We start from the raw sequence: 71287 nt of genomic DNA, 5'->3' as shown, positions 1-71287 counted from the left end.
ACACTATTGATGATGCAGCAAAAGCATGGTTAGTGTCTCACCCTGCAGGTACCTTTGACACATGGGATAAATTTCCAGCAACATTTTTATCAAAGTATTACCCAGACATGAAGTCTTGTAAAGCTAGAAGTTGGATTTTAAATTTTTGACGGAGACTTGGGGAGAGCCTAGTAAATGCATATCAAAGGTACTGAATTTTATTAAATGATTTTCCGCATCATAAATTCCTTGATTGGCTTGTGTTAAATCTGTTTTATGAAGGACTCCAGGATGATTCCAAAGAAGAGTTAGATTTAGCTTCGACGAGTTCTTTCATTACTAGTTTGGTGTCAGGATCTTGATAATTATTAAACAGTAAACTCACCAGTAATGAAGCTTGAGGAGTGATGAGGAGGAATATGGTAAAGTTGAGATAGACTTTGATTGCATAAAAGCTTATCTTAATTCAGGGAGAGTTAACAAAGTTAGTGATGAACTTTATCTTGACCCTGATGTTGTTTTGCGATTTGTTAAAAGCTACGCTGAACATATGAACCTCCCTAAGAAAAAATGGGAGTGTTACACTAATGAGGACCCCGAGGAATAGGTTGTTGTGGACTTGGAGGTAGAATCATCGGTAACACCCATAGAAGATGACTATGAGCCAGTGCAGAAATTGCCCTTTCCGTGAAGCAAGGCCCAACTAGAACACAAGAGTAAGGTACAGATGCAACAATAGGAGGAAGATAAAAATGGATGCCAAATCTAGGTAGAGTTGCATCAAAAGAAAAAGAAGAATAAACCAACTGAGAGTAAGATAGCTATCATGGTGAAGGTGGTAACATCTTTTGTGAAAGGTTGCGTTGACGCAGCTGATACAGGTAAACATGTGGTACCATGCTCCTTAGGTAGTACCTCTTATGCAGAAGGCCACTGCCAGACGAAACTACATAAAGTAGAGCTACGTAGTACCATGTCAGTTGGCTGAAGATGTGCGCTAGTGCGGCACTAGATAGCATCGCCACCATTGCCAATGGTGTGGGTATCAGATCCTTCTTGAATATTTTGGTGTGCTACTGGTTGTCAAATGTCCCACTTTTGCCCGAACGGTAACCCTTCTTCCATGCACGTGCACGACTACGGTCCAGATGAAGATGAAAAGGACATCCCCAAGCATGAGTGTGCATGACATGGTGATCTACATTGTGGAAATTAGGAGTGAGAAAAATGGATATACCAATTATCTTTTGTTTGAAGAAGCGAGAGTTCACTTGGTAGCCTTCGATGCCGTCAAGGTTATCTTGCTCAACGTCTGCAGGGTACCATTGCCCCTTATTGTGTTCCAGGAGAGGTATGATGAATCCGTATGACAGGATTGCTCCGACGAGAACAAAGTAACTTATAATGTACGGGCAAATCATGCCAATACCGACCTACAGTGAGCGCATCGTGGCTTGATCTCTCCAGACCGAGACATCAAGTTCAACGGCGGAGCTATGTGTGTTGCTAGGGAGGGGGGCATTGCCCCCCCCCCCCCCCGTTAACAAACCAGCCTGTGAAGGATTTTTTAGGGAGGGCTTAGATGAAAACTTTGTTAGCTTTTGGCCCCTCCAAACACTCTTATTTTATCTTTCACCCTAATAGATTCCATCTCGCTCCGCCACTTGAAGTTCTTGGAAGGTTGTCTCAACCGACATGATTTGCTGCCCGGGATTCTCCATCTCCTTGTTCATGGTAGGATGAGTCGAGTGCCCCAGTAGAAGAAGGCTTGGTCGCAAACTCGCAGTGGTGGTATATACTATCTAAAAAGCTACTCGTAACAGCCGGCGTGCGGTCAGAGCATCTAAAACCAAAAGCCCCATGTCTATCTCAAACGCCCGGGTGGCCTGCCCAGCCACTGCCCGGATGTAAAATTGTCACCCAACCGGCCGTCCCAAATAGAGCCCAAACGCTTGGACTGGCCGGTAATCCTCATACCCAGCTGGCTAAATACATGATTACCATTTTAAATACGTGAACATTTTTAAATACATGGTTAACCATTTTAATCACACAACAAACCTTTAAAAAAATATGATACACATAATTTTTAAAACTACCTTTAGATTATGTTGGACATTCTTCTAAAAGTTTCCTAATCTATTTGTTAGAAAATTTCAAGAAAATAAAAAGTTGAAGAGAAAATGGAAGAGAAAAAGAAAACAAAAGAAAGATAGGTCAATCCGGAACTCGAGCTCGGATGCACCCAGTGAATGGTAAAATCAAAATAATAGAAAACAAATTCAAAAAAAATCCTAATTATTTTGTGGTTCAAGATGCTCCCATGTATGAACGCCTTGCAAATTTTTGTGAAGTTTGGACGTTCAAGGAGCTTGTGGCAAAAAAACAAAAAGCAAAATCGGGCATGAATAGTGCAATTTTCAAAAGTTTACCCGACAGCCAAAATATGCATTTTTTTGCCATGAGCTCCTCAAATGTCTAAACTTCATCAAAATTTTCAAGGAAATCACGCATTTGAGCATCTTGCTTGCAATTTTTTTTAGCGATTTTACTGTTCATGCCCGGGCAGCATGGGAGCCAAATGCCGCATCCACAAGAGAATACATTTTTTAGATAATAAGAAAATAAAAGAGTACCTAGTTTACGTGCTTATACGCGTGTAGCAGTGTGTGATGGACGTACGTTATTTTGTTTACGAGGGGCGTCTGATAGACGTACTCCCTCCGGTCCTTTTTACTATGTGTATTAGATTTTGGTCAGGTCAAACATTTTAAAGTTTGGCCAAATTTATATTAGAAAATATCAACATCTATAATACCAAATATATATACTATGAAACTACATTTCATAACGAATCTAACAATATTATTTTGGCATTGTGAATTGATACTTTTTTCTATGTGTTTGATTAAAGTATTTTTTGATGAACTTAGTCAAAGTAGACATACTTTACTTTGAACAGAATATATATATACAGACTAAAAAGGACATGAGGGAGTATGTTTTTCTAAAAAAAAATACCGGAGGGAGTACGTATAGAGTGAGTGCATACGTGCTTATGGGCCTGGTCCATTTAGGGAGGCGCTTCAGGCGCACCCCTCGACCATTATAGGCCCATTCGTGTTGTGCCTGGTTGGTCTCTGTTCTCCCTCTTGAAGCGCCGGCGAAACACGGCCGCCGCCGGGGCCGGGGGGAATCAGGTGAGCGGCGCAGCGTCCGTCGACAGGTGGTCCTGGGAGCGCGCGGACGGCGAAGGACGCGCACCTCCCCTAAGACTGCTCCACTTCCCTGGCCCCGTCGTCCCGTCTAAGTCGCCGGCGGCGTGGACGCAGCGATGTTGCGGACGGTGCTGCGCCGGGGAGGGGCGGCCATGAGGCAGGCCGTGCTGGCCGAGGGATCTACGGGGAACCTTCTACGGCTGAGCGTGGCGGAGCGGGAGCGCTCTCGGCGGCGTCGGCGCGACCCGGGGCGCGACGAGTTCTTCGTGCCAACGCCGGAGTCGCTTAAATGGCTCGACTCCGTCACCCTGCCCATGATCCTCACCGCCGCCGCCGTAGCCCTCTTCACCAAGCTCCTCATGATGGTACCCTCCGCCCCCACTCCTCTGTTCGCTAGGGTTAATTGCAGATGCAGCTGCCGTGCATTTGATTGAACATGTTTATTTAGGATTGAACACGTACCTAATCATGTGATCTGCGTACTGTATACATGTGAAGTGCTAAGGCCGATCATTGTGCGTTAGTGAATACTTTGGATTTGTAAGATGTGAGCTTCTAGAAATGTAACCTATTGTCAACAATGCATCAAATACATTTAGAGAAGAGACTTTCCAAGAAACTCTTTATTGGATGAAATGATCATCTATCCATGGTAGAGTAGTGAATAGAGCATCTCTAAATGTTGTGTTATCCAGGTATAGCTTTTTTATTCGATATTGCAGTTTGACTTTTTGTGTCCCCTTTTAATGGCTTCATTCAAGAAATGTTTGAACGAATTTATCTTAGTTATTTCATGAACTAGTCACCTAGATTTCATATAAGATATACTACTAGGTAACTGCCCGTGCGTTGCTTTTTTTTCGAAAAGGAGGATGACCCCCGGCCTCTGCATCTGGGAGATGCATACGGCCATTTTATTGATTATTCTTGAGGACCTTACAAAGTATAACAGCAATATGCCTGAATCCGCCATCTTGGCAATATCTGCCGCTACTCCTATCCAAATGATGAAGGGGTGCAAGTTGGGCCACATACCCATACCTCTCACCTAAGCCTAACATCTAAAGCCGGAGGCCCCGACCAAGCCATCTGCCGGGTCCGGGGCTCAAACCGGTCTAACGCACTCACATGTGTCGTCGCCGCCATCTTCCACTGGTCCATCTTTAGAGCAGATTGAGGTGACAACCTTGGCAGGTCCTCCGCCATCGACGCCACCACGACGCCAAACGACGACCTCCACCTACGCGACTCCATCTGCAAGCAACGGACATAAATCCATGCTAGGAAAGGGCCGCACCACCGCTATCGCCCACCACCAACAAGCGCCACCCAACCCCAAGGTTCCCAAAGCGACGCCTTCAAGAAGGGAACGGCGCCGTGAGCGCCGCTGCCGCCCAACAGAGTTAGGGCTTTCGCCTGGGAAACCTAGGGGGAGGTGAAGTGAGGAGATTAGTCCATACCGACGCCTCCAAGGAGGGAAACGGCGCCCTGAGGCGTCGCCGTCGGCGTGGCCGGTCATGGCCGGCCAGGGATTTCGCCCGAACTAGATCTCCGCCACCAGCAGCACCTCCTGTACAGAACCGGCGACCAAGAGGAAGCGCGGCCCGACCAGGCTGGCCCGCACGGGTGTAAAAAATATTTTGGTGGTTTCACATCAATAATGTAAGCTTGTACCTTTATAATCTACATGCACACATCGAGCTTCATTTTTAGAAAAGCAAGTCAATAGCACATCAGGCCAAAGATTATAATAGTTATACAAGATAGTTTGATTACTTGTGTATCTCTGACATCAAGCGTTTCTAGGTGCCTCAGCAGCCTCAAAAGCTGACCACATCTTAGCGAAAGATACTTTACGTGAAAAAGCTTTATAATTTGATGGGGGTGGTGATCCTCTAGACCCTTTGTATCTTGCAAATCTAACACCCAAAGGAATCTCATATCATCAGAAATGAAGAATGATTTCCATTCTCCAAATACTGGCAATGATCGGATGCCATACCAGTTCCGGGCTGCACTTTTGAATGCATTCTTCTCTCTTAACCAGCTATTGCTTACAGCAAGGTGATGAACTTTGCCTGCCTGTGACGAACAAGATTTTCCTCTGTCGACTTTGAGATCGTGATTTCGCAAATGAGATCAAGAATTTGCAAAAATAACAATCCTCCCGGTGGCGCTAAGGCCTGTCCTTTTTTGATGGCTCGACCATGGTCCTGCTGATTAGCTCAGTGACGTGACTGTTCCCTAGTTCTTCTGTTGTCTTATCCCTCTGCAATCCATCTTCTCACCAAGCGTGCCCACTCAATGTCACGCCTTCAGGAAAAATGGAGAAATACAAAAAGCGAAGCTTGAGATGTAAACCCTTGTAGCTTGAGACAAGTACTGTTTTTATCATTGCAAGCTCTGGATTGACCTGAAGCGCATCACTCATATGTTTGTTCAGATTTCTCCACCCCATAGTTCTTGTTCGGTTTGGTTGCCAGGAAGCTACCTATTGTGGAGACCGCGAGAGGGAGGCCACCACGCTTCTTCAGTATAAGATTTGCTAAGTTAACCATGTCCTGGGAGTGCGGCGAATCTGCACCCGGGCTCATCTGCACCCGCGCTCACGGAAAAAACAAAAAAAATACTAGAAAAATTCAAAAAATTCCAAAAAAAATTCGGGTGGTAGATAATTAGGTGCGTGAGGTTCGCTCCAAAATGCAACTCGTTTGAACATTTGAGCAAGTCTGTGCAAAAAAGACAAAATCGGGGTCTGTGAAAAAGTTTACTGTTCACAAACTGTTTTGACCCGATTTGTCTTTTTTGCCGAGGCCTGCTCAGATATCCAAATGAGTTGAATTTTGGAGCGGGCCTCACGCATCAACTTATCTACCACCCGAATTTTTTTTTGGATTTTTTTGAATTTTTCTAGTATTTTTTTTGAATTTTTTGCTGATCAGGTGCAGATGAGCCCGGGCTCCAGGATGAATTATCCATGTCCTGGTTATTATAATAATTTCTTCTCTCCTTCAGATTCTTGAATACCTGTTTGTTCACATAATATAGAAACAGAGGTCAGGTACAGCATTTTCCCTTCCTAAAAGAGAAGGATCGTTCTGTATGTACTAGCTCAATTACTGTATTAAATGGTACAGTGACCAAAAAATTGTATGGATTAATCTTTTTTGCATATAAAAATGATATTTCCAGTTTTACTTTGAAGCTTTCAACTACAACATTTGCTGAACTCAGTTTCCTAATTCAAGAACTTCTCCCTGCTCAGAGTTGTACTGGTGTTAAGCCATACTTTGCGCTGTATGCTTAATAGATGCATGCTTATGAAAGCTAAAAAATCTGTTCTGCTCTCCTTTTTCATGATGTGTTGGGAAAAAAACAAAAAATCTAGATAATAAAACAACTAACATAATTTAAGCATCAAGAGACCAAGCAATCACCTCAAGTGAGTGTGGAAATACACCAATTCCGACGCAAAATCCTGATACTTTGATTTACCTTTTCAGCAGGCTTGTGATTTTGGACATTCAGCAACCAAACCAGTAGATAGGTTGACAGAATAGAAGAAAGACCCAGTTTATTTTTCGTTTTGTTTTATTGGTGCGTCCTCTGGCACTGAGCGAAAGTGTTTAGGTATGACATTGTAATGCCACAACAACGAGAGCTGAAGTTTGACTCTCTACTGTAATATTCCCAATCACAATGAGAACTAACCTGCAGTTTTGAGCAGTACAAGTCCTTACGGGTTGCTGCTACATGACTCTTCATCAATGACTGAGACAGCCGCCTAACATTGTTGTCATGCTCAGCTTTGTCGTGTAGCCTGCAGAAAAATCGGCTCCGGCGGGCGAGATGCAGGAGATAGGAAAAAAAAAGGAGAGATCAAGAGAAAGCAATTAGAGAGATGCAGTTGTCTGACTACCTGGGCCGAGGAGGTCATTGGCGTGCACTGAACCGTCCTGAAGCGGCGTGCAGGTGCGGGACGACGGCGGCGGCGGCATGTATGTGATTGAAGTAGACGGCGTTGGGGTTGACATCATGATGTCCGGGAGGTTTCGTTGTCGCACCCATCCTGGCACAGAAGATCAGTCCGAGGCGACAAGGAGGCTCTGTGGCGGTGATGGCCGAGGTGGCGCGGCTAGGGCAGAGGGTGTCACCGGCCACGAGGAAAGGGAGCATGGGGGCTACGGCGGGGATCCAGTAGATTCTCCTTGGCACCCTGCCCCTGCTGGTGACGGGGATCTTATCAGCTGAGCGTGGTTGGCGGCCCGGAACCCTACAGCTAGCGTTTGGGAGGTGAGATCGGTCCGTGTTAGGGAAGGAGGAGGCGCTCGGATGGGGAAGGGAAGGATTTTACTGATCAGAAAACCGAAAAGACCAGAAAAAACGGTGGAAGGGGAGGGGAAGCGAAACGGTTGGATGAAGCAAAACGGTTTTTTTACGGGAGTGGAAACCTTTTTTTAGGTAGTAGAGATACATCCTTGTCGTGTAATCATCAATCCTGATGTTTGCCAGATTGTCTACCTACTGCATATTGTATATGTCGATCAAATAGTTTAACTCGGCATTGTTTGCATGTATTCAGAAAATCTTCTGTCTGTTCTGAAATTGGCATGCTCTGAAGCTTAGTTGCATGTTTTTTGGGTAGCTAGGAACATGAAGCTACAGACCAAGAAAGGAGGGAACGCAAGATTAAGAATAGTCACCCTGAGCAAGGAACAGTAAGGATGCTTTCGCGTGAAGAGTGGGATGAAATCCAAGAAGTCAGGCCAAGGACCCCTTTTGAATCAAAGTTAGCTCGTCCACATGCCCGCTTAAGAACTGGGGAAAAAATGCGGCTGGTAAGTAGCAGACATAACTTCCTCACTATCATCTCATCGATGCATTTTTGTATAATTCTGTGATTTTTGATGGTGTATTACATCTCTGTGGAGTTTTATTGGATCCACTGTCTTGCTTCCGTGCTGAAAACAGATGTATTGCTGATGCATAGTAGATACTGATGTTCCATGTTTCAACAACTTGCTGCTATACATAACTAGCAAGGTCACCCGTGCATGATGGTGCTAGATTTGTTAGTTATTATTCACATGTTTGGTTTACCTCGTGTCCTCATTAGTTATTAGATTATATTCAGCGGGATTTGAGTGATTGTGGTAGACATTTACTCTAGAGTATAATAGAACTTGTAACCAAAGTACACCTTGAGGAAACAAGCTTGCAGTTTTCGGCATATATATTTTGTTTCATCAGTGTAGTAATTCTGAAGGCATTAGTTAGTCAGTCAAACATGCCTTCATCTTAAAAGCAAGGTTTATAATATTGTATCACTTTTCGATATTTTTGTGAGTGAGCGTGCGTCGGATCAATTTTGTCTGGTTCTCCCTTACCCGCATCTCTTTTCAAGTCTCCGTGTTGGTAGGGCAGGCAGCAAGTCATCTCTTTTCTAATGTGGTTATCTTACCTGCATCCTTATCTAACTCAGTGGAGTTACCGCCTGCATACGTTTTTAAGGTTTGACCTACCTTTCGCTGTAGAGCTTGATGCTTAAGACAACTTATCTTGACATCTCTGCCCTGCAGGAGGATGCCAAGGATTGGGCTGTTGATGTGCTGACGGATGCTTTCACTAGAGCGGAAGAGAGTGCTAAGCGGAAGTGATCAAGAAGAAATGTACACCAGCAAACGCATCCACTTCGAAGTTTTGTTTAGAGGAAACACTTTTGGGTTCTCTTGAATGCACGTTCCATGGTTTCTTTTGAAGTTCCTAACTCCTCGCAAATGCTAACGTATGCGATGAACTACGGTAGCCGTGTAGAATAAAGTCTCCTTGCTACAATAAATACTACGGTTCTTCTGGGTCTGTACAGAAGCTTCTCCCCGCCCGATTCGATGACCTGAAGTTCGTGTCGTTTGTTGGAATGCAACTAGCGAATTCTTGTGTCTTTTTCTTAAACTTTGCAGAGTAGTGAATTCTAATTGAGAGCTGTAGTTTCAACACCTCTTGTGTTTAGATCTTACTAGGTGACCCGGTTGCGCCAATGGCACAAAAAGCTACTCCCTCCGTTCGGAATTATTTGTCGCAGAAATGGATGTATCTAGATGTATTTTAGTTCTAGATACATCCATTTCCGAGACAAGTAATTGCGAACGGAGGGAGTAGTTAGAAGCAATGTTAGTAGTGAGTAGGTAGGAGATGTAGGTAGAAAGATAATGCAATGTGGATTGTATTACAGATAGTAGAGTGACTTAAATTGGTTTACATATAGTAGAATGGCTTAGATCGGTTAACAGAAATACAGTTTTGTTTAGGCAGCCTCACAGCTTATTTAGGCATCTTCTTAGTCAAAACAGCACTCCTGCCCCTAGTGCCATCAAACCATATAATTCTTTGCCACCAACTCCCGATCCCATTGCCAATTTTATTGAACACATGGAAATTCCAAAAGCACACTGACAAATTTACTGGTCATCAACAAACAGTCAAGCACATAATTATTAATTGATAATTATCAATAATATCTAACGATCACCTAGGATTTTGGCTCTTCTCAAGAACAAATAATTTTTTTACTTTGGTACTAAAGTGACCTAATTCAAATTCATTTCAGATGAGAAAAACTATAGTGGAAGCAACAATCGTATAGAGAAATAACATCAAGAAATGGTGCTACTGAATTAGGATAGAAAAGATAAAAGTATTCATAAAAAAGCGATATCAGATATATTTTATGTGCCCTGCACAAGGTATGTACTAATAATTAATTAAAGCATGGTATTTCTCAATCTCATGTCAGGTGCCAAATATTAATCCTACAATGTGAAGCTGCAAAGCTAAGACGCAACATATTCCTGAATGCATGTCTTGTTGTTGGAAGAATTTATATCCTGATTGCTCACATTCACACATCCATCATCGAATCCTGTAGAGCCTACCGAGTACAATTAAGATGCAGTTAGAAGCAAACTAATAAAAGTACATCCAGACAGGAAATTGATGATATACCTTGTAACAAAAGTAGAACAAAAGTACAGCCAATTCCAAGTCAAATGTAAACATACTGTATGAACCAGAGAGAATAGATCTCAATGGTTAAATAAGCAATGGATGCAAAATATGTGCTCCGGGGCTGAACTTATTTAGAAACTTAATAACTGAACTATATGTGTGACCTAGTAATCTCTCCCATATACTTCCAGATATACTGAAAAGGAAAGACTGAATCTCATATCTTCTTACTATAAACCTCTAAAGCATAGGAAGGAGACATAAGAATATATGACGCACCGAAGGAATTTGACGAGCTTGCTTACGCTTTAAATCTTTCAACAACTTTGAAGACCACATACATACACATGGATATAATCATCACATATACAATCAGAACAAGACCATATCTATAGCAATAAAATGGCAACTAACATGAGGTTGTGCTACGTATAAATAAAGCGGAGTATTAAAGTTCCAACCATTAGCTAGTTGCATAATCTATAAGAGTTTGGAGTACATACGACCATTCAAAGAGATAGGGTAACTCTGTAATAACAACATGCCAGCGAAAGCTGAACCCAAGAACAATCCCTGAAAAGTAAAATTATTGTGCATCTCTACTTTTCTTTGATTCTTTTACGTCTCCTTCCAGATTTTACTATGATTGAGGTGTGTGTAAATTTGATCAGTCATACAGAACCAAAGCAATGTAGGTGCTCTTAATACTCAAATAAGAATAGACTGGAGAGGTAAGGATGAGCTCCTGGTATTCACTTTTGGTATTATTAAGAAATAAGCTATTGAGAATATGTAATGAATATAAAGATGGTGAGGGCTTCAAGAAACATAATAAACATCAGAACGGGAAGGTGCCATTTTCATTGACATGCCGAAAGAAATGTTGTGAGCAATTCCAAAATGCTAAATCGGACAGACAGGTATCACCTACTTGCTGATGACATCTACTTTTGAGCTCTGATGTAAGCATGGCAAAACAGCCCATAGTCAAGACTGGAACCGATGTATTTTAAAGAAATTCAGTACGGGGGTGAATAACAAATACGTAATGACAAGAACTATTGAACTCGAGCTTCGCTAGCATACAAAGAAACTAACAGCAAAAAACATCCACCATGCAACTAGTGGAATACTAAACAACATACAAAATTAGTAAGTAGTAACATCTCACATTCCTTAGCAAAGATAAATGGATGGCAGAGATGATGGCACAAATTACTTTATACGTCGAGCAGCCCTATCCTGGAAAGATGAATCTGCCTTCGACGGCAAGGATGTCATAGACGGACATGCAAAGCCTGAGATTCGCAACCACCTGCAGTGCAAGTCCAAACACAAACTGAGAAATACAATTAAGAACCATCAAGTGGAACTTAATTTCGGTACTGTGATGGTTGCTCCTTTTGGAAGATCAAATGGAAATATCAGATTAAAGCAGACATCAAAGCCTAAAGCATCTGGGAGCTCCTTCAGGAAAGTACTTAACTGGCAAAAACTGGCAAAAAAATCACCAGCAAAAACGATGGGAGGTTGTTGCTCAAGGGAATACACCGTCAGCAAGAACCGTAGCATTAACTGGCAAAAAAAGGCTGTTGCTACAGTTCATGGTGCAAAATCTCTTGGCCACCCAAACCCACATGCGAAACAAAAATGAAATTACCACAGTTATGGAAGGTACACTAACAATCGACGGCGATATACAACGTGCGGGCCGGATGACTTTCAAACCGCGATGGCACTCGCTATGCGGGTAACATAGCGGGATTTATATGTTCGATAAGGTTTTTTTCCGAACCATGACTGGGGGAGAATGATGGTTACGATATTTTTCCTAGAGTGACACCTGTTTGTGTCTGGAGAGAAAATTGCGCAAGAAACGTGCTTCCTATTCAAAATTTGCAAGATTTGTCCAAGGAACAAAAAAAAGAAGATAAGCAATCACAAATCTGAGGTGTTAGCATCATACTAAAAGTCAAAGAAGGAATATGAGCATCATACTATAAACTTAATACTACTGTGGTACATCATTGTCTCAGCGTTTCGCAGCTATATATCTATACATGGATAGGCGCCACATCATAAACTACTTAAACTGTCCTTAGAAGGTGTTTATTATGGGTAAAAATAAACAGAGGCAGTCAAATCTCGATCTCGATATGCGCTTCAACAAACAACGACCGCGCGGACACATGCCCACTGTTATCCTATTGCAGTTCGCTACATTTGTAGAATAGCCCAAGCCAATCAGTTACATGTGCATCACATCTTTGTTCATGTGAACCTCTAGTAATTGAATCTAAATAAATAGAGAAGATCACAAAAGTTTACCAGTGATAAAAACAGGTCTGAATTTTACCATCTGCCTCCAAACCAGGACAAACAGCCTTATCTGGATCATCAAAATTATGAAATGGAGGCAGAAATGACGCAATGCCATCGCCTCGGTCACTGCGCCCACAGCCATGCTGCTCCTCAGCTCTGCCACACAAAGAAACACGGTACTACTATTAAACACTGAAACCCACCCAATTAGAACACAGCAACAGCAGTTTCTAGCTACCCACTTGTCCTGACAAGGAGCCGATGCGTCCCCGCGGCCGTCCACGAACTTGATGGGCACGCGCTTGATAACGAGATCGGAGCCGGCAGGGATGAGTAGCGCGTCGTCGTCGAGAACTGAGGGGGCAGCAGAAAATGGGTCAAATCGAAAGAGCTGGGCAGCCTGGCAAAGGAATAGACCCCGCAGGGGAGGATGGGGGGAGCGCACTGTGGTTAGAGGCCGCGTCAGAGATGAGGAGGTCACCTTGCATCGGTCGAGCCACCGCTGGGACGCCCGGATCTCCTCTTCCTCCTCCAGATCCCACATCTCTCCTCTTCCTCCAAATCCCGCATCTCTCCTCTTCCTCTAGATCCGGGGCTGACGGCGCGCGGGAGGAGAGAGACGGCTGGGGCAAGCAGAGAGAAGGGGCTGGCGGTGCGGGTGAGGAGACGAGAGAGAGGGAGGAGAGGAGGCGGACGAGGCGCGGGGAGAGGAGAGGAGCCGGCAACGTCCTCCTCCAGATCCCACATCTCTCCTCTTCCTCCAAACCCCGCATCTCTCCTCTTCCTCCAGATCCGGGGCTGACGGCGCGCGGGAGGAGAGAGACGGCTGGGGCAAGCAGAGAGAAGAGGCTGGCAGTGCGGGTGAGGAGACGAGAGAGAGGGAGGAGAGGAGGCGGACGAGGCGCGGGGAGAGGAGAGGAGCCGGCAACGGCAAGAGGGGACAAGGGTCAAAGAGGAGATGCCCGGTCGCTTCTCTTTTTCTCTGGCTGCCCGCTCACTTCTCCTTTTTCTTTCGCTTCCCTGCTGCCCGCTCACTCTAGCTTCGCTGCTGCCCGGCTGCCGGCTCGCGCTCGTTGTGCACTATTCATAGCCGACGTGGAGGCATTGGTTGCGTCGAGCACCCCTTTCATCCTTTGTAAGTTCAATTAGGCATGCATGCTTCCGCTGGGAGGTCCTGCCACTGCAATTTGATTGATACCCAGCTTTGAGTAGTACAGTACTCCAATGGGAGTACTGACTAAATCATTTGTAATTTACAGTGTGCCACGTGCCTACCTGACGGCTGATGGGATCTGCTCTCATGCATTTTCTTACGGTGTGATGGGGACTGGGGAGCGGTACATTACATCCATAATCCATTGCAATAGAAGAAACTTTGGCAGAACCAAATTCAGCATGAATAGTGACCTTTAACCGCATGTAAATAGCCAATACAGCCACTTTGCGCAGCCAGCTGTTCTGTTTCAGCAGTGTTCGGGCTGCCATCGATCTGTGACTGAATCTCGCACGCCAACCCGGCCATATTCACGCGACGATCCGGCGCCTTGTCCAGGTTTAGCCGATTGGAGATCCCAAAGGGTGATCCCAGTCGGCTAAACCTGGGTAAGCATTACTTTGAGATAGCTCGCCACATGTGCCATGTTGTTCCCGACTGGTGGTCAGTTGCGTCGCCAGTCCGAAGAAGCCAGACAGAGTGGCCGCCACATCCGTCCATGGCCCGTTACATTTCCCATTTGTCCTCCTCATCGTATCGCTGCGCGGACAAGCCAACAATACTAAGCCTCGCTTTCTCTCGAGATTACTACCACTACCTTTCGCTGTCTAGGCTAGACTAGATGTGTTTGGGTTTATTTACCCGCTCGCTCGACGTGGGCAAGCACGACTCTGCAACAAAAATGGACGGATTGGGCTCTTTTGTCTTGTGCGCGCACGGGAAAGAAAATTCCAGGCACGAGATTTTACCGGTTTACAGTGCGGCGCATCTCGCTGTCTGGACTGCAAGCAGAGTGGATCGATCGATTGATTGATTGATTGTGGCAGCAAGTGAGCGAAAATGCGAGGTTTCTACCCCGTTCCTTTCCACCACATTAAGCAAGCCACATGCACAGCATTGTTATCATGCCAACGACAACCAATTGGTATGGAACGTCTGGGTCTGTCTAGATCGTCAAAGCGACGAACATTTTCTTACACTGCACTCAACGCCTAGAATGGCAGATCCAAGGTACCCCGGCGGCTAAGTGCTGATAGCATATGTAAATAAACAAGTCGCTAGTCTGCCGCGCTTGACAAATTCACGTAACTCCGGACGCGGTTGTCTAGTAGTGCCGGTTTCTTTCCCCGAGCCTCGCTGTCGATGCGATGCAGAGATCGCTTGACTCCGGCCGCGCCGGGTGGGTCCACGGCGGCTACGTACTGGATCGTCCGCTCAATTATTTGCCCGCGACCGCGTCCGGCCATGCACGGCGGCGCATACGCCACGCCAGGGGGAGGGAGAGCCGTTTTTCTCTCCTCTACGTGGAAAGAGGTGGCTGATACACATGCATCCTGGAGACGGACGGAGCTAAGCTCGTGTAGAATAGCATATACAACTACTCTTTCCGTTCTGAATTATTTGTCGCAGAAATGGATAGAAATTAATGTATCTAGAACTAAAAACACGTCTAGATATATTCTGTGTTGTCATAGGTAATTTCGGACCGAGTGAGCAGTATATGGCACCGATCGACTACTCGCTGGCCGACACGGATGGATTGGTTGCCGTGCACATTCTATCGCCACACCACTGGGCTCCTTGCGATCTGTCTGGCTCGACCAAGAATCCTAGCTAGCTGTCGATCGACAAGGCACGTATTTATCTTACCGCTGGCGCTACTACGAGACATGGACGTATGTAAAAGAGGTGTTCGTGGGCCGGTGCAGAGTAGTATTTTTCCTATCATATGTGCATGCACACGCTATCATATATATGTGCGGGAACAGTTACGTGTAGCAGAATCCGTCCCTACCATATGTGCATACGTGCATCGTCGCTTGGTCCGTCAATCCATCCATCGCCTGTTTGCATTTACTCGCTGGACGTGGACGCTGGAACTTACCGAGCAGGAGATGAGGAGGCTGATATGGGGTACAGTAGGTACTAGTACCTCCATTCTGGTTTATTGGTTCTTTTTATATTTTATGTCAAATTTTGATTTTAAATTTAACTAACAAGATGTTAATGCATGTTATCAAAAACAATATCATTGAAAACTAGAGTACGTTCAAAGACAATCCAACGATATAAGTTTTTGATGGCATGTGTTACTATTTTGTTAGTAATTTTATGGTCAAAATTTGGCTCAAAATATGAAAGGGACCTATAAACCAGAGACATAGGTAGTATAAGGGTCTGATTTGGCTATTGTGCGGGCACGCTGGATTATTATCATTTCTTTGATCGATCGTCCAATTAAGCAGCAAACAGGAGATCTTGACACTTGCTACCACCTTTCTTATAGCGCCACGAGATTTTGCAGGCACAGTGTAGACATCCGTGTCCCTGAAGCAGCGAGCGTCCCTCGATTGATTATCATTATCATACAATAACTATCTGACGACGACTACCTGTTGGCTAATCTCGGGTGATTGTCAAGGCACCAAACAAACAATTTGATACTGCATGCTCAGCCAAGTGCCCGGCCCACGATGCAAAACCCGGGACCCTGAGGCCTGACCCTGACAATGTAGTGTAGTACAGTGTACTATACTGTAGAGTAGTACAGTATACTACTCTACAGGGAGTAGTAGAGTACTAGCCGGCATTATTTTTTGTGCCGTACTGTACTAATCTGGCCCAGGAATTCAGTGACGATCTGTGTGGACTTGCACGACGCCACGACGTCGACTCCAACAAATGGAGCAGGAGACCAGGACACTGATTTTATGTTGCGGGTGAAATCATTGTAGCATTACTTCAACTCATAAAATCTCTACAATCAGCCAGAACTAGGTCTAATGAATCTGCTGGGCTACAACCAACCCAAGTCATAGTTCTCCCCTCTGTTTAAGCAACAACCTTGCTACATCTCAGTCGACTGAGACTTGCTTAAGTCGCCGTCGATGTCATATTCGTGAGATCTTACATCACAATCCGTAGCTTCAGCTTTTTCTTTTCTCTTTCTTATATGTTATGCACTTGACTGGGACTTGGTTAATTCTTAGTCGACTGAGACCTAGTCTCACTTTTCTAGCAAACTTAGCTAAGTTTTTTTTTTGAAAAGCTAAGCTGTTGCGAACTTTATTTTCAGTACGAATAACACACATGTCAACGGATTACAAGGGGAGATAAAAAATAACCCACACTAAAAGTGTGGGTTGCAATGGGAGATAAAGAATAACATACACATCTAACGTAATAAGCAAGCTCAAGACCCTTCACATGTCCATGCCATCTATTTAGATCGACGGGGTGCCCATGCCTACATACGGGTCGTCGTACAGATCATTGATCATAGAGGTCAAGACGTTGTACTTGCACCCATGCCTTTTGGCAACGCCTCCTTTTTTCGCACTGACCTCGGGTGAAAGGTCCTATGATCAACGAAGATTAACTTATTTTCGTTTTCTTAAAGGAAGCTTTAATTTTCATTTTTCCTCTTCGAACCTTGTATATGATGTGATGGTCCTGGTGATACGCGGGCACACACCGAGGTGTAAAAAATGCATATGAGCAAAAACTGCTCCATTATCGTGCTTGTTTTTTTCTTACAAAATCCTAATAATGACCTTGGACTCTGAAAGTACTCTTTAAGATTCTCATTCCGCTCTTTCCAAATTTATTCACTCTAGCCCTCATACACTAAAAGAGAAATCTATGAAAATGCAGCCGTGGGCACACCGAGATGTAAAAAGATGTATATGAGTTGCTCCATTAACGCGCTTGCTTTTTCTCTTGGAGAATCCGAATAATGACTTTGGACTTCTAAAGGATTAATTTGTGTTTGGGTTTTCACTGGATTTTGGTACTTAATTCATGCGCATCAAGCTCCTTTATCTTTGGAATTTTGAAGTGCGCCTCGCTTTCCCTTGGTTGGTCGTGCATGCTTGCTTTTCCTCTGGCTAGGCTCAAGCTCCCTCGTTTGGCCATGCATGTATGCGGTAGGCACCCATGCTCTTTTTTCTTTGGTATTTAAATGCGCCTCTTTTATTTGGTTGGTAGTGCATGCCTGCATGTTTGCTTTTTTTCTTCGAAGAATGTTAAGGCCTATTATCAAAATTCACTGGAAGTACAAACCACAGCCGACCCGACCTTAGCTCCGGCACCACCCTTGCCCCGCCGCCGTATTGAGCCCCCAGTGTTGCCAGCACTGTCACAACACTCCTCCCCTCCATTCTCGCCGGCCCGGACGCCGCCGCAGCACGCTCCGACTACTCTCGGACTGCACTTGCCCTTCATCTGTTCGACACGTTGTCCGACTAGCTTTTTGTGATTGTTTTGTAGGCAAAACGATGAATTCAGACGCTTCATCGATGAGGAGGACCGAGAGAGCTGGATGAATTGATTCAAAAGAAGTTCTTCGATTCGTCGGACTCGTACGAAGAAGTCGAGATGATGACGATGATGAGCATCCACCATCCAACAAGAAATGAACCGGGAGATTGAACACATTCTCAGCTTCAAGGGCTGGATTACTGAATCGTCGCCCGCACCCACCCGGCCACGTACGGCGGCACATGTACGTCACGGAAGCACGCTCGTCCGTCGCTACACCACGGCCGGACACGGATGGACGGGCAGAGGACGTACCCAGTACGCTTGCTTCTTCGTTGGCTGTAGGCTGTAGCAACTGCGTGCCACACACGTTCTTCGCTACGTACGTACTCCGGTTAGTTTAGTGAGACATCCATGCGTATTTGCCCGGAGCCCCGATTGGGTGGTCTTCATCTCCCTCGGTTGCGTCGCCAACTTAGCCCGAGAAGAGAGGCCAGACAGCCGATCGATGTCTACCCATCAGTTACATAATTTGTGTCTATCCTATCCTTGTGCTCGTTGCGTATGCACTCGATCTCTCTGGGCTGTGTGCTCGACGTAGAGGGGCACGGCGCCACAACGACGAGAAGCAATTTATTTTGCTCGCGTGATCATATACCCTACCAGCAACAATTACTAGTACTCCATACTAGTACAGTGTCAAAAATCGTCTTACATTGTATTATACAAAATACGATCACTGCTCCACCTGCTAGCTGGCTAGAGTCGGCGATCGACAAATAATTTCATATAGTAAATATCTCTGCCTAGACTAGATCGAAGTCGGAATCCTGACACGGTCACGTACTATTTACGCCACATTGTGTAATGCAATTTTGTCCAGGAACCCACCAATCATGCATGCACCCGTATCTCCAGGAAATGGACCGGCGGGGTCCCCGAGGGCGACTAGTTGATCACTCGATCATCAATGCCCTCCCCGGCCGCTCTCATGTTTACGTAGTACGTCAGGGGACCGACCGACGGTTTTTCTCCGTGGACTCAGTGAGGCTGCCGATTATTGATCGGTAATGCATGTACGTACGTATCATGTATGTGCGGCGTGACACTGCGTCTGCATGCCTGTGCTGCACTGTTCAAGGACGATAGCGGTCGAGGCTTATCCATCCATCCTCCTCACATCACACCGGACGTCAGATCGAGCACCGGAGGAGTCCTGGCACGTAACGCAGGCGAGAGACCCAGGGACAGGGCCGTGGAATCATAGTCGTGCACTGCCCAAGGAGACCGGCACCACGTGCGCGTACGCAGGAGCACGCTTTATATATTTTTTTTATCTTTTTTAGTCCAACGACATCTCCAAGGCGGCCCCCAAATCTCCCGCTGCGTCCGGACCGCGCTGTTCGACCATGAAAATCATCCAACGCCGATCTGTATTGCTCCGGCGCAGTCCGGACACGATTTACCCCTGCAAACCGGAGACAGACGTGGGTAGGTTTGCAGGAGTCCGGATCGATCCTACGCACACTTCAGACCATCCTGGCCCGCCAAAAACCAGTCACCTGCCCCTCCCGCGCTTTTCTTCCGATACACGCGCCGCTTACCACGCCGCATTCATGCCGGCCGAGAGCATGCGGAGGCCGGCATGGATGTTGCGATGTGACCAGGGAGGGATGGAGGGCGACGCAAACCGACACGACCTCTCGGCAGCCGCTGCTTCAGGGGGTGTTTGTTTACAGGGACTTATTGATGTAGGGACTTAAAAAAGTCTCTTTTTAGTCCAATCTAAACCAAATAGAAGGGACTTATAGGGACTTAAAGTGGGCATTCGAGACTTATGAAAGAAGACCCTCAGGGAGAGTCTTTTTGGGACTTTTAGTTGTAACATGGTCTTTTAATCCATGTTTAGCCCCAGGAACCAAACAGGTAGAGACTTTTTAGGGACTAGCAACTTTTTAGTTGGGACTAAAAAAAGTCCTAGGACTGATGAACCAAACAGGGCCTCAATGCGGATGCAGGTTCCCGAGGAACCAACTTCGGCCGCTGCACCGCACTGAAGCGGCTGAACGGCCCTTCACGCGGGCCTCGCCACGGCTATTTAAACCGTGCGCCGGAGATGCACCACCCCATCCCCGAGCACCGCCCCCCTCCCCTCCCCTGTCTCCGTGCCCGAGCCCCCCTCCCTCTCCGGCCCAAACTCCGGCGATGCCGTAGTCGTGGTGCTCCGCACCGGCAGGCGGAGTAGGTGGAAGCTCCACCTCCGACGGTTCTTGGCGCTGCTGCAGACGCTCTCCGGGCCCGTCAACGTCGACGACGGCCGGTTCCTCCGTCAAGGAGGGGATCGTCATCTGCTGCAGTGACGAGGAGGACCAGGCGCCGCCGCCGCAGCCGCCCCAACTCCTCAAGGAGGCCGCTCTGACGGACAAAGATTTCGCCCGTCAGATCGAGATAATGACGAGTGGCCGCTCCGTTATATGGGGCCGTCACTGCCATTGCCAGTGCGCATGAAGGAGGAGCCGCGGTCCCCGCCGCGCCACCACGTCAAACCCGAGCCGACATCCATGCTCCTGCCGGTGAAGGAGGAGCCGGCCTCGCCCCCGCACCACCGCGGCGTCCAGATAGGACACTGCGTGAATGAGGAGCATGCGCCCCCGCAACGCAGCCGATAGGGCCGCATCGACGCGCCTTTGTCACCGCTGTGCTCCCACTGCCTCGAGGAGTTGCCAACCGCGATCAAGAAAGCGCGTGCCCGCCACCTCCACTACCTCGGCGATCCCTCGGGCTCGAGGGCCGTCGTATCTGAGGCGGAGCACGTGGCTCGGCAGCAGGAGCGGACGGCGCAATGCCAGTCGTCGCTCTGCATTCGCCAAGAGCGGCGTGGTGCCGGATTGAGTCCGCAACGACCCAGACCTCGCTGCCGCGTGGGTGCTTGACCACTCCGTGACCACCGCGGAGACGACCGCCAGGCGTCGCCGCTTAGCGACTGCTCCGCCAACGCCGGTCGCGGCAAGGCTGCCGCTGAGGCTCCGAAGGCCAAGTCGATGGTGGCCGCAGTGGCACTCCGCACGGTGCAGCAGGAGGCGGAGCGGCTCCTCTGCGAGCGGCAAGCAGCCACGGATAAGGCTGCCGCGGCCCTCCGGCGTTGTACCGTCGCTGGAGGGACCACGATGACGACGACGACGAAGATCGGATGGAGAATATGAAACCAAAAAATGGCAATAATTACTCCTATTTGGCCCGTTTGAAAAACTGGGAAGAGCCAACCTGTCTTTTTTTTGGAATCAATATGTTGATTTTCCATGTCATTAATTCCGTAATACCATTATGCAAATCCTATTTAATGTGTCAGCCAATGAAAATAGCAGTATGTAAAATAAAATAAAAACAAATGATCGGGGGAACGAGGAGCTTCTTCTAAGCACGGTGACTTATATATGTGAAACACTAATTTTTTGTTAGATGCCCTATGCACCCGGACGAAGGGAGTACATCAAACCCCACATACAACATGCATTAGTATAATGATGCATATATTCCTAAATAGTAGTAATAGCAAAAGTTGGAACCCTGACACTGTGCCCCGCATTTTCTGAGGTAGTGACAGAAAGTATACGGGATTATTAGTGTATAGCAGTGGCGGATGCGATCTGGTCCAGAAATATAGCGGGTGTTTGGTTCCAGGAACTTTTTTGTGTTGGGACTAGAAGAAATTCCTAGCAAACTAAACAGGGTGAGACTTTTTTGGAACTTTTTACTAAAAGTCTTTAGAAGCACCTCCTTAAGAGTCTTTTTCAAAAAGTCCTAAGAATTAGAAAAAGTTCTAGGAGCAGAGAACCAAACACCACCATAATCCATCTATGATCGCTAGTCCGCAGTTATTAAGTGTAAGTAGACGCTATCCGTCGGTGCACTGTCCGTCGTCTTGACTCCGACCGGCCCGGCCGGGTCCCAAGTGCCTGACGGGTTTCCTCCCGTGGAGAGAGAGAGGGGGGCAGCCGAGAGAGACATACGGCGATCGTTACGCTAAGCGACGCTTCCGGCCTTGAAGCAGGAGCTAAGCGCTTGGCAGTTAGCTACTTCTCTCATGTACTCCTGTGTAGTTGCTGCCAGCCCATCCGAATTTGAGTCGCGGTGCTCACGGAGTTAAAGAAAAGCCAACGAGGATTAGCCTTTGGGTTAGCCTTTTTTTACACTGCATGCTGCATATATCCAGTCTGTAGTATCCATCCTCACACCGGACGCACGTCCTCAGAGCGCCGGAGGAGTCCTGCTCCTGACACGTACGTAGGTGAGAGACGGACGGATGGACGTTCTCGATCGTGTCCGATGCACGAATTTTGCGTGGGCATCTATCTATCTATTGGTACATGAATAACATGCGTATAGGTTGACTTGGCCCCAGCCAATCGAACCAACACAGCGGAAAAGTAGGATCGCACAGGCGATCAGGGAGGCGACGAGGGTTCCCTTGCGCGTCGCCGGTGACGCCGCCGGTTCCCTCTCTCTCCGTCGGCCGCTCCGGCGGTGGGAGGAAGGAGGAATCTTGGGTCTGTTCGCTAGGTGGGTGTGTGGTAGGGTTAGGGTTGAGGGAGACGCTGCCGAGGCCGTTGCGGTGGTGTCGCGTCGGAATAAGTTTCTCCGGGCTCCGTTCGCGGTCAGGCGAGGCTTTTGCCTTCGTCTAGGAGCCAGCGGAGTTGGGGATCCCCGGGTCTCGTCGAGGTCGCGGGCTTTGGTGGCTGGAGGTCCATCGGCACTGGCCGTTTGGGTCCTCAGATGGACGATGGATGCAGGGAGACGAAGACCCTTCTTCTTCCTTGTTGGTATGATTTGCTGCTGCTGTTCTTCTCCTTCCTCTGCGCTGATGCTGGTGGGAGATCCTGCTTTGTCAGGGCGGATGGCCCGACCGCGGTGCTGGACCGGTCGGATGACTCGAGTTCTCTTCCTTCCGGAAGGGACACTTTTCGCGGTACTCAAAGCCAAAGATGGCGACGACTGTTGCAGGTGTGTTGGATTGATGTCCATGCCCTCTCAGCGCTGGTGTCAAGAAAGGAGGAAGCAGCGTGGCGGCAATTGTACCGTGGTCGAAGATGATGACCTGCTTGCGACTGGTTGCAGATCCTTCTGCTGCAGGGGTCTTCTCTCAACATTCAGGGATGATGACACAGGGCTTCGGAGATCTTATTGTGTTATGATTGTCTTAGGGTACTCTAGGTGTTCATGATTCTTTGTGTTTGCGTTTCAGTGTGCTTGTAAGGGTCAACTTCTTTGTACGGATTCGTGATATGAATGAAAAAATTCTAAAAATAATAATAATAACATGCGTATAGGTTGTAAGTGAGAAATTTCTTCCGTCCAGTCTCGTCTCGTTCCGTGGGACTTTCGTTAATTAGGACACAAAACTACCCACCTGGATTGCGTGCGTGCTGGTCGACCCAAAGCACAGGGCGTGGGGATCAGACATGCAACAAATCGTGCAACGCGCAAGGAGACCAGCGGCACATGCACGGCACGTACGAAGCCGCACGTTCTGGATGGCAGCAGACAGATATCGTCGCCCGCGCCCGCCCGGCCACGTACAGCGGCACACACGTACGCACGTCAGTGAAGCAGAAATAGGCGGCTGGTACGCTCGTCCGTCGCTACACGGCGCATCGAGCGCTCGCGGCCGGACACGGATGGACGAACAGGACGTGTGCTTCTTCGTCGGCGGTAGGCTGGTGCAGCTGCGTGCCGCACGCACACATTCCCTCGGTTGCGTCGCCGGTTTAGCCGGGGAAGAGAAGCCAGATAGCCGATCGATATCTACCTGTCAGTTACATAATTTCATAAAAATGCTGCCTACCATTAGATGGTAAGTAGATCCAAGGCCCCCGGCTGCTAACTGCCGACATACATACAAGTCAGATCGGAACCTGACACGCACTGTTAGTCTGGTCATAGTAAGGAGTAACATATACTATTATCATGCATATAATACTAGTGTATGATACATCCGTAGTGCATAGTATCATAAAATAGTATCATAGACGGTCTTATTTATTGCCATGCATGACACATAGTAGCATAACATTTATTATGTCACGGTATCTATCTATGTTACTATGACTCTTTCTCTCTTCTTTAATTATCTGCCATGTATATGTTACTAGTCTATGTTACTACCTGTATAGTGCATAGTAGTATACATTAGTATCATAAGTGGTCTCATTTATTGCCATGCATGACACATAGTAGCATCACATTTATTATGTTACGGTATCTATCTATGTTACTATAACCATCTCTTTTTTCTTTAATTGCCTGCCACATAAGCATGTTTGCAAGTCCCAAGTGCATAATACTACTTATGTTACCCCACTATGGCCAGCCTAAGCATGTTTGCGAGTCCCATGTACATGATAGTACTGTTGTTACCCCACTATGGCCAGCCTTACCCACGTTTTAAGTACAGTAATGCAAATTTGTGCAGGAACCCACCAACAGTCCGTATCTCCAGGAATGGACCGGCCGGGTCCCCGAGGACGACTCCTTGATCACTCATCAATGCTTCTTCCCGCTCTCGTGCGTAGTAGTACGTCAGGGAACCGACCGACGGGTCTTCTCCGTGGATTCAGCGAGCTGGTGATGATCGGTTGAAGCGCATCCATGCATGCGCATGAGACACTGCATGCCTGCCTCTGGAGGAGTCCTGGCACGTAACCAAGGCGAGCACCAGAGGAGGCCTACGTCCGCACGTATGCTGGTCGATCCAAAGGATTCAGCCGCACAGGGACAGAGCCGTGGGCTCAGAGCCGTGCACTGCGCGAGGAGACCGGCGCCATGTGCACGTACGCAGGCGCAGGCGCACGTTTTAGATGGGTGCACAGCACAGAGCCGCCAGAGCCAACTGTGTGTCCTATGGCCACGCGCGGGTGCGTGGCCAATTAGACGCCATCTGATCGAGAGAGAGAGCTGGACCGGCCCGGCTAGCCGCTAGCGTCACTGCTGATCGCAAGGCCTCCGGGCTCCGGCCTTCCCAGCCACCATATATGTGCGTGGCGTACGCGAGCGCCTCCAGCCACCATATATGTGCGTGGCGTACGCGAGCGCCTCCAGCCACCATACACACACAAGCGTTCGAGACAGCTCTATCGATCGACAGGAGAGAGTGAGCTAGCTAGCATAGATGGAGAGGAGCAGGAGGCTGTTCGAGACGGAGACGCACGGGGGCCGGGCGGCGTACAGGCTCCACGCCGTCACGGTGGCCGCCGGGATCCTCCTGCTGCTGTACTACCGGGCGACGCGCGTCCCGGCCGCCGGCGAGGGGAGGGCGGCGTGGCTGGGCATGCTGGCGGCGGAGCTCTGGTACGCCGCCTACTGGGTGGTCACGCAGTCCGTGCGCTGGAGCCCCGTCCGCCGCCGCCCCTTCATCGACAGGCTCGCCGCCAGGTACGCGCCACGTCCCGTCCGTGCATGATCCGTCCGTGTTACGACGACCGGCCGACTCACCAACGGCGCGCGCGCGGCCGCATGGCATGATCGAGTCACATGCCACGCAGTTTTCTTCTTCTTCTTTTCTTCTTTGAAACAAGAGATAGTATATCATGCAGATGCGCGCAGGCGTACGTGCGTGCGTGCGTGTTTCCCTTGCTTACTCCTACCACTACTTGGTTGCCTACTAATCCGTACGTACGTAGCTGAGGTGACACGTCGTCGTCGCCGTACGTAGGACTTGTGTAGTACTACCAGAGAGAGTGCTGCTCATCTTGCCTGCCTTTATCTGAAGAAGAAGAAGAAACCGCCACGTCCCTCCCACATGCACTTGTCCGTGCGTGTGCCGGCCGGCTAACGGGCCGCCGGGCAGGACAGCTTTGCTTACCGTTGCCGGCCGGTAGTCCTGGCCATCTCAGGGCCGGCCCTGTCGGCCCATCCAGGCCCGGCCCTAAAATCCAGGGCCTAGGCCCAATGGGCTTGGCCATGGGCCGGGCTTGGGCCTGAGTTTTGAGCCCACCGGCAGGCCCTGGACGGGCTTGGGCTTGGCATATTGGCATTTTAAGGAAGAGGCCCGGCCCATGGCTTGATATACCGGCCGGCAAGGCAGCGGTCAGCCAGAACGGCAGTGATTAATGGCGTCCAGCGCGCGGGGACCTACGTACCTGGTCAGCACCTCAGTGGCAACGAAGGCAGAGCAAACGTGTGCTGTCGTGGCATGGTTGCACTGCCCACCAGTAGCTACACGAGTGCTGCTGTTGCCTCCTCCAGCGCCAACCCCTGGCTGGCTAGGAGTACACCGTGCGTGCTTGCGTCTACGTTAGCGTTACCTACCGCGGCGTCCCGATTTGTTTTGCGGGCCGCATGCACCACAGCGGGCGCGTGGACGGCCGCATCAGCACCAACCAATCTTAGTTAATGCATGGTCTGTGCCAGCGAGGTGGTGAGTGACATCTCATCAGTTCCATGCACAACAAGATACAGTAGATGATTTTGTCTTTCTCAATAAGATACTCCTATAGTGGAGTACTCCCTTTGACACTTACTTATTTTGGGACGAAGGGAGTATCAGTTTTCAGCAACCTTCCTTACGACAAGATATACAGGAAATACAAGAGCAGTTGGTTAGGACTTCCGGAAAGCAGTGCCTCAAAACACTGCAACGACTATAACATTTTTAAATTTCTAAGGCACTTTTTGGTAGCCCTTTAGGTTTTCCATCTAGTGGTGATTAATCATTTTTAATCTCTCACTAGTGGGCTGGGCTGAAACAAGATATGCCCCGAGAAAAACAAAAAATCGAAAGGAAGACACGCAATTTGTCACAATTCGAATGGGACCGCGCCCATGATCTGCAGTTTTGCATAATACATGAAGGCTTGCACTTTACAGATTTGTATGTGCGCTGACTAGGAATCGCCCCCCAAAAAAAGACTGGGATCGCCAAAAAAGAGTTCAGTTACACCAGAATTAGCAAAGGCGGTAAAATATACTCCCTCCGTCCCAAAATATAAGAACATTTTTCATACTAGTGTAGTGTAGTATGAAAAACGTTCTTATATTTTGGGACAGAGGGAGTAGCTAATGACTAATGCCACAAGATGACACGCTGTAGCATACGCAGTATTTCGAAATCACAGATTTGTCTTCTTATTTGATCAATACACGACAAAAAAACTTACGAACATGCCAAAAGCTTTGGTTATTTTCCCGCAAAAGAAAAAAAAAACTTTGGTTATTTCCAAGTTTCAGATTTATACGTGTCTTTGTTAGAGAGGCAAAGACTGCTTTTGACAGTACATTAATCTTGTGAAAATGATGGAAGCTGACGGTGATGTCTATTAAGCATGATGTATACAAAAAGTCCTAGTACATTAGAGCAAATGCATTTACGACTGAATGACGCATACCACCCACCAGGTCGAAATCAGCGCTGAACACGCTGCAGAATTTAAATTTCAGTACGGTTGGCTGGTTTGGTCCAACCTCCGGGACTCATCAGCTGATAGGGTACACCGTCCCACTCCCATCATGGCAAACCAGAGAGCAATTTGCATCTCCTGGGTAGCAAAACTGAATTTAAAAACCAGTTAACCGAGAACCTGTGTTCATAACTTCATATACTTCATCATTCAAACATATATTTGTCATGCTCAGCACTAACACGGTTAATTTGTCATTTGAACAAGGCACGGAGAAAGGCTACCTTCTGTGGACATCTTTGTGTGCACTGCAGACCCCTATTCGGAGCCGCCAAGCCTCGTCGTCTCCACCATCCTGTCGCTCATGGCGTACAATTACCCGCCCGAGAAATTAAGCGTGTACCTTTCCGACGACGGAGGCTCGATTCTCACTTTCTATGGCATGTGGGAGGCCTCCTTGTTTGCAAAGCACTGGCTGCCATTCTGCAAGAGATATAACATTGAGCCAAGGTCACCGGCCGCTTACTTCTCACAGTCAGATGGGCATCAAGAATTGTGCACCCCAAAAGAATGGTCATTGATCAAGGTGAGTAGATATTAAGAATATCTCTCTTTTTTTAAAACACATGCATCAAATGGCTATTGAACAGGGAATGGGTTGACACACTGGTGATGACAAGATTATTATATATAGTGCTCAACATTTGGCATGGCAACTGATACTATTTCATCTTCTGGGCAGGACATGTTTGACGAAATGACTGAGCGAATAGACACGGCTGTCATGTCGGGCAAAATTCCTGAAGAAATCAAAGCAAAGCATAAAGGATTTCATGAATGGAACCAGGAAATCACCTCAAAGAATCACCAGCCAATTGTTCAGGTAGCTGTCATGCCTCCAGAATGGAGTAAAGGTTTCCATGATTTTGGAGTAACTTACATGGTATTCAGGAGTTTGAAGTTATAAACTTGTTTCTTTTGTTAGATTCTGATAGATGGCAAGGACCAAAATGCAGTTGATAATGACGGAAATGTGTTACCAACACTTGTTTACATGGCGCGTGAGAAGAGGCCTCAGCACCACCACAACTTCAAAGCTGGGGCAATGAATGCTTTGGTAAACTTACTAACCTTGCCCCGTCACGCTAAGTAGACAGTTTACTGTAAGATTCATAGTTTTCATTAGTAAACTCATTTTCTAATACTGGTTCTTGGCGAAATACTAGCTGCACCTGCACCATATTCTAATTCATAATTCCGAAGTTCTTGATAAACTGCATTATTGGACAAGAGTAACCAAAATGTTGTTCTCTGCTTTCTTCATTCAGTTTCACCTCATTGTATCACTAGTCCACAATAGAAATTTCCCAAGCATTTGAGAGAATGAAAGTTGATAAAATGCAAGAACCTCGATTCTTCAGCCTTTTGCGAAACAAATGAAGTGAATGTATGCTTAAAATATGTTGGTACAGTCTGAAATCCTCAATAGGAAAATAGTCCCTTGGCTTATTGTCACTGAATGTGTTGCAACGAGATGTGTGCCAGAATCAATAGGAAAGTTGATTGATGCCCCATCAGTCACTTGCGGTATGTCTATAAAGCTACACAGAGCACAAGGACTACATACCTCCTGTCACATGGCTCAAGTTCCTGAGGTGTGCTGGTTGTAGTATGCATTCATATGAGTAGCACCTGCAACAAATCAATGTCTGCTGCACAGCATTGAAATCCAAGTTGCAATTGGACTATGCTTATATACACACAAATTTGAGTAGATATTGTCTACTCATCTTCTAGTGACACCAAAGACATAGAGTAAAATCCAAAATGATCACCATATTCATGGGTGCATGCAAAACACAATGGTCAATACATGCATTCAAACGTATATCTGTTATCACAAATCATATGCATACACCCAATTTTTTTAGGAAGACAGTAGGTTTCCCTACTGTGATTTCTATAAATTTTGGGTTTTGAATGTACAGAAGCTACAAAGAAGTTAGCTAATACCATACACCCAATGTATGCACTTGCTGATACTTAAAAGCACTTGGTGATACACTGATCCCCTTCTTTTGCCCTCCGCCTAACAAGAGACAGTGAGAGGCTGAGAGTAGCTTGACACCACACCAATTTAGCTTACTGGAGTGGAATTGGTGTTTAGATGACAATTTTTTTGAGGGAATTATATGACAATTTTATTCCATGAAAGGTTGTAATGCTTTTGTCATAATGGACTTAATTAGAATGTGTCAATTTTTCCGCTGAAATGCAGATAAGGGTATCATCAGTGATAAGCAACAGCCCTATCATCATGAATGTGGACTGTGATATGTACTCCAACAACAACGATGCGGTCAGAGATGCACTGTGCTTCTTCCTTGACGAAGAAATGGGTCACAAGATTGGATTTGTGCAGTACCCTCAGAACTATAACAATCTGAGCAAGAATGATATATATGGGAACTCCCTCCATGTCATCAATGAGGTCAGCAGTGCCAAATTGTAACTTGAATTACATTCTCATGTTCTCCATTTATATTATATTATTGGCACTAACATGGCCACTCAATCTAATAGGTGGAGATGGGTGGTATGGACAGTTTGGGTGGCCCTCTGTATATTGGCACCGGATGTTTCCACAGAAGGGAGATCCTTTGCGGCAGGAAGTTCACAAAAGACTACCAGGAAGACTGGAATGCAGGGATCAAGGACAAATTACAAGAGAGCATAGATGAGACTGAAGAGAAAGCCAAGTCTTTAGCAGCCTGCACATATGAACATGGCACACAGTGGGGAGATGAGATTGGGGTAAAATATGGTTGCGCGGTGGAGGATGTAATCACCGGATTGGCAATACATTGCAGAGGATGGGAGTCGGTCTACAACAATCCTAAAAAACCAGCGTTTATGGGTGTAGGTCCAACGACACTTGCTCAGACAATATTGCAACATAAGCGATGGAGCGAGGGTAACTTATCAATTTTCCTTTCCAAGTACAACGTGTTCTTGTTTGGGCATGGAAAAACCAAGCTACGACATCAGATGGGCTACCATATCTATGGACTATGGGCACCCAACTCACTCGCTACGCTGTATTATGTTATCATCCCTTCACTGGCCCTCCTCAAAGGCACCCCCCTTTTCCCAGAGGTAATGATTCATGCTATGAAAAAGCCTCACCTTAGTTACATATATGTTTTGTATTAAAAACTGATGTAATATTCATGTGTCGTTCAGATTACAAGTCCATGGATTGCACCCTTCGTATATGTCTTCTGTGTGAAGACCATGTACAGCCTATATGAGGCACTATCATCTGGAGACACGCTGAAAGGATGGTGGAATGGGCAGAGGATGTGGTTGGTCAAAAGAATAACCTCGTACCTCTTTGGAGTCCTTGACAATCTCCGGAAGTTACTTGGACTGTCAAAGATGAATTTTGTGGTTTCACCGAAGGTAAGCGATGAAGACGAGTCCAAGAGGTATGAGCAAGAGATTATGGAATTCGGGTCGTCGGATCCAGAATATGTGATCATCGGGACTATCACGTTACTCAACCTTGTTTGCCTGCTGGGAGGGCTAAGTAAAGTCATGAAAGTTGGATGGAATAATATACACTTGGATGCACTTTTCCCCCAGCTCATTCTCTGTGGGATGGTGGTGATAACCAGTATCCCATTCTATGAAGCAATGTTCCTGAGGAAGGACAAAGGCAGAATACCATTCCCAGTTACACTAGCTTCTATTGGCTTTGTGATGTTGGCCTTACTGCCAGCAATAGTTTAAGGTCCCACAAGAGGCATCAGTGTGTAATTAAGTACTCAAGTTGGTATGGTTTATGGTTCTCTCGAAACACTTGCTCTGATAGTTTCATGTGCAACTGTATTTATATGTGGTGCAGCCCCGGGTTGGGCAGAGGCAATTTGCGTAAGCCCTTCGACTCGGGATTAACCATGGATCAAATTACCCCTGTGAAAATAAAAATGCCCAACCAGAAGATGTCAAGAACGCCGATGCAATCGACGACAGATCTAACTCAGTCTCCTCTAGCACTAGTAAAATCCCAGTATGGGAGCAACCTGTACAGAATCAGGGTTTTAGGTGGGCACATGAATACATTGGATCCAATCGTCTGCACCATTGAATAAAGAATGAGCCGTCCAGATTTAGCAAGGTGGCCAGGACATGGACATTTTGCATAAACCCTCTATTTTCATCCACAATGCTCCACCTAACCCCTTCTCATCCCCACCTGTACCCACCTCAAATCATGATCCCCTTTCAACCATCTCTCCCTCTCTTGTATCCTGTCATTTCTTAGATCTTGCCAACCAGAGCACTAACTAAGAGGAAACTCTTCACAATAATCAATCAAAATTGTACCGATGAAAAAATAGGTTCACAATACATTTTTTCTATATTTTCTTACCAACGTATTTGTGTGAATATTAACTATGAAAGTAACTTGTTGAAGACTTTCCAGTGCCCAAAATCACCACATCTATGTGAATCGAAATATTAGAGATTTCTTTACAATACATTTTACTAGGAAGCAACTTGTATAGGCAGTGGCAGAGCCAGGATTGGGGCAAGCCCCGGGCCCAAAATAGTTTTTGAGGTGAGGAAAAACTTAACGTACATAGTTACCTCAAAAGATACCCATACAAAATATGGCTCAATTGCACTAAAAATTTAGAATTTAAACTCGAAACTTAACGATACAACAAAATGGATAAAAACATAGTTGAAAACTACAAAGAACAGTACATGATGAAAAAGTGTACCAATCAATGGTTTGCTTCATCTGTGCCTCACATAACCTCATCAACGATGGAAGAAGAGCCAACACCTTCAAGACATGAAAAGCAAAATTTCATAAGAGAAGGCATAAACATCAAGTGAAACAATTATCACCTATATAAATATAAAAACTTACCATTTCGACAAGGTAAAAGCCTTTTGCGAGACCTATAAGTGATATACCCTAGACTGGTGAAAAAAAATCTCTTCATCTTATTTTTCTACAGTATGAAATTAAATTAGCAACTACATCAATTTGAGTTCAACAATACACTAGATATATGACTGGATACATATACACCCACTATTTCAATTAAATTTCAGTTCGGACCAGTTTATACACTGATATAAGTAGAACATGGTACAAGTGAAAAGCATCAGGGGAGCAGAGAAAACATCAAAGGAAACTACAAGGTGTTGCAGCTGGCAGTGAAGCAACCAGCAGGGATGGCGCGCCCGGGCGAACGACGCACAGGACAGAGGGGGCGGCGGCCGGGAGCCAGAGAGCAGGGGGAAAGTGGGGAGGGGGTTGGGGGGCGGAGGCATCGCCGGCGGCGCGAGCGCTGGAGTCTGGAGATTTGATCCTGTGTGTGTGCGACTCGGCGGCGGCCGCACGAGCTTTTTTTCAGCAACAGCACTGCGTTCCTCTCCCTCATTTTTTTAGAAAAACGTTCCTCTGCCTCGTGCGTGCGAGTAGATCGTGGGGCAGCCTTGCCTCGTTCGTGCGTCCGTTTCTCGTAGGACAGGCCATCAAGGCTTTGGGCTTTCATTTGTTTACTGGGCTGCACCCCGGGCCTGCAGAAAAAGCTATATAATTGTAGCCTGTTAAATTTTGCAAGCCCCGGACCTGGGCCCTGGGTGCCCGGGGCCCAGCTCCGCCCCGTATAGGACCAGACCATTAGGTTGAATCATGGCAAGCTAGCTACTTATGGAGCTCTACTTCAGGAGATATCAGAACACTCTTCTAGCTTTTTATCTTGTAATATAGGTCATGAATTTAGGAGCTCAAACTATGAAGCTCACAATCTAGCGAAACATTCTCTCTCCCTTGCGTTGGCCGTCATGTGTGGTTAGGCCATCCGGGATATCTTCATTTCGTCTCTGTAAACATTATGACAAGTTAATAAAGTTTCGCGAGATTGTCTAAAAAAAGGTGGATACAGAGCATCTAGCCATTTGGACCATTGGACAAAGATCCCAATGTACAGACAAAGCAAGGTGCCACTGGATTGTACTCGAATCACTGAGTGTTCTCACTCTGGATTTTAGATCTTTGTCTCACTTAGTTTTGTTGAATTAGTGTAAGGTACCTGTTATATATTGCACTGTATGACCAACATCTGGATGGAGCCGGCCATCCAAAATAGTCTCCGTAATTTCCCTCATCCGAACATTTCAAACACGAATTACACATGAAATTAAACCTAGTATGATATATTACATGCATATTAGATAAGATTTAACAAGTTTCATCTAAACTACTCAAAATTTAACTTAACATAACTAAACTAAAATTAGGCTAAGTAGCGCACGACCACCTCGTAGGCATGGCCTCCAAGCCCACCGGCACCACAATTGTCACCGTCGTTTGAGTCTTCGTAGTCGTACCAGTGGAGGATACAACTCCAGCCGTCGCGGCATCTGTCCATGGCCGGGGCGTCACGCTCACGACGCAGACGCGCTCGGTCGCCTCTTCCACCTTGGTTGCTTCTTGTTAGCTTGGAGACGGTTCGAGCACTCGGTCTCAACCAGCCCGACAAGGAGGAGTTGCTACTTCAGACGGCGCCGACGACGGGCAACCATCTTCTTGGTGGTCCGGAACCGATCGAAGGCCCAAGCCTCAGTGAGGACCTAGAGCGGTGGCACGCCGGTCTTGGCGAACACTGCCAAGCACTGCACCCGGTGCCACTCCTGCCGTGCCTCCGCCTTGGTGAGACATCTCCCGACCCCCGACGACGAGGACGATGTGCGGTGCGAGCCACCACCGCTCAGATAGTAGTCGAAGCGGCTACGCAGCTTCGGCTGGGATGACTCTTGCTTCACTAGGGCCGGGCACCATTTGGCATTAGGGACGACTACATGCGGAGTCTAATCTGGACACTGTGGTTGCATAGAGGGGATGATGGCGCCGGACCCTAGTCCCTCAACGAGTTCCGCAGTGCAATCCGCATGTGCTGCTGGAACTCACCATTTGTCGCCACCGCACGACATTGGTGGCTACGACGGCTCCTCTGCCGAGTCCTCCCCACGAGGTTAGCCTAGTCGATCTCCTCCTCGACAACCACTTCTCCTTCACGGTGGACGAAGACGGACTCGGTGACTGGGGATAGTGCCGCATATTGGATCCGAAGCTCTCCTCAGACCCGGAGTCCTGCCATGGCGGAGGTTGCGTCGAGTGGTAGCTGCCCAGCAACCACCACGCCCCGGTGCGCTCGTTCTCCTCCTCGGGCATCTTCTTGTCCATCGTGATGGCCGTTGGAGGTGCAATGTGCGGTAGATTTAGGAGATGAGGAGGACTGGGTGAGGATAGGGCTTGGGAAGGGAGGTCAACCAACTTTAAAGCTGAAGTAAGCTTCTCGGGCGACGCGCCGGCCAGACTCAAATGCAGGTAGGCAACGAGCTGGTGAGAGCGGCATCAATGCTGAGGGTTCTAGACATGGGAAAGATGGGCCCAGGTTGTCGGATGCCGAGGCAGCGAAATGTCCAGACTCTCCCGCCCCCGATTTGGGGCCGACATTGGAATTTCGGATGTCCAAACCAGTCCAACCTAAAATGTGCGTCCGCATTGGAGGTCCGAAAGTGTTTGGACTGTCGGATCGAGGTGATTTGATGAGTCATGTTGGAGATGCCCTACGGGGCCACGGGTGTGGCCATGTCGGTGGGTGTGTGCGCGCGCGTGGAGTGGGGTAGTGGGACGGGCAATCCAGTCCACCAAACCAGTGGAGTATGGGGTGGGGAGGTCCACGCCTCCACCTGGTCGGCAGTACACTACAACTACATGCGTGTGCTCCTGTCCATCATCTACAGGAGTTCCGAGTTAGACAAATCACAAAAGACCGAGAGAGCGATAGACGAGACTGGAAGATGGAGAGGAGCAGGAGGCTGTTCGAGACGGAGATGCACGATGGCCGGGCGGTGTACAGGCTCCACGCCGTCACGGTGGCCGCCGGGATACTCCTGGTGCTCTACTACCGGGCGACGCACGTGCCGGCCGCCGGCGAGGGGAGGGCGGCGTGGCTGGGCATGCTGGTGGCGGAGCTCTGGTACGCCGCGTACTGGGCCGTCATGCAGTCCGTGCGCTGGAGCCCCCTCCGCCGCCGCCCTCTGAGGGACAGGCTCTCCGCCAAGTCAGTGCGACGTCCGGCGGCTGTATGCTCCGGCTGTGTCACGACAAAAAAAGTTCGGTTATTTCCAAAATTTCAGATTTTATATGCGTATATTTTTGATATAGACAGGCTCTTAAAAGCCAAACTAGTCCTGCGATGGTGATGGAGCTGACAGTAACGTCTATTTGTTAGCCTGTACCCCCGCCCGGATTGTGAGTTTGAGTTTGTGACCATACCACCACTCACGCGGTCAATAGTGTAAGGGAAACGTTTCTGGCCGGTGCGCCGGCTAACGCTCGCGCCGGTCGCTCGCCGGCCATCCGATCAACAACGCTTTACTCGCTGCTGGGCCGTCTGATCGAACAGCACACGAGGTCTCGCATCGCTCGCTAGCCACCACATAATCAGCCCACGCGTCTCTTATCTCGTTCTTTCTCTTGCGAAGCCTCTCAGCCACACGTTTTCTTATCTTCCCAGTCCCCACGTCTCTCGCGCAATGACTAATCTCTGCTTTCCCAATCTCTCTCTTCTGAGCCGCCGCGCGCCGCTTGAAGCCCCGATGAGCCGCCCTGCTGTTAGCCAGCCATCGCCGGCCGGTGCGCGGTGTGCTGCAACCAACAGGCCGCGGAGTTACAACGGCGATGCCACAACGCTTCAAACAAGCAGGCGGCCGTGTAGCGGAGCGGGAAGACGCGCATCTGCGAAGGAGAACACCTAGCCCGTTCCAGCTCCGCCGCTCGCCGATTGCAACTCTCCTATAGCCGGTTGCAGCTCTGCCACTTGCCGGTTCCAGCTCCGACACAAAAGGGATGCAACTCTACTATCTTGATTTTGCTGACCAGCCCAATTTTTGCCACCACCGCTTTCAATTTTTGATGGAACCAACAATCTTTTTGCTACAACTGTCTTTTGTTTTCGCTGGAACCAGCCCCAGTTTTGCTTCCACTGTCTTTTGTTTTTGCTGGAACCAGCCCCAATTTTGCTTCCACCGGCTTCGATTTTTGCTGGAACCAGCCTGCTTCCACCGGCTTCGATTTTTGCTGGAACTAGCCCCAATTTTTCTTCCACCGGCTTCGATTTTTGCTGGAACCAGCAATCCTTTTTTTGCTACCATCGGCTTTGTATGCAAGCGACGCCGCCGTCACCATTGATGCTGCAACATGCGGTGGGCAGCACCGGCGAGGGACGGTGTTGCGGTCGGCGCCGCGAAGCTACCATGGATGCAACACGGAGGCAAGAGAAAAGTTGCTTTGGTCAACGGCTTATTTATTGCGAGCGACGGCGGCAAGCATCGGCGGTGAGCATCTGCGGCGAGGCAAACGGGCGATGTCGGTGAGCGTGAGTCGGCGGCGGCCGAGGACGAGCGGGCGCTGGTCTCCTTCCTCTTTCCTTTTTCCCCTGCTTTTTTTGCTGCAGCGTTTTCTATAAGATTGACGAAGGAATCATACGGTCTACAACAGCTAGATCGTGCGGCCCACGCGGGACCGGCCGAAATTTCCAGCCGGTGCGCCGGCGCCTATCAGTCGCCATAACACATTGACTTGGTTAGGTGAGCTGGTTAATGCATGCTTGCTTGTTCTGCTCGGGCAGGAAAAAAAATCCTATGAGACCGGGTCTCACAGGACAACATGTAAGACCCTGTTAGATGGATGACACGTGGCCTCTCTAATCTCAAAGCACATAATCCCATTTTCATTAGCTTTGAATCCCAAATAGCTATTCCCGGGTGCAATCCCAACCTTCTTTCGTGGGCTCGAACAGGTACGTAGCTGTAGGGTTATTTTATCGCACACGTCCATGGCGGCCACGCCCAAGGACTCCGGCGACGGCCGCGCTCCAGGACTCACCAACGAGTACTGGACTACTTGTCCATGGCCGCGCCGACCGCGCCGAAGGATCTCGTCCCTGCCGTCGATTCAGAGGAGCTCGTCGTCGCCGGTCGCGCCTGTGGCGATTTCTCATCCATGACAGGCCGCTCCAGAGGACCTGGACGGACTGCACGTCCATGATGGCCACATGGCACGTTGCTGGCCTGTCGGGTTCATGCCGGCCACGTGCGAAGATGGTCGCCGAACCAACTCTTCGTCGACCGCGGCCCCGAGATGCATCAAGCTGCTCCATGTCACTCACGCTCTACCTGGACGTCATCAGCATGTTCGTGTCATCCCTGGTCTGCTGCAACTACTGCGGGCTGCTGAGCACACCTAAGCTTTCTTGGCTTGATTGCAGGCATATAGCTTGGACATCCGAAGTTCATGGTGCCCATGATCCCTCTAGACATGTACAATCACTATAAGTTCATGTAGAATCTGGATGAACATATACTGCTCCGTGCACATTTGTTTGCTCTCCTGTACAACCCCTGAGCAGTGCAAAATGTGTACAATGCTTATTGAAGCATGCATGAGAAGATACATATAATTTGTGTCGATGGGTTTTGATGGCATGATGGTCCATCTAACATCCACCAAAAGTTTAGTATTTCTGTGTACATGTCTATAAGGACGTGACGCATTAGCTGACTCTGGAACCAAGGGCCGGGAGTTCGCCGTCGTGGACAAGTGCGGCGTCACATAGCAGCTGGATGCATCTTGCCGCACGGATGCCATTGCGCTCTGCCGGGTTTCTGCGCAGCCATACACAAGAAGCCGTCGTAGCATCGTGCCACACGGGCACCGGCGACGAGATCGTTCGCCGCCGCCATGGCGGCCATGGACAAGGAGTCGTGGTAGCATGGAGCCACGCGGCCGCCGGTGACGGGGCCGTTCGAAGTGGCCCTGGACGACAAGTGTTGGTAGGGAGGTCTTGTGCGGCTGCCACCGCCGCCGCCGCCGAGTCATTAGGCGCTGTCATGGAAGAGCTCCGCAGGAGAAGAAGCGATCCCTAGCCCCGGAAAATGCCAATGGTGGCCGCGCTACAGGCAGGCCTTAATCTCAGTCGTCGGACCACCATGGGGATCCGCGCGGGCAGGGTATAGGGCACGTATTCGATTTATTTTTGGGCTGTATTGGATCAGCGATGGCCCACGCACATGCAAAGGCAGGTAGGCCTCTTACACGCACCTGACATGTACGCACATAGTTGGTCCCGGACTCGCGGTAGTACTCCTGCACAATGCGCGTGGATACCTGTACGAGCTGTTCATGCACGTCGTGGACGTTTTGTGGCCGAGCGAAGAGCACCAACACGCAAAGGTGCCTACGTGCAGCATTTGGGTCCAGTGAAACACCAAGTGTTTACCACTACGTTACTAATCAAGTTTTTGGGCCTGTTAATTATGATGTTTGATTGCACCATCGCACTGGCTACAGATGTGCTTAAAATCAATAAACACTAACATCGAACTGCAGTTTGTGTCATTTGTACCAGCCAGGATAATCCAAGCAACCTAGTTACACGCGTTATTATATTGAATCAGATAGATCAATCAGTTTTATCCCCGGGTAATCACGCTTATATGTACAAGTGTTCTGAATTAGCCTTAAATTTTAAGTTTCAGAAGAGAGGCCCGATCCAGTGCTACAGCTAACCGCCACGATATGTGCTTCCCTTTCCACAGTCTGTCACTTCCCCGAATTTACTATGCCCTCCCAAGAAAAAGTTTTGGGGGGCAGCGCTTCCATCACTTGTCACTTCGCAGTCCAACGGCATGTGTTCGTCCAGCATGCAAACTGCTCATCTAGGAGACTAGGCGGAGTGGCGCGCACACATACAGGATGAGCAAGGAAGAAACCGATTCAGTTAACATGCTCCATTGCTCACACGATCGATTTAATGCTAACTTTTTCACTGGGTCATTCGTTATTTTCTTCGGTTTCAAGTCATAATCTATCTCTTTTTTTCCGTGATTATATTTTAGAAAGGGAGTAAGCATGGAACCCAGTCAACCAGCGCCTGCAGATACGTAGCTCTAGACCATGGAACTCAGCAACACCCACGCTACTCTGCTACAGACATTCAATGCCTGTACCACACCTGTGCTCGACAGAGGGCGCGTGCTCTCCCCTGCCAGCTAGTTTCAAAGTGCAATGGAGAATCCTACGAAAGCTATGACATCTTATTGTCAATTCATCTGGTGTAACAGCACGCCCTGTTTAAAACGATAAGCCTAGCTGCCATGCCATGACCGAGTTGAATAGATTGACAAAAAATGAACTCGTATGAACCTAGTTGCCATGTCACACATAAATAAATGGAGAAAAATCATTTGCATGGCTAAAGTTGACACAACTAAGCATGCTACCACAATTCTTAAAAAACAGCAGTTTGATACTGGAAACAACAACGTAGCCAATGTAGTTTGCACAGAATAGACAAGTGCGTTTAGAAATAAAAAGGAACATTAATTAGTATTGACACACCCCTGTCCAGCAGCCTGATCACATGCGCAGATAGCAAAACAACCATTTTTTTGTTTCAGCGGCAGCAACTACATTTCGCGCTAGTGGGCACAGTACATGGATTAAGAAAACTATGTTGTATACGCTAGCACCGGCAAAGTAAACCACTGGAACATCACAATCAGTTCAGGCAAGTTGTTCCACTACAAGAAAGACAAAGTTTGCAACATTTGTCTAGAAACATTACAAAGGATCAGCACAACAATCCTTAGTCTAGAGGAAGTTTGGTTCGAATGGACCGCTCTTTTTAGCGCCGCAAGCATTGCAACGATGGCCGACCACCCCATAGTTTGTGCATTTCGGAAATTTCCTTGGAGCCTTCGGCACATCACCTCTTTGGGGGCAAGTTGCACCCTTGTGGCCCTGCACTCTGCAGATCGTGCAAAACCCAAACCCAGTTTCCCATGAGTATAGGTTGTAGAACTCATAAGCCTCATCCAATGAATCAAAACTTGTGCCAATTTTGGGATTGACAACATGCCATCCCCCTTCTCTGCGTAAGCGCGCACAGATTATTCAAGAGTTGTCTTCCTGTCAGGGTTCATCTCCCTCTCATCAGGTGCTTTCCCAATCCTAACCTTGAAGCAATGTCTCACAACAAAACAGACAGAATTATAAAAATCGACAGACAGTGTACAAACAAAAGGATTTGCACCAAACAACGTGCAATGCAATGCAAATCACCAACGCCAAAATAAGAAGACCACCCGCTGCAGTTTAAAACTAAAAAAAAATCATGTACACCCAACTGACACTTGGAAATCCCCTAAACCAGGGTCTCTATGGAAAAAATGGACCAACCAACCACTGTCACTGTTTTTGTTCTCCAAGCACATGTATCAAAGAGAAATCTTCCAAATATCAGGTATTATACCAATTCTAATTCAGTCGTGTCCCGCCCACCAAAAACCATACTTCATCACAAATCTTCCGGATAAATAATTATTACACCACTACTTACTTATTGCCGTGCCTTCCACTGAATCCAAATTCACCAAATAAACACTATGATATGAACTGAATCCGAACCCAATCCAGCCGATGCTTGGAAATCCCCTAAACCATGGTTGTGTATGCCACAAAAAATGGACCAATTTGTCACTCTCACTGGTTTTGTTGTCCAAGTACATGTATCAGAAGCAATCTCCCTAATAATAAATATCATACCAATTCTAATTCAGTACTTTCCATCCCACCAAAAACAATACTTCATCACAGTTCTTGCAAATAACCAGTATTACGAAACTACTTATTTAATCCCGTGCCTTCAAATGAAACCAAGCTCATCAAATAAACACTCTTAAGATAGACACTGCATCCGATCCCACTCGAGCATTTTTTCATTGCAGACAGACACTGAGTCGGAAAATCAACATTTTCCACAAAATTTATTACTCACTCTACCATGCTCGCCCTCCCTCCACAAATGCCAGAAACCTATATAATTCTTTTACCAGAACAACTAGCACTAACAATCCAGATAAAAACAGGGCACAATCCAGAATCAGTGAACCATTTCTTCTAAATGCCAACAACACACATTTTCCCTGTGGTACAGAGAAAATATCGAAAACAGCACACCCCCATCCGAAGCAACTTGTTCCCAAACAAATTTGCATTGCAACTATAACAGCACACCCCCGTCCAGCAACATTTTCGCCACACCAACATGCTAATCAACTTGCAAGCTAGCTAGCTAGCCAAATTCAACTAACTGAATCCGAACCCAATCCGACCAAAATCCAGAACTAAAACACAGAAAACTGAATCCGAACGCTTCCTGTGTCTCACAGAAATAATTCCTAACAACAAGAATTTTCCACTGAAACCAAGCTCACCAAATAAAACGTTGCAACATATATACTGAAATCCAAACCCAATCCAGCACTTTTTCCATTCTTGTAGGCGTACACTGATTCGGCAAAATCCAACCATATTCGCCCAACAGAAGTACTGAAGCTAACGCACATCCGAACTGAAACCAAAAGTTCATTTTTACCTGCCAAACTGCCAAAGTGAGCTAGAAAACACACCTACGACGCAGGATCACTTGCTGAACAGCCGCAAAATCACATGAGCAAATACGTAGAAAAGTTTTCTTACTAACCTCTGTGTCTACTCTAGCCACTCGTAGTTTCAGAGGACACCTCGTATCTGTCTCCATCTCCATCTCCGTCTTCGTTTTCTTCGCCTGCCTTGTCGATGTCTAAACCTGCTGCACTCATGGAATCCTGGAACTCCACTGGGAAGACAGAACCATTCCATCTCGCCGGCACGGAGACACCCCTGCGAGAATCAAATCTAGCCACATGAGCAATTACTTTCCAATCCCACGCCGTTGAATCCACACGCAAGAGAGAGAAGAAGGAAATCAGCGTAGCAAAATGAACATACCCGTCGAGCTCGAGGCCGTCGGTGGACATATTGCCTTGCCGGAGCACAGTCGCCGCCGCCGTGCTGGTGTGTGAAAGAGAATGGGGTGGGGAGCGAATCCTGTGCCGTGGCTCTATCTACTCCACAAGGTAAGCCCGAGCGGCGTGGGGTGGGGTCTGACGGAGTCACATTGGATCCATTTACCTGTGCTGTTTTGAACCACCCAACATGTTCCAAATTCCCGTCGCAGGACACACATGTCACAGCCCTTTCCAGGCTCGGGAACAGCTCCGTCCGATGGGTCGAACACAATACGCCTACGCGCAGATAGGAGTATCATGGGCCGTATTTCCCTCACTAGGCCTGGCAACGCAGCTGCCATGAACTGACAGGTTCCGAATCCCAAGGCCCAAACAAACGAGCCGGATTCCGGCCTGCCTGTAGCTCGGCCACCAAAAGCCCTCACTCTCCCTAGCCCCAGATAGTTACGTATATATCTGATACGGAACCTTACAATACGTGAATTGGAATCCGGAATAGGAGTTGGGAATGTAAATCGATGGGCAAAATGGGATTAGATGTTTTGAGATTGTGAATGCCACGTGTCAATCATCGGAATGGGTCTCACATGTTGTCCTATGAGACCCGGTCTCATAAGATTTTTTCCCCTTGGGCAGAGTTCGAGTCCTGCATGGCACAAATTTTTTTTGGGGCCTGAAACAATGGAAGGACGGACACAAAAAAGGGACACAGATGATAAAAATTAGTGGAGAAATAATCCTTTCTTTAATATTAGGTAGAGAGGTAGAAACTTCTTCCGTGCAGGTGTGGTCTCGCTCACCTGGAGTGCGTGCATGCATATATCGACTCGCGAACCGCGCAAGGAGACCAGCGGCGCGTGCACGTGCACGTACGAAGGCGCATGGTCTATGGACGGCAGTAGACATATATATCAGATAGCTCAGGAGGGACTGGTTTCCCTCAAAAAAAAAGCTCAGGAGGGACTGTGCATGCGCGCGGCACGAGATATGTATAGCTAGGCCAAACAAGATCGCGAGCACGGACGCACGGCGTGTCCGTCGAGAGCTGGGCCTGCTTCCTAAGAAGCACGGATACGGGGACAGAGACAAGGGGATACGCATACGGGGATACGGGATACGGCATTTTTCAAAAACAATCATTCGGGGATACAGCGGGGTATATAAGTATTTAGAAATAATAAATAGGAAAGTATTTAGAATAATAAATATGAATAAAGACTTAATGACATTTTTTAGATGAGAATTTTTTTAGCACTGGATATATGTTGTCTCCTTTCTATTCATGAAAGACTAAGAGCAGTCCACTCAAAGCCCATGTAGCTCTCCATCCACTTAGAGCCCATGTAAGGCCCAATTCTGGAAAACCCTACTAGTAGCGCTCCAGCCATTCCAGTTGTCCCTAACTTCCATTCTCGTACTCCCTTTCTCCAGCCGCCAGTGAAGAAACGACAGCGCCGCCAAATCAGCAGCTTCCATCAGCCATCTTCTCCTTGCCCAAATCTTCTTCCTCACTGGCCACCACAATCCCCATCTTTCTTTCTGCTCAAAGCTTCTTCCTTGTTGGCGGCCGCCTTGCCATCTTCCTCTACCAAGATCTCCTTCCTTAGCAGCTCAGGGTGTGCAAAACCGAACCAAAAACCAAAAACCGAACCAAAAAAACCAAACCCAACTGAAACTTCGGTTTTTTCAAGTTTCAAGTTCGGTTTCAGTACCCAAATATGAAAACTGTTTAGCATACGGTTTTTTTGGTTAGAAAGAAACCGAACAATTTTTGATTAGACCGAAATAGCCAAAGCTAGCTTCAGTGTGTGTTAAATAACTGAAGAGCTCCCAGTCAAAAAAATAACTGAAGAGCTGAGTTGATCCTTCCCGTCACCGTTCGTTTTATAGCCATCCACCCACACTAGTAGGAAAAGGGGCTTTTACCCCGGTTCATAAGGGCCTTTAGTCCCGGTTCTGGAACCGGGACTAAAGGGTCGTTACTAATGCCCTAGCCCTTTAGTCCCGGTTCTTACACGAACCGGGACTAAAGGCCGTCCACGTGGCCGGTGCGGGGAGCCCAGGCAGGAGGGCCTTTGGTCCCGGTTGGTGCCACCAACCGGGACCAATAGGCATCCACGCGTCAGCACCTGGCAGGAGCTGAGGTTTTTGTTTTTTTTGAAAGGGGGTGGTTTAGGGGTTTTGGGGGTTAATTTAGGTGTTTCATATATTGTGTTAGCTAGCTAATTAATAGAGAGAAGTGTCCTCTCTTATCTCCGTGCTTGGTCGACGCTACGTACTATATACGTATGGAGAGGAGTAGACACGCTAGCTAGTAATCAAATGAAGGAAACAGAAGATCGTCATGAACATATGCATACAGAGAGAAGTGATATCGACCACCTCTCCTTCTCCGAGATATTGGTCGAACAACAAGTTCTCGTATATCTATCCGACACTACCGGCTACATATATACAATAATTATCTCTTACAATACAATCTCCTAATTATATTGTAGGAACACAGGGTCCACATAGTATTCTCCGTTTTCAGCGATCACGTGGTCAAGGAAGAATGCCGCCAATTCCTCTTGAATTCCTCGCATACGATCTTCTGCTAGGAGTTCATCCCGCTTCCGAAACATCTAATTTGAAGAAGGGGGTCAATACATATATATATATATGAATAAATGAAACTCAACACAAATGATGGTAATAAAATAAAATTGTGAATATTATTGCTTACGCACTTCATATTGTTCTTCAGTGTAGCCCCGCTCACAGGTATGGTAGCGGATGGACTCGCAAACGTAGTATCCACAGTAATTATTCCCGGGTTCCTGCCACAACCACTTTACAAGAAATAGAGGTCAATCAAACTGATAAGCAAGCATGCTAAATGGTATTGATGAAACTACCGCTTGAATCACTAGGAGATGCGCGGAACATGCTACTATAGTACTTACTTTCGGGTGATTAAATTGCAGCTTCTTCGGCAGTCCCGGAGCTTTTGAGGTGAATTTTCTCCAAACCCTGCCAGACAAAGAAAACAATTACTTGATATCAGGAAATGAACAAAGTTGCTGATATGGTGGATAATGATCGATTTAACTTACTTCTGGAGCATTTGAGTCATGTTCGCATAGTCCTGGGGATCTTTTCGTCTCGAGTCTAAGACGGTTACTACTCCCGGCTCAAGCTTAATCTCTAGGAGAATATAGTGGAAGCTGCGCATGCATGCATAAGTCATCAATTACATTACCATAACCTGGACTAATAAGGGAAACCGAATATGCACAAGACAGTAACACTCACTTGAAGTTGTAAGGAAAGAGTATTATATCTTTGTTTTGATTTAATACCAACGATTGTAGCAAGTTGGCCTCGGCTTCTTTGGGATGTTTTTCAACCGTATATGCATCTATGAGATTTGTGTTAATGAACCCAATATCACCGATTTGTCTTTTCTTCAATTCGGCGATCTTCAATCTGCATAATATAGTGAGGATAAGTATAAATACATGCAATGAAAGAGCTGACCTATATAGAGAGACTTAATGACAGAAGTAGTACTACTTACAGACAGTAGCAAGTGATCGTTGTTTTATCGAGGGCCTTTTGATTGTAAAACTGGAAGAAATCCTCAAATGGAACATTCAGCAGTTCAATTCCAACGAGGTCATGCTCCGGTTTAACTCTCAGCGTCAAAGTACTCATCCCATCAGACTCTCTGCAGGTTTTCATGTACCAATCATGTAGTCTTCGCATCATCGTGCTTAGAGATCTGACATCTTTGACGAGAGGCTTCCCGTAATGGTATTTGTGTTCGTCCACCTCCATGATTTCATAATGTACATCGTCGGGCAGGTAATCTCCAAGATTGCTATAACCGGGCACCATACTCGGATCATTAGCGACGATGTCTTTTGACACCTTGAGCGGGGGGCACGATTGGTTCGCTTGTTCGCCGAGCTGGGCAATTTTTTTCCCAGCTCGTCGTTCTTTCATCCTTTTATCACTGACAGTACTTCCCGACCGCTCCGCTTCGGCATATGTCTTTGCAAGAACGCGCTCATAGTTGCCTCTCGGCGGAGACTTTGGTGGTTTTGTCAGGGCAGCCAGAGTGCGCTTTGCTTTCACCGGATCTACCTTCTCCTCCGGAGGTGGATGTTTCTTTGCTTTCACCCCTTCAAAGAAGTTCTTCACTTCGGCTCGCACGATCTTCGCGTTCTCCTCCTCGGTCCTCTCATATGGTAACTTCTCTGGAGTCTTCAGAGAAGGACCGAATCTGTATTGCCTCCCGCCTCTGGCAGCTGTACTGCTAGACGCCGGCAGAGCAGACGGAGCGGCTGCGGCTGTCTTCTTTCCTTGCTTACGAGGCGGAGGAGAAGGACTACGACGCGCCGGAGCAGCCGCAGCGGCGGCGGGTCTCTTCCGCCCTTGCTGACGAGGCGGAGAAGGAGGAGGCTGGCTGCTCTGGCGCGCCGGCGCTGGCGGAGAAGGAGGCGGAGTGCCGCCACGCGCCGGAGAAGGAGGCTGAGTGCCCTGATCACTCGCCGGAGGAGGAGGCGGAGGAGGAGGAGGCGGAGTGCCCTTACTCGCCGGAGCCGTCCAGTTCGGAAGCTTGATGAGCTCCTTCCGCCATAGGCATGGAGTCTTCAGAGCTAAACCCAGCCGAGTCTCCCCTTCACCGGTAGGGTGGTCAAGCTGGAGGTCCTCAAATCCCTCCGTTATTTCATCCACCATCACCCTAGCATATCCTTCTGGAATCGGCCGGCAGTGGTAGGTTGCGCCGGGTTCAGTAGGTAAAACAGAGCCAACAGCCGCCTTGACTTTCAAGTTCTGCCATTCCGCCATAAGGTGGCAATGTTGAGACTCCGTGATAGCATCCACGGGGTAGCTAGCAGGAGCCGCATGCTCCAGCTGAGGCAGCTCGGTGGAAGCCACGCTGCTTCTCCGCTGAGATGGCGGTGTAGCTTGGGGGGCAGTTTCGGCATCTCGATTGCCGTCTCGTTCCTCTAGCGCTTGAACCCTTTCGTGCAGCTTCTGAATTTGGATCTGCTCCACTTTTTTCCTCCTCTCCTGGGTTTTGTAACCGCCCGCGTCCGGAAAACCAGCCTTCCACGGAACGGAGCCTGGCGTGCCTCGTGTCCGTCCAGGGTGCTCAGGATTCCCGAGGGCCATTGTGAGCTCGTCGTTCTCTCTGTCTGGAACGAACGTCCCTTGCTGCGCTGCATCGATATAGTGCTTAAGCTTCTTGACGGGTATTGCAAGTTGCTCGTCCGTCCAACGACACCTCCCTGATACAGGGTCCAAGGTTCCGCCAGCCCCGAAGAACCAAGTCCGGCAACGGTCTGGCCAGTTCATTGTCTCTGGTTCGATCCCTTTATCAAGCAGATCCCTCTCAGACTTGGCCCACTTAGGCCGGGCTTTGAGGTAGCCACCTGACCCCGTGCGATGGTGAAGCTTCTTCTTCGCAGCATTCTTCTTGTTTGTCGCTGACATCTTCTTACTCTTTTCCGATGTCTTGTGGGCCACAAATGCGGGCCAGTGATCTCTGATCTTCTCATACCGGCCGATGAATTCTGGTGTCTCTTCTTTGTCGACAAACGTTTTCAGCTCATTCTTCCACCTCCTGAATAGGTCTGCCATCTTCTTAAGAGCATGAGACTTGATTAATTGCTCTATAACTGGCTTCTCCGGATCCTCCTCTGGCGGTAGGGTGAAATTTGCCTTCAGCTCAGTCCAAAGATCATCTTTCTGCATATCATTGACATAAGACACCTCAGGGTCTTCCTTCTTAGGCTTATACCATTGGTGGATGCTGATCGGGATCTTGTCCCTAACTAGAACCCCGCACTGAGCAGCAAAAGCATCCTTTGTCCGGAGGGGTTCAATCGGTTGGCCGTCGCGCGCGATTGCTGTGATCTCAAACCTTTCATCCGAGCGCAACTTTCTCTTCGGGCCTCGTCTCTTTACCGCAGTTGTGCTCGATCCGGAGGGCTAGAAAAAAGAAGAAAGACGAGTGTTAATTAATATGTGTACATACCAAAACAATGAATGCATCAATTAGCTAGTCAGCACAGGCTTAACTAATATATTTACCTGGCCGGACTCTGTTCGGTCACCGGAGCCGTCACCACGGGCTCCTTCTTGCACCAGCATTGGGTCACCGTCATGTCTTTCCTCCTCCACTCTTCGATCACCGTAGCCTGCTTCTTCACCCTGTTCTTCCAGACCATCATTGTCGTTAAGATACGACAAGATATCACCTCCGGCTAAGATTATGTCCCCCAACACCTCTTCTGCTTGCTCATCTCGTCCGTGCTCCATTGTTTCTGCAAATATTACAACATGGCAATTATTACACAAACATGACAGCAGGTGGATATATTAGTGCAAACGTAGACCTAGCTTATTCCGGGTTTGGGGTGGCCTAGGCAACGCTTCAAGGGTAGGGGCGCGGCGGGAGGGGGTAGGAGACCGACATCGTTTTTTTAGGGTTTGGGTGTCCTCGAGAGTTTTGGTCGAGCGAGAGGGCTGGGGGGTGCTCCCGTGGTATAAGTTATCACGGTCGAGAGGGGGTATACATATCGACCGTCCATCATGTCGAAGTTATCTGGGAGGGAGTTATATATATCGACAACGACGACATACATACACGGGAAAATAATGTTATCGGGGAGGGGGTATATCGACCCCCCCCCACGTGTTGAAGTTATCGGGAGGGGGTTTTATATCGACAACGACGACATACATACACGGGAAATAATGTTATCGAGGAGGGGGTATATCGACCCCCCCTCGTGTTGAAGTTATCCCCCCTCGTGTTGAAGTTATCGGGAGGGGGTAATATCGACAACGACAACATACATACACGGGAAAATAATGTTATCGGGGAGGGGGTATATCGACCCCCCCACGTGTTGAAGTTATCAGGAGGGGGTTATATCGACAACGACGACATATATACACGGGAAAATAATGTTATCGGGGAGGGGGTATATCGACCCCCCCTCGTGTTGAAGTTATCCCCCGTGTGAGTTCGGGGGGTATATATCGACGACGACAGACCCGATAAAACATAAGAAAACGAAGAAGAAATAAAAAGAGGAGAAGAAGAAAGGAATAGAGGAGAGGATTGAAGAAAAAAAGAAGAAAAAAAAGAGGAGAAGAAGAAAGGAATAGAGGAGAAGAAGAAAAAATAGAAAATATTCTATTTTTTCTTCTTCTCCTCTATTCCTTTCTTCTTCTCCTCTTTTCTTCTTTTTCTTCTTTTTTTCCTCTTCTTCCTCTCCTCTTCTTCTTTCTTTCCTCTTCTTATTTTCTTCTTTCCTATCCTTCTTTTTCTTCTTCTTCCCTTCCTAGCTAGATATATAAAACTTTTCTAAAATTGTAACTTTTGCATATATAAAACTTTTCCATGTGGATCATCATTTCTCATATATATCGAATATATATCCATTGTCATATATAAAAACTTTCTATATATGAACAAAAAACTTTCTATGAACAAAAAAACATTTTTGACATATATATTCATACATTTTGAACATCTACATACATACAATTTTTTTGTTCACATATACATTATAGCCACATACACATATACATCACATATGAACAAAAAAATTAAACTAATAAAAATAAAAAACATATAGCCACATATGAACAAAAACATATAGCCACATACATACACATATACATTATATATATATGATCAAAAAACAATTAACTAATAAAAAACAGAGCCGGGGCGGCGGCTCTCACAGCGGGGGCGGCTAGGACGATGGCGACGGCGGGGGCGGCGAGGGCGCCGGCGCGCGGGGGCGGGACGGGGCGGGGGCGGCGAGGGCGCCGGCGAGCACGCGCGGGCCGGGCAGGGGGGCTCGGGGCGCCGAGGCGGCGCGCGCGAGCAGGGGAGCACGAGGCGGGGCGGCGCGTGGGGGCAGGGCGACGGCGACGAGCACCGGGCGGCGACCCGTCGAGGCAAGGGCGCGGGGCGACGGCGACGAGGAGCGGGCGGCGACGGCGAGCACGGGCAGCCTGGCGGCGTCGGGGGCAACTGGCGAGGTATCTGAAAATTTCCCAAGTGTTGGCTTATATAGGCACACCTTTGGTCCCGGTTGGTGGCACCAACCGGGACCAATGCCACCCTTTAGTCCCGGTTGGTGCCACCAACCGGGACCAAAGGTCCCTTTTCAGCAGCCCAAAGGGCGGGAAGCGGCGGCCTTTGGTCCCGGTTGGTGGCACCAACCGGGACTAAAGGGGGGGCATTGGTCCCGGTTGGTGCCACCAACCGGGACCAAAGGCCTTGCGCTGCCCGCGGCCAAAAGTTTAGTCCCACCTCGCTAGTTGAGAGGGGCTCGGAGTGGTTTATAAGCCCCACTGCGGCTGCCCTCTCGAGCTCCTCTCAAATGCAGGCTTACGGGCCTAATGTCACACTGTGCTGTCTGTGGGCCTATTGGGCCTTCTGCGGGCCTGAATCCTGGCCCAGGTTGGGTTTCTAGTCGTATTCAGGCCGTGGTGGCCCAATAGGTGGCAGTTTTTTTTAAAAAATTCCAGTTTTTTGGTTCTGTTTTTTGCATTATTTATTTTCTTTTGTTTTTTGCTTTATTTTTTAATTCTTTTTGCTTTTAGGTCAGCAAAATTATAAACTGTCTGTTAGTGCCATTAGTTTTAGAAAAAATATAAACTTTCTATTAGTGCCATTAGTTCTTTATGAAAATTCTTTTTGCTGTATTTAGTTTTTTTGTTTTCTTTTTTGCTATATTTATTTTGTTTTGTTTCTACTTACAACAAAAAACTTATTTATTTTATTTTATTTTGTTTCTAATTACTTATTTATTTTACTTTATGATAATTCTTTCTGCTATTAAAGTTTCTATCAAAAAAGTTCTTTATGAAAATTCTTTTTGCTTTTAATGATTAAAAATAAAAAAGAGGCGCAATGCGCGTTGATTTGCTTCAAGCCTTTCGGAATAGTGTAGACTGCACTGCACATAGCTCGATGCAGTCTACCTTATTCCTCAAGGCTTGAAGCTAAGCAACGTGAGCATTGCGCCTCTTCTTCATCGTCTCTGCACTCAGGGCTTATAAACCGCTCCTAGTGCCTCTCAGCTAGCGAGGTGGGACTAAAAAACTGCTTAGCTAGTAAGAAACTCTAGTACCGGTTCGTGCCACGAACAGGTACTAAAGGTGCTCGTGGGGCCACAGCCTCATTAGTACCGGTTCGTGGCACCAACAGGGACCAAAGGGTGGAATTGGTCCCGGTTCGTGCCACCAACCGGGACCAATGGCCTTGCACAGCGGCGTGGTGGTGAGTTTAGTCCCACCTCGCTAGCTAAGAGAGAGCCGCACCTGTTTATAAGGTGCGGTGCGCCTGAGCTGTCGAGCTCCTCTCTAAAGCAGGCTTACGGGCCTAACCTCTCTGTACATGCCTGTGGGCCTACTGGGCCTTCTGCGGGCCTGAATCCTGGCCCATGGATGGGTTTCTAATCGTATTCAGGCCGTGGTGGCCCAGTAGGTGGCATAATTTTTAATTTTTGGCCTGTTATTTTTCATGCATTTACTAATTATTTTGAGCTATAAGACCCTAAAATTGAAAAGCATTTCAAATGAACTCTGAAAAGGTTGAAAGTTGGCATGGTATCATCATTTCATCCACATAGCATGTGCAAGAAAGTTGAGAGGGTTACGGCAAAAACTAGATGCACTTCTTGTACAAAACGGACAATGGTATCATACTCGTCTATTACAAAGTTGGCATGGTATCATCATAATAGTTGCGGGAGAAAGTCTTCACTTTTTCTTCGCTTGTGTCATTTGCTTATTGCGCCGTAACCATGGATAATCTTCATCGTTTATCAGGATGCTTGGGTCAGCCTTGACTTTGAAGGGAGGAATTTCATGAAACTTTTCATAATCTTCAGACATGTCTGTCTTGCCCTCCACTCCCACAATGTCCCTTTTTCCTGAAAGAACTATGTGCCGCTTTGGCTCATCGTATGATGTATTCGCTTCCTTATCTTTTCTTTTCCTCGGTCTGGTAGACATGTCCTTCACATAGATAACCTGTGCCACATCATTGGCTAGGACGAACGGTTCGTCAGTGTACCCAAGATTGTTCAGATCCACTGTTGTCATTCCGTACTGTGGGTCTACCTGTACCCCGCCTCCTGACAGATTGACCCATTTGCACTTAAACAAAGGGACCTTAAAATCATGTCCGTAGTCAAGTTCCCATATGTCCATTATGTAACCATAATATGTGTCCTTTCCCCTCTCGGTTGCTGCATCAAAGCGGACACCGCTGTTTTGGTTGGTGCTCTTTTGATCTTGGGCGATCGTGTAAAATGTATTCCCATTTATCTCGTATCCTTTGTAAGTCAATACAGTCGAAGATGGTCCCCTGGACAACGAGTACAACTCATCACAAACAGTGGTGTCACCTCTGAGACGTGTTTCCAACCAACTGCTGAAAGTCCTGATGTGTTCACATGTAATCCAGTCGTCACACTGCTCCGGGTGTTTGGAGCGCAGACTGTTCTTGTGTTCATCGACATACGGGGTCACCAAGGTAGAGTTCTGTAGAACTGTGTAGTGTGCTTGAGACCAAGAATATCCGTCCCTGCATATTATTGAGTCCCCCCTCCAAGCGTGCCTTTTCCAGTCAGTCTCCCCTCATACCGCGATTTAGGGAGACCTATCTTCTTAAGGCCAGGAATGAAGTCAACACAAAACCCAATGACATCCTCTGTTTGATGGCCCATGGAGATGCTTCCTTCTGGCCTAGCGCGGTTACGGACATATTTCTTTAGGACTCCCATGAACCTCTCAAAGGGGAACATATTGTGTAGAAATACGGGCCCCAGAATGACAATCTCGTCGACTAGATGAACTAGGACGTGCGTCATGATATTGAAGAAGGATGGTGGGAACACCAGCTCGAAACTGACAAGACATTGCGCCACATCACTCCTTAGCCTTGGTATGATTTCTGGATCGATCACCTTCTGAGAGATTGCATTGAGGAATGCACATAGCTTCACAATGGCTAATCGGACGTTTTCCGGTAGAAGCCCCCTCAATGCAACCGGAAGCAGTTGCGTCATAATCACGTGGCAGTCATGAGACTTTAGGTTCTGGAACTTTTTCTCTGGCATATTTATTATTCCCTTTATATTCGACGAGAAGCCAGTCGGGACCTTCATACTGAGCAGGCATTCAAAGAAGATTTCTTTCTCTTCTTTCGTAAGAGCGTAGCTGGCAGGACCTTCATACTGCTTCGGAGGCATGCCGTCTTTTTCGTGCAAACGTTGCAGGTCCTCCCGTGCCTCAGGTGTATCTTTTGTCTTCCCATACACGCCCAAGAAGCCTAGCAGGTTCACGCAAAGGTTCTTCGTCACGTGCATCACGTCGATTGAAGAGCGGACCTCTAGCTCTTTCCAGTAGGGTAGGTCCCAAAATATAGATTTCTTCTTCCACATGGGTGCGTGTCCCTCAGCGTCATTCGGAACAGCTAGTCCGCCGGGACCCTTTCCAAAGATTACGTGTAAATCATTGACCATAGCAAGTACGTGATCACCGGTACGCATGGCGGGCTTCTTCCGGTGATCTGCCTCGCCTTTGAAATGCTTGCCTTTCTTTCGACATTGATGGTTGGTCGGAAGAAATCGACGATGGCCCAGGTACACATTCTTCCTGCTTTTGTCCAGGTATATACTTTCAGTGTCATCTAAACAGTGCGTGCATGCGTGGTATCCCTTGTTTGTCTGTCCTGAAAGGTTACTGAGAGCGGGCCAATCGTTGATGGTTACAAACAGCAACGCGTGCAGGTTAAATTCCTCCTGTTTGTGCTCATCCCACGTACGTACACCGTTTCCATTCCACAGCTGTAAAAGTTCTTCAACTAATGGCCTTAGGTACACATCAATGTCGTTGCCGGGTTGCTTAGGGCCTTGGATGAGAACTGGCATCATAATGAACTTCCGCTTCATGCACATCCAAGGAGGAAGGTTATACATACATAGAGTCACGGGCCAGGTGCTGTGATTGCTGCTCTGCTCCCCGAAAGGATTAATGCCATCCGCGCTTAAACCAAACCATACGTTCCTTGGGTCAGCTGCAAACTCAGCCCAGTACTTTCTCTCGATTTTTCTCCACTGCGACCCGTCAGCGGGTGCTCTCAACTTCCCGTCTTTCTTACGGTCCTCACTGTGCCATCGCATCAACTTGGCATGCTCTTCGTTTCTGAACAGACGTTTCAACCGTGGTATTATAGGAGCATACCACATCACCTTCGCAGGAACCCTCTTCCTGGGGGGCTCGCCGTCAACATCACCAGGGTCATCTCGTCTGATCTTATACCGCAATGCACCGCATACCGGGCATGCGTTCAGATCCTTGTACGCACCGCGGTAGAGGATGCAGTCATTAGGGCATGCATGTATCTTCTGCACCTCCAATCCTAGAGGGCATACGACCTTCTTTGCTGCGTATGTACTGTCGGGCAATTCGTTATCCTTTGGAAGCTTCTTCTTCAATATTTTCAATAGCTTCTCAAATCCTTTGTCAGGCACAGCATTCTCTGCCTTCCACTGCAGCAATTCCAGTACGGTACCGAGCTTTGTGTTGCCATCTTCGCAATTGGGGTACAACCCTTTTTTGTGATCCTCTAACATGCGATCGAACTTCAGCTTCTCCTTTTGACTTTCGCATTGCGTCCTTGCATCGACAATGACCCGGCGGAGATCATCATCATCGGGCACTGGTTCCTCTTGATCTTCAGCAGCTTCCCCCCTTGCAGCATCATTGGGCACATCGTCTGGTTCCTCTTGATCTTCAGCAGCTTCCCCCGTTGCAGCATCACCGTATTCAGGGGGCACATAGTTGTCATCGTCCTCTTCTTCTTCGCCGTCTTCCATCATAACCCCCATTTCTCCGTGCCTCGTCCAAACATTATAGTGTGGCATGAAACCCTTGTAAAGCAGGTGGGTGTGAAGGATTTTCCGGTCAGAGTAAGACTTCGTATTCCCACATGTAGGGCATGGACAACACATAAAACCATTCTGCTTGTTTGCCTCAGCCACTTCGAGAAAATCATGCACGCCCTTAATGTACTCGGAGGTGTGTCTGTCACCGTACATCCATTGCCGGTTCATCTGCGTGCATTATATATAATTAAGTGTGTCAAAAACCATTACAGAACATCATGAATAGATAATTAAGTGACCAAATTAATAGAAGTTCATCATCACATTAGAACCAAAGTACATACATAGTTCTCATCTAACAACATATATATAGCTCTCCAGAGCATCTAATTAATTAAACCATACATTGAAACTATGTAAAACATTTCAATGCGAAAACAAATGCGATCATAATCGCAACCAAGGTAACAATTGATCCAACGGCATAATGATACCAAGCCTCGGTATGAATGGCATATTTTCTAATCTTTCTAATCTTCAAGCGCATTGCATCCATCTTGATCTTGTGATCATCGACGACATCCGCAACATGCAACTCCAATATCATCTTCTCCTCCTCAATTTTTTTTATTTTTTCCTTCAAGTAATTGTTTTCTTCTTCAACTAAATTTAACCTCTCGACAATAGGGTCGGTTAGAATTTCCGGTTCAACCACCTCCTAGATAAATAAAATCTATGTCACGTTGGTCGGTATATTTGTCATAAACAATAAATGAACCAAATAGTTATAAAAAGATAATATATACCACATCCGAATCATAGACAGGACGAGGGCCGACGGGGGCGGATACCAAAACCATCGCACTATGTAATAAGAAGGAATAATAAAAGTAACAAAATTAGACAAGTAACTATCTAAAGTAAGAATTTTTTCCTTTCAGAAAGAAGATAAGAACAAGAGGCTCACCACGGTGGTGCTGGCGACGAGATCGGCGCGGGCGATCGACGGCGGTGAAGACGGGGACGGGACGTGACGGACCGCTAAACCTAGACAAATCTCGGGGAAAATGGAGCTCGGAGGTCGAGTTTCGAGAGGACAAAGATTAACTAGTGTGGCTCAGACATTTCATCGAACACCTCATGTGCATAGGAGGTGAGCTAGAGCACCCAAATGCCCTCCCCTCGCCGGCCAGAAAAAACAGAGCACTCAGGAGTGCTCTGCTGTGGCGATGGGGTATATATATGGAACTCATTGGTCCCGGTTGGTGGCACCAACCGGGACTAAAGGCCATTGGTCCCGGTTTGTCCCACCAACCGGGACCAAAGGGTCCGGACGAACCGGGACCAATGCCCCCACGAGGCCCGGCAGGTCCCTGGCCGCACGAACCGGGACCAATGCTCACATTAGTCCCGGTTCGTGACTGAACCGGGGCTAATGTGAAAACTGTCCTGTGACCTAAGCCCCTTTTCCTACTAGTGCCATCTCGTTGTTGGTCACTTCACAAGATGGTACTCCCTCCGTTCGGGATTACTCATCTAAGAAATGAATGTATCTAGATGTATTTTAGTTGTAGATATATCATTTTTATGACAAGTAATTCCGAACGGAGGGAGTACTAAATTACGCAACGCGGCTGGCGCACGACCTGGAGGCTAGCACTTGGGCCTGGGCCTTGGGCTGCCTGAAGCATGAGTTGGAGGTTGGCACAGCGCCTGGACCAGGAGCGTGGATGCTTTTCCCCCCAAAAAAAAGGAGCGTGGACTCTACAGCCTACAGACTAGCGAGTGATGTTTCGTGGCATATTTTTTCTACGTAAAAATCCAGAAGGCTAGCGCATGTTGTGCTTTTCTCCTGTTTTGTCCTCAAATTTTCCTAATATATCTACATACATCTCTGTCAACGCCTCATCAGCCATATATGCTCGATCTGGCGCACACCATACGTACATATGCCACCAAATCATGTCTGCCATCTAATGATTTAATCTACGTACAGTTCTCAAAAGAAAAAACAAACCTACATACACAGATTGAATAATCTGATGATAAAAAAATATGAGTCGTTCAAAAATTCACGTCAACTTTGATTATTACTGAAACCGAACCGTATCTATGTATAAAACTGTATAAACTAAAGTATAAAAACCGTATAAACCGAACCGAATGAAACCGAAAAAGCGAATGCACACCCTGACTAGCTAGCAGCCATCGAGGTTACCTGCTCGACCATGGTTGCTATCGGGAGGAGAACTGGGCAGCAGCATGGTCACTGGAGGCTGGCTGCCGAGTCCCCACCGTATCTAGGCCGTATCCCGATTTTATATCCTTTTTTTAATAATTCGAAAAGGATGGGATACTGCAGGATACGCGTATCCAGCCGTATCCGGGCGTATCGGTGCTGAATCATGCCTCCCCCTTCCTCGCGGGGAGCATATATACGCGCGCTCCTGCCCAGTGCCCAGCATGCACCTCCTCTCCTGTCCCCGGGAAAGTTTGAGACGGCCAGCCGATAGAGAGAGCGAGAGAGCCAGCTAGCTAGAGATGGAGAGGAGCATGAGGCTGTTCGAGACGGAGACTCACGGGGGCCGGGCGGCGTACAGGCTCCACGCCGTCACGGTGGCCGCCGGGATCCTGCTGCTGCTCTACTACCGGGCGACGCGCGTCCCGGCCGCCGGCGAGGGGAGGGCGGCGTGGCTGGTCATGCTGGCGGCGGAGCTCTGGTACGCCGCCTACTGGGTGGTCACGCAGTCCGTGCGCTGGAGCCCCGTCCGCCGCCGCCCCTTCATCGACAGGCTCGCCGCCAGGTATGAACCACGTCCGTCCGCGCTATGCATGGCTTATGACCCTCGACCACGAACGTCGCGGCACGCGCGCGGCTGCATGATCGAGAGAGGAATATGATGCAGTTGCCCGCAGGCGTACGGGCGTACGTGTTTCCCTTGCTTACTCCTACCACTACGTTGTTGCCTAATCCGTACGTTAGCTCAGGTGACACGTGGTCGTCGTCGTGCGTAGGACTTGTGTAGTAACCAGAGTGCTGCTCATCTTGCCTTTGCCTTTGCCTTTACCTGATGATGAAGAGGAAGAAGAAGAAACCACCACGTCCCTCCCACTCCCACATGCACTTGTCCGTGCGTGTAACGGCCAACGGGCCGCCGTCTGGGCAGGACAGCTTTGCCTACCGGCCAGGAGCAAGGGAGCGGTCAGCCAGACCGGCAGTGATCAATGGCGTCCAGCGCATGGAAACCTACGGATGTCAGGCGGGTCCAGTTTAATCCCGTTTAAACCCACTATGTAATCTAACAGTTTAAAATTTTGTTTTTCTTTCCGGGAAAATGAATTACAGAGCTAGGTAAAGCTAACTAAACGGGACTTGCGGACACCATTTATTTGTCATTTACATCCTCTAGTTAGCATCTCAGTGGCAATGAAGGCAGAACAAACGTGTGCTGTCGTGCCATAGTTGCACTTGCACTGACCACCAGTAGCCACACGAGTGTTGTTGCCTCCAGTGCCCCTGGCTGGCTACACCGTGCGTGCGTCTACCGCGCCGCGTGTTCCGATTTGTACTGCTGCAGGCCTGGCCTCATGCACCACGCCGAGGCAGGCACGCCAGCATCAACACCCAGCAATCTTAGCTAATGCATGGACTGTGTGTGTAACGGGAAGGTGACGTCTCATCAGTTTCATGCACAACAAGATACTTATAATCTTGCCATGCTCAGCATACTCGTATATATGAGCATATACAGTATTATTTTTCCACACCCTTTCTTACGACAAGAGATACAAGAGCAGCTGGTTAAGACTTTTTTTTTTGTTTTTGCTTTTTGATAAAGAGAGCTCCCTCTCTAAATACATATTCAAGAAGATCTCCTAAACTGTAGTAAATGCATTTAACAAGTGGATCGGAATCAACGCTGAACACGCTGCAGAATTTAAATTTCAGTACGGTTGTCTGGTTTGGTCCAACCTCCGGGACTCATCAGCTGATAGGTAGTTAGGTACACCATCCCATCATGGCAAACCAGAGCAATTTGCATGCATCTCCCGGGTAGCAAAATTGAATTTAAAAACTAGCTAACCAGGGACCTGTTTTCATATATTTCATCATCCAAACATATACTATTTGTCATGCTCAGCACTAACTCGGTTAATTTGTCATTTCGACAAGGCACGGAGAAAGGCTACCGTGTGTGGACATCTTTGTGTGCACTGCGGACCCCTACTCGGAGCCGCCAAGCCTCGTCGTCTCCACCATCCTATCGCTCATGGCGTACAACTACCCGCCCGAGAAATTAAGCGTGTACCTTTCTGACGACGGCGGCTCGATTCTCACTTTCTATGGCATGTGGGAGGCCTCCTTGTTTGCAAAGCACTGGCTGCCATTCTGCAAGAGATATAACATTGAGCCAAGGTCACCAGCCGCTTACTTCTCAGAGTCAGATGGGCATCAAGAACTGTGCACCCCAAAAGAATGGTCATTGATCAAGGTAAGCAGATATTGCAAACATCTTCTTCTTTTTAAAACACGTGCATCAAATGGCTATTGAACAGGGAATAAATTGACATACACTGGTGATGACAAGATTATTATATATAGTGCTCGACATTTGGCATGGCAACTGATACTATTTCATCTTTTGGGCAGGACATGTTTGACAAAATGACTGAGTGAATTGACACGGCTGTCATGTCGGGCAAAGTTCCCGAAGAAATCAAAGCAAGGCATAAAGGATTTTATGAATGGAACCAGGAAATCACCTCAAAGAATCACCAGCTAATTGTTCAGGTCGCTATCATGCCCTCCAGAATGGAGTAAAGGTTTCCATGATTTTGGAGAAATAACTAGTATGGTATTTGTGAGTCTCAAGTTCTAAACGTGTTTCTTTTGTTAGATTCTGATAGACGGCAGGGACCAAAATGCAGTTGATAATGAAGGAAAGGTGCTACCAACACTTGTTTACATGGCGCGTGAGAAGAGGCCTCAACACCACCATAACTTCAAAGCTGGGGCCATGAATGCTCTGGTAAACTTACTAACCTTGCCCCTTCACACTAAGTAGACAGTTTACTGTAAGCTTCATAGTTTTCATTAGTAAACTCATTTTCTAATACTGATTCTTGGCGAAATACTAGTTGCACCTGCACCATATTCTAATTTATAATTCTGAAGTTTGTGATAAACTGTATTACTGGACAAGAGTAACAAAATGGTGTGTTGTTTGTTTTCTTCATTCAGTTTCACCTCTTTGTATCAATAGTCCACAATAGAATTTCCCCAAGTACTTGAGAGAATTAGAGTTGAGAAAACCTCCACTTCTCCGGTCTTTTATGAAATATAAATGCAGTGAATGTATGCTTAAAATATGTTGGTACAGTCAGAAAGCCTCAATAGGGAAATAGTCCCTGGGCTTATTGTCCGTGGATCTGTTGCAGCGAGATGTGTGCCAGAATCAATTAGAAAAAGTTGGTTGATGCCGCACTAGTCACTTACCGTATGTTAATAAAGGTACACAAACACAAGGAGCATAGAACTCTTGTCGCATCGCTCAAGTTCCGAGGTGTGCGGGTTCTGGTATGCACTCATATGAGTAGCCCATGCAATCAAATCAATGTCTGTTGGACAACACCGGAATCCAAGTTGTAATCGGACTATGCTTATGTACACACAAATTTGAGTAGATGATGTCTACTCATCTTCTAGTGACATCAAAGACATCGAGTAAAAATCCAAAATGGGCACCATATCCATGGATGCATACAAAACACAATTGTCAATGTTGCGTGTAAATATATATTTGTTATCACAAATCATATGCATACACATGCATACACCTCTATGTTATTCAGGAAGACAGTTAGGTTTCCCTACCGTGATTTCGATAATTTTTGGTTTTTGAATGTACAGAAGCTATAAAGAAGTTAGCTAATACCACAAACCCAATGTATACACTTGCTGATGCATCTAAAAGCACATGGTGATGCACTGTTTCCATACTTTTGCCCTCCGCCAAGCAGGAGACAGTGAGAGACTAAGAGTAGCTTGACACCACACCTATTTAGCCTACTGGAATGGAATCGGTGTTGTCGGTGTTCAATTATCTTGGCCAATTAGATGACAAACTTTTTGAGGGAATTAGATAACAATTTTATATTCTATGAAAGGTTGTAATGCTTTAGTGGACTTAAACTAAAATGTGTCAATTATTCTACTGAAATGCAGATAAGGGTATCATCAGTGATAAGCAACAGCCCTATCATCATGAATGTGGACTGCGATATGTACTCCAACAACAACGATGCGGCAGAGATGCACTGTGCTTCTTCCTTGATGAAGGAATGGGTCACAAGATCGGATTTGTGCAGTACCCTCAGAACTATTACAATCTGAGCAAGAATAACATATATGGGAACTCCCTCCATGTCATCAATGAGGTTAGCAGTGCCAAATTGTAACCTCATTTACAATTCTCATGTTCTCCATATTATATTATTGACACTAACGTGGCTACTTCAATCTAAAAGGTGGAGATGGGTGGTATGGACAGTTTGGGTGGCCCTATGTATATTGGCACGGGATGTGCCACAGAAGGGAGATCCTTTGCGGCAGGAAGTTCACCGAAGACTACCAAGAAGACTGGAATGCAGGGATCAAGGACAAATTACAAGAAAGCATAGATGAGACTGAAGAGAAAGCCAAGTCTTTAGCAGCCTGCACATACGAACATGGCATGCAGTGAGGAGACGAGATTGGGGTAAAATATGGTTGCTCGGTGGAGGATGTAAACACCGGGTTGGCAATACATTGCAGAGGATGGGACTCGGTCTACAACAATCCTAAAAAACAAGCTTTTATGGGTGTAGGTCCAACAACACTTGCTCAGATGATACTGCAACACAAGCGATGGAGCGAGGGTATCTTCTTGATTTTCCTTTCAAAGTACAACGTCTTCTTGTTTGCACATGGAAAAACCAAGCTACGGCATCAAATGGGCTACCATATCTATGGACTATGGGCACCAATCCGCTCGCTACACTATATTATGTTATCATCCCTTCACTAGCCCTCCTCAAAGGCACCTCCCTTTTCCCAGAGGTAAATGATTCATACTATGGAAAGGCCTCGCCTTAGTTACATATATGTTTTGTATTAGAAAACTGATGTAATATTCATGTGTTCAGATTACAAGTCCATGGATCGCACCCTTCGTGTATGTCTTCTGCGTGAAGAACATGTACAGCCAGTGGCAGAGCTTCACTAGGGCCAAAGGGGGCTATGCCCCCCTACCCTAGAGAAAGTATATGAAATATCATTAGTTCGTAAGCTAAAACTTTAAAAATTATCATAGTTTTAGCAGAATATGCCCTTTTGGCCCCTCATAACTCTGTTTTGCCCCCTCAACAATCTCTGTCAAGCTCCGCCACTATGTACAGCCTATATGAGGCAATATCATCTGTAGACACGCTGAAAGGATGGTGGAATGGATAGAGGATGTGGTTGGTCAAAAGAATAACCTCATTGTCTTTGGAGTCCTTAACAATCTCCGGAAGTTACTTGGACTATCAAAGATGAATTTTGTGGTTTCACCAAAGGTAAGCGATGAAGACGAGTCCAAGAGGCATGAGCAAGAGATTATGGAATTCGGGTCGTCGGATCCAGAATATGTGATCATCGCGACTATCTCTTTGCTCAACCTTGTTTGCCTGCTGGGAGGGCTAAGTAAAGTCATGAAAGGTGGATGGAATGTACACTTGGATGCACTTTTCCCCCAGCTCATTCTCTGTGGGATGGTGGTATTCACCAGTATCCCATTCTATGAAGCAATGTTCCTAAGGAAGGACAAATGCAGAATACCATTCCCAGTTACACTAGCTTCTATTGGCTTTGTGATGTTGGCCCTACCGACAACAATAGTTCAAGGTCCCACAAGAGGCATCGGTGTGTAATTAAGTACTCAAGTTGGTATGGTTTATGGTTCTCTTGGAACACTTGCTCTGATAGTTTCATGGGCAATTGTATTTATATGTGGCGCAGCCCTAGGTTGGGCAGAGGCAATTTGCATAAGCCCTTTGTCTCAGGATTAACCATGGATCAAATTACCCCTGTGAAAATAAAAATACCCAAACAGAAAATGTCAAGAACGCCAATGCAATCAATGCCAGATCTAACTCAATCTCCTCTAGCACTAGCGAAATCCTAGTATGGGAGCAACTTGTACAGAATCAGGGCTTTAGGTGGACACATGAATACATAGGATCCAATCGTTTGCACCATTGAATGAAGAATGAGTTGTCCAGATTTAGCAAGCTGGCCAGGACACAGACATTTTGCGTAAACCCTTTATTTTCATCCACAATGCTGCACCTAACCCCTTCTCATCCCACCTGTGCCCGCCTCAAATCATGATCCCCTTTCAACCACCTCTCCCTCTCTTGTATCCTGTCATTTCTTAGATCTTGCCAACGAGAGCACTGACTAAGAGGAAACTCTTCACAATAATTAAGCAAAGTTGTACCAATGAAAATAGTTTCACAATACATTTTATTTTCTATATCTTCTTACCAACATATTTGTAAGAATATTAACTATGAAAGTAACTTGTTGAAGACTGTGCAGTGCCCAAAATCACCATATCTATGTGAATCAGAATATCACAGATTTCTTTACAATACATTTTACTAGGGAGGGGACAACTTGTATAGGATCAGACCATTAGCTGGATACATAGGATCTAGCCATTTGGACCATTGGACAAAGATCTCAATGTAGAGACAAAGCAAGGTGGCACTGGATTGTAAATATCACGTTCGAATCATTGAGTGTTCTCACTATGATTTTCAGATCTTTGTCTCACTTAGTTTTGTTGAATGAGTTTAAGGTACCTATTGTATATTGCGTTGTATGGCCAAGTTGACGTGTCCGTGGACATCTCGTTGGGCGTCGGCCATCCAAAATTGTCTCCCTAATTTCCCTCGTCCAAACATTTCAAATATGAATCACACACGAAATTAAGCATAGTAAGATATATCACATGCATATTAGATAAGATTTAACAAGTTTCATCCAAACTACTGAAAATTTAACTTAACATAACTAAACTAAAACTAGGCTAAGTAGCACACGGCCACCTCGTAGACATGGCCTTCAAGCCCACCGGCACCGCAGTCGCCGCTGTCATTGAGTCGTCGTAATCGCACCAGTGGAGGATACAACTCCAGCGATCGCGGCATCTGTCCATGGCCGGGGCGTCGCGCTCCCGACGCAAATGCTCAGCCGCCTCTCACTAGTGCAGAACATGCCTTTATCACCGGTTCGTAAGGGCCTTTAGTGCCGGTTCTGCAACCGGCACTATGGAGTGGAGACTAAAGGCCCCCCCTTTAGTACCGGTTCGGCACGAACCGACGCTGAAGTGCCACCACGTGGCACGAGCCAGGCCCGGGTGCTGGTAGACCATTTGTACCGGTTGGTAGCACCAATTGGTACTAAATGTTTGGGAGGGGGTTGGTTTTAATTTTTATTTTTCCATTAATTTTGTGTTTTCCATTTAATTCTTTTTTGTTTGCTGGTATTTTACGATACTACATATTGTACACGTTATGCATATATATAAATAGATTTTCTCGTAGAACTGATCATATATATATAATCGAATGTCTCACAACCACCATTAATTATTCACACATACACATGTATATATATACAATTTCTCCTACATGTTGCCTTGGTGCCTTCAGAGCACGATGACAAGTGGTTCATGGGGGCGGTAGCGGGTAATAGTATTCTCCTTTGGGATCTATGACCTGGTCGAGCAAAAATCCCGCTATTTCCTCTTGAAGTGCTCGTATGCGCTCCTCTGATAGGAGCTTGTCCCGCACCTTTTTGAACTGTTAAGAAGGAGATCAATATGCATGTGTATTAGTTGTGTGACTAGATATCGACAATCATGTAAGATTTGTGAATAGTGTTCTGGCAAACGTACCCAGTCCTGTCTATCAGATCTGCTCCTTTCGGACGCCATCATGCGAATGTTCTCGCAAACGTAGTATGCACACACTTCAGTCCCCGGCGCCTACTTCAGGGCCTTTACGATAATAGAATTTAATCAGATAATAATTAATCAAGCATGTTAATTAATTAATGGTATGAAACAAGAATTAAAGAAATGGTAGCTAGCTAGCTAGTACTACTTAATTACTTACCTTGGGTCGATACCAACATAGCTTTTGTCGCCATTTTCTTGGAGTCACCTTGATGTACTTTGCCCAAGCCCTACCCGCCGGCAAAAAAATTAATAAAGGAGTTATTAAAAATAGTTCATATCAGGAAATGACGAACTAAATAGGCCGAGATATAGTTAATAATGATTGAAATAACCTGTAGACTATCCCCTTCACGATGCTGTAGTCACTATTTTTTTAAGTAGTGAGTCCAGTACTTCAACTTTTCCTTCATCAACTTTAATGTCTAACAAGATCCAGTGGAAGCTGCATGCGCATACGTTTGCATGTATAAATTAAGCGGGCATGTGCATAACACTAATCAACTATAACCCTAAACCCTATACACTTATTAACATGTAGCTAGTAAGCAAAAACAGAATTTGTAGTACAAGACAGTGTGACTCACTCGAAGTTGTAAGGAAGTAGTATATCTTCATTGCTATTGAGGCGCTTCAAGAACTCTACCATGTTTTTCTCTACATCTTATCTACACCATTCCAATTTCCATGTGTATTCATTAACGGTATTTGGGCCAATGAACCCAATGCCATAGCGTCCAACTTTTTTCATTTCATACATCTTCATCCTGCATAATACCACAGAAAAGAATATATAGTGAGGATATATAATTACAGGTAATTAATGATCAATCAATGAGCACTAGAGCTAGCTTGAGACTTAAATTACAGAAAGAAATCACTTACAGACAATAGCAACTGACGATAGATTTGTCGAGTGCATCTTGATTGAATAACTGAAATAGTTCTGAATACTCAACGACCAGAGCTTTCTTATGGAAGTAATGATCTTCCTCGACTTGCACCATGAGGGACTCTCGATTGGAAATCTTGGTAATTTTCATGTACCAATCATGCATTCATACATTCTCGTTGGGAGGTTCTTGACCTCCTCGGGCTCGACCAAAGGTTGGCCCCGGACATATTTCCGTTTTATTTCCTCCTCTCTAAGCGGAGACATGGGCTCGATATCGAGGAGTTGTCCAACAGTGATCTTGAGCATTTCAGCCTGCATTATATGCTCCTCGGTTATTACCACATCGCCCAGCTCAGGAACGTAAACGGTTTGCCCACAATAATATTGGGCGTGCGTACTCTCATGTGTTGTTGGCACAACAAGCGGGGGGGGGGGGGGGGTCGATTGCGCCGCCTATTCTCCCAGCTGGGGAACGGTTTTCCCGCATTTTTTGACAGCTGCTTGTTGGCTCGAGCTCGAGCTCGCTTCTTTCTGTAGTCGTGCTCGATGTGCCTTCCTGATTTGGCGCTCATAGTCCGAGTCAACAGGCTTGGGAGCTGGTGGTCTAGCCATACGAATGAAGTGGTCAATCTTTTCCTCATGCACTTTCTCCCTCGGCGGCGTTGCCGGTTTCGGTCGAAAATGAGCGTCCACTTCGGCCCGCACTATTGCATCGTTTTGCTCCTCGGTCATGTCGTAAGGCCTCTGAGGAAGAGGAGCGAGGCTGCTTGGACCATATTTATATCGCTTGTCTCCGCCTGTACTTTCTGTACTACCTCAACTCGTACCGCTACGCACCATAGCTGCGGCGTGTCTCTTCTGCGATTGCTTAGGCGGCGGAGACGGCTGATGTGGCTTAGTTGGAGCAGGAGGAGTGGCCTGACGCTGTGCCAGACTTGAAGCAGGAGGTGTGGCCTGACATGGTGTCGGACTTGAAGCAGGAGGTGTGGCCTGACGCTGTGTCGGACTTGAAGCAGGAGGTGTGGCCTGACACATTGTCAGACTTGAAACAGGAGGAGTGGCCTGACACTGTGCCGGACTTGAAGTAGGAGTCTTCTCACGCGTTCGTGGACTTGGAGGAGCGGGAGTCTGCTGACACGGTGGCGGACTTCGAGGAGGAGTCGGCAGACGCGGTGTCGGTGGACTTCGAAAGATGATGCAATCCTTTTTCCATAGGATGAAACGATGTATGGCCTCTCCCAGTGTTTGCTCGTCGTCACCTCCAGGAATGTCAAGCTCTAGCCCCGAATATGGGCCCACCACCTCATCAACCAAGACACGAGCATAGCCCGCTGGAATCGGGGCGCAATGGAAGGTTGCTTCGGGGGTAATTGTAAAAGCAACGACGTTCGCCACCTTCATGGATATGTTCTTCATTTTGAAGTGTAGCTCACAGTTAGTGTTCTCTATGATGTCATCCACAGGGTATGTATCCAGCAGTGTGTCGCCCGGGGCGGAACCAACGCTGCTTCTCGGCATGGATGGGACGGTGCTATCCAATGCTGGATGATCATCCGCTTGCTGCTGCCGCTGCTGAGACCCCCTTTCCTGGCTAAGTGAGTCGATCTGCTGCTGCTGCTGCTACTGCTGGAATTTGAGTGCCAAGTCCACGTGCCTTGCTTCTAGGCCTTGAAGGCGTTCCGCGTCCTGCTTCCTCTGCTCCTCCTCCAGCTTCCTCTTCTTCTCCTCCTCTATCTTCTTTCTTGCACGGGTCCTGTAGTCGTCGTTCCATTCCGAAAAGCCCTCATACCAGGGAATAACGCCCTTTCCTCGTGTTCTTCCCGGGTGTTCAGGATTTCCCAGGGCGCGCGTAAGCTCGTCGTTCTCTCTGTTGGGCGTGAACACCCCCTTTCGAGCATCTTCTATTGCGTCAAGTAACTTTTGTTCTGCTCCTTTTAGACTTGCCTTCTTCGAAACCAGGCCTGTCTTCGGGTCCAACGCCCCCCATGCGCATAGAACCAAGTTCTACACCTGGGGGGCCAGCTCCTAGTAACCGGAGTGACCCCTGCATCCTCCATCTCTTGCTCAGACTTATCCCACTTAGGCATTGCCACCGCGTAGCCACCTGGACCCAGTCTATGGAACTGCGTCTTTTTTGCGGCATTGGCCTTGTTTTTTCTCGACCGTTCCTTAGATAATTCTGATTCCTTGAATTTCACGAAAGCGGGCCAGTGTTCTCTTTGCTTCTCCAGTGTTCCCTTGAATTCTGGAGTCTTCCTTTCTGCAGCGAGGTAGTTGGCCCATACAGTTTTCTTGTGGGTGTTGAATGCAATTGCCATCTTCTTAAGGGCAGCGTCCTTGACTTTCTGCACATCTGCATCAGTGAAATAATCTGGTAGGGTGAAATGTTCCATCAGAGATTCCCAAAGCTTTTGTTTTGCTCTGTCGTCGACCCAAGTAACATCTGGGCGTTTAGTTTTTGGCTCTTTCCATTCTTGAATGGAGATCGGGAGTTGGTCCTTCACAAGAACTCCGCACTGACGAACGAACTTGCTTGCAATGTTCTTAGGCGTGAGGGGTTCGCCACTAGCTTTGATGGAATCGATGTTGTACTTTACACCCTCCTTCAACTTTTTGCTCGGGCCGCGCTTTGTCCTGCTGTCTGTAGAAGCAGATTTGCTCGATCCGGAGGGCTGAAAGAAGAAAGATCGATTCGTTAATATATCTTCAAATAAAAAAACATGTGATGATCACTAGATGCCTGCTTATATAAATATACCTCGCCGGTAGTCTTTGTTATTTCAAGATCAACATTGTATTCGTCATCATAATCATTGTCTGCGTCATCATAATCATAATCATAATCATAGTTCATGACTTCATCAGCTCGGTCGTCGAGATCGAATATCTTATCATCACCCTCCCCGGTATTGTTCAGATATTGGGAGCCGTCATTTGCTTCATTCAGATCATCTGGCCTGCTAGGGCTGCGTATGATCTCGAACAGGGCCTCTTCTCCCTCTCTGCCGGTATTGTCCGCCATAGCTTTTATTTAACTAATACAGAAGAAATATAAAACAATTTAGTATTCAAATTACAATGCATGGATGCAATCAATAAGGAAAAACTGAATCATATAGTACATAATATGCATCGTCTCGAATAATATATAATCTCGAATACATCGTCTCGAATAATATATAATCTCGAATACATCGTCTCGAATAATATATAATCTCAAATACATCGTCTCAAATAATATATAATCTCGAATACATCACTGGCTAGGTAGCTAATAAAGATCGAATACTATAGAAGAATCTAGGCCACTCGCGGTTCCTGGGGCGCGGGCGGTGGACACCCAAAGACAAGGAACCATCACAGGATCATATCTCCGGTAATCTGCCCAAAGAACCTGCCAGGTATTGGAGAACCTGACGTCCATAGCAGCCATGTAGCGATGGACGTGCTCGTCCTCCTCCCTGACACGACGACGCACCACCTCCGGCGGGGCCGGCTCCCTCTGCACCGAATGTGGCCCACGCGAACGCCACCAAAGGAGATCAAGGTCGACGACGGGACCCGAGGCCGGGTTCCTCACCAAGCGTCGCGCCCCTGCAGGTAGCACCTCCCAGTGCCAGCCCGACGGTGCCCAATCCCGAACATGGGTCCTCTGAAGCAGGACGTCGTCGCGAACGGGTCGACGGCGAGGATGCGGGCCGGGCATCGTCGACAACAAATACTATATGCCGCAAAAGTAAAGTAACATTTTTTAAATGATTGGATTGTGATTTCTTATATGCAAATTCTAATTTTTATAACTAAAAATATAATAAACTAAAAAAACATTGACCATATCTAAAACTAACATTTCTAACATTTCTATAACTAAAATTGTATAACTAATTTTCTTTAACATTTCTATATAACAAACATTTCTATAACATTAATACAGAAAAAACTAACATTTCTATATAACTAACATTTCTATAACATTAATACAGAAAAAACTGAAAAAACTAAAAACTAATAACTAATAACAGAAAAACTAAAAACTAAAAACAGAAAAAAATTGTGTATGTGTGTGTGTATTGTGTGTGTGTGTGTATGTGTATGTGTGTATGTGTTGTGTGTGCAGGCAACGGCGACGCGCGCGGCGGCTTTGATTGGAGGGAGAGGAGAGGGGGGGCAGAGGCTCACAGCGCGGGCGAGGTCGAGGCGACGGCGACGCGGGCCGGTGCGGGGACGGGGACGCGGGCCGGTGCGGGGATGGGGACGGGCCGTTGACGCGGACAACGCGACGAGGACGGGGGCGGCGCGGAGTCGACGGGGACGGCGCGACGGCGGCGGCGACGACGCGGGATGGGGCGGCGGCGATGAAGCAGAGAGAAGTGGGAGGAAACTGACGAAATTTTCGTAAGTGTTTCTTATATAGGATGGTCCTTTAGTACCGGTTGGAGCCACCAACCGGTACTAAAGGTCGATTTTGGCCAGGCCAAGCGGCGGGAAGAGCCCACCTTTAGTACCGGGTGGTGGCATCAACCGGTACTAAAGGCCCACCCTTTAGTACCGGTTGGTGCCACCACCCGGTACTAAAGGGTGTGCGCTGCCAGGCGAGGGGCGCAGAAGTTTAGTCCCACCTCGCTAGTTGAGGAGCGCCAGGACTTGTTTATAAGCCCCGACGCGGGCACTGCATTGAGCTCCTCTCAATAGCAGGCCATCTGGGCCTACCTCTCCTACTCTGCCTGTGGGCCTACTGGGCTTGCGGGCCTGCATCCTGGCCCAACTACAGGTTGGGTTTCTAGTCGTATGCAGGCCGCTCTGGCCCAGTAGGTGGGCTTTTTTATTTTCCTATTTTTTTGCTTTATTTATTTTTGGTTTATTTATTTTGAGTTGTTTTTTGCTGTATTTAGAGTTTCTTTGGGAATATTTTTGCTTTAGGTACAAAAAATTACAAACTTTCTGTTAGTGCCGGCAGTTTACAAATTTGAATAGTTTACATTTTGAATTATTTGAAATTTGTGTGAATCAATAGTTTGTGAATAACTTAACTTTGAAAATAGATTTTTAGTGATTCTTTTTTCTTATGTTTAATATTAGTGTGTTTTATCATTATATTCA

At 47.2% G+C, this 71287-nt stretch overlaps 3 protein-coding genes and 2 pseudogenes across 5 annotated transcripts; 4 read left to right on the top strand and 1 right to left on the bottom strand.

Moving 5' to 3' along the window:
- Positions 1 to 3093: 3093 nt before the first annotated feature.
- LOC123121834 (uncharacterized) lies at positions 3094 to 9139 on the top strand. Its single transcript, XM_044541901.1, has 3 exons — positions 3094 to 3562; positions 7847 to 8035; positions 8777 to 9139. Exons 1-3 carry the CDS (start codon positions 3314 to 3316, stop codon positions 8852 to 8854), a joined length of 516 nt encoding a protein of 171 aa, XP_044397836.1. The 5' UTR covers positions 3094 to 3313; the 3' UTR covers positions 8855 to 9139.
- Positions 9140 to 9858: 719 nt separating this feature from the next.
- LOC123121833 (uncharacterized) lies at positions 9859 to 13580 on the bottom strand. Of its 2 annotated transcripts, none has more exons than XM_044541899.1 (5): positions 12970 to 13580; positions 12767 to 12878; positions 12531 to 12680; positions 11422 to 11517; positions 9859 to 10125 (listed from the first exon to the last, which is right to left on the bottom strand). In XM_044541899.1, the coding sequence occupies exons 1-5, from the start codon at positions 13295 to 13297 to the stop codon at positions 10107 to 10109; spliced, it is 705 nt and encodes a 234-aa protein (XP_044397834.1). In that variant the 5' UTR covers positions 13298 to 13580; the 3' UTR covers positions 9859 to 10106. The 2 variants fall into 2 exon arrangements, with proteins under 2 accessions (XP_044397834.1, XP_044397835.1); XM_044541900.1 differs by having other exon boundaries at positions 13006 to 13573.
- Positions 13581 to 25043: 11463 nt separating this feature from the next.
- LOC123121831 (cellulose synthase-like protein E6) lies at positions 25044 to 61945 on the top strand. 2 transcript variants are annotated; one of them, XM_044541896.1, is made up of 7 exons: positions 25051 to 25425; positions 27657 to 27975; positions 28132 to 28272; positions 28375 to 28506; positions 29668 to 29880; positions 29973 to 30545; positions 30633 to 31262. In XM_044541896.1, the coding sequence occupies exons 1-7, from the start codon at positions 25163 to 25165 to the stop codon at positions 31179 to 31181; spliced, it is 2190 nt and encodes a 729-aa protein (XP_044397831.1). In that variant the 5' UTR covers positions 25051 to 25162; the 3' UTR covers positions 31182 to 31262. The 2 variants fall into 2 exon arrangements, with proteins under 2 accessions (XP_044397832.1, XP_044397831.1); XM_044541897.1 differs by lacking the exons at positions 29973 to 30545; positions 30633 to 31262 and adding an exon at positions 61778 to 61945 and having other exon boundaries at positions 25044 to 25425.
- Positions 57742 to 61683, top strand: LOC123121832 (cellulose synthase-like protein E6; annotated as a pseudogene).
- A 131-nt stretch (positions 61946 to 62076) lies between the features above and the next one.
- LOC123120632 (cellulose synthase-like protein E6) lies at positions 62077 to 63199 on the top strand (annotated as a pseudogene).
- The last annotated feature ends 8088 nt before the right edge of the window (positions 63200 to 71287 follow it).

The sequence above is a fragment of the Triticum aestivum genome, chromosome 5D, assembly GCF_018294505.1.
Source record: "Triticum aestivum cultivar Chinese Spring chromosome 5D, IWGSC CS RefSeq v2.1, whole genome shotgun sequence".
In the NCBI taxonomy this organism is placed as follows: Eukaryota; Viridiplantae; Streptophyta; class Magnoliopsida; order Poales; family Poaceae; genus Triticum; species Triticum aestivum.
This window is presented reverse-complemented; position numbering and strand designations above follow the sequence as displayed.

What these genes read in the sequence shown, in the direction of transcription:
- LOC123121834 (XM_044541901.1), top strand. Translation starts at nt 3,314, where the DNA reads ATGTTGCGGACGGTGCTGCGCCGGGGAGGGGCGGCCATGAGGCAGGCC. An exon ending in TCACCAAGCTCCTCATGATG is followed by an intron (nt 3,563 to 7,846) that starts GTACCCTCCGCC and finishes TTGGGTAGCTAG; the next exon opens with GAACATGAAGCTACAGACCA. An exon ending in CTGGGGAAAAAATGCGGCTG is followed by an intron (nt 8,036 to 8,776) that starts GTAAGTAGCAGA and finishes TCTGCCCTGCAG; the next exon opens with GAGGATGCCAAGGATTGGGC.
- LOC123121833 (XM_044541899.1), bottom strand. Translation starts at nt 13,297, where the DNA reads ATGCGGGGTTTGGAGGAAGAGGAGAGATGTGGGATCTGGAGGAGGACG. An exon ending in TCGGCTCCTTGTCAGGACAA is followed by an intron (nt 12,681 to 12,766) that starts GTGGGTAGCTAG and finishes TTTGTGTGGCAG; the next exon opens with AGCTGAGGAGCAGCATGGCT. An exon ending in CAGACCTGTTTTTATCACTG is followed by an intron (nt 11,518 to 12,530) that starts GTAAACTTTTGT and finishes CTTGCACTGCAG; the next exon opens with GTGGTTGCGAATCTCAGGCT.
- LOC123121831 (XM_044541896.1), top strand. Translation starts at nt 25,163, where the DNA reads ATGGAGAGGAGCAGGAGGCTGTTCGAGACGGAGACGCACGGGGGCCGG. An exon ending in CTGGGGCAATGAATGCTTTG is followed by an intron (nt 28,507 to 29,667) that starts GTAAACTTACTA and finishes GCTGAAATGCAG; the next exon opens with ATAAGGGTATCATCAGTGAT. An exon ending in CCCTCCATGTCATCAATGAG is followed by an intron (nt 29,881 to 29,972) that starts GTCAGCAGTGCC and finishes TCAATCTAATAG; the next exon opens with GTGGAGATGGGTGGTATGGA.